The sequence below is a fragment of the Camellia sinensis genome, chromosome 7, assembly GCF_055761805.1.
Source record: "Camellia sinensis isolate YWXY chromosome 7, ASM5576180v1, whole genome shotgun sequence".
In the NCBI taxonomy this organism is placed as follows: Eukaryota; Viridiplantae; Streptophyta; class Magnoliopsida; order Ericales; family Theaceae; genus Camellia; species Camellia sinensis.
In genome coordinates this window covers 56560585-56632673 of record NC_138967.1, presented here as the reverse complement: position 1 = coordinate 56632673, position 72089 = coordinate 56560585, and the positions used below count along the sequence as shown (strand labels likewise).

At 38.3% G+C, this 72089-nt stretch overlaps 2 protein-coding genes, 1 long non-coding RNA gene and 2 pseudogenes across 4 annotated transcripts; 3 read left to right on the top strand and 2 right to left on the bottom strand.

Moving 5' to 3' along the window:
* Positions 1–18661: 18661 nt before the first annotated feature.
* LOC114255987 (putative receptor-like protein kinase At5g39000 pseudogene) lies at positions 18662–19450 on the top strand (annotated as a pseudogene).
* Positions 19451–26551: 7101 nt separating this feature from the next.
* LOC114255982 (uncharacterized) lies at positions 26552–29326 on the top strand. The gene has a single exon (XM_028195533.2). The coding sequence runs from the start codon at positions 26820–26822 to the stop codon at positions 29142–29144; it is 2325 nt and encodes a 774-aa protein (XP_028051334.2). The 5' UTR covers positions 26552–26819; the 3' UTR covers positions 29145–29326.
* A 10666-nt stretch (positions 29327–39992) lies between these two features.
* On the bottom strand, positions 39993–44531 carry LOC145795110 (uncharacterized). 2 transcript variants are annotated; one of them, XR_014335347.1, is made up of 3 exons: positions 44347–44531; positions 43271–43348; positions 39993–40067 (listed from the first exon to the last, which is right to left on the bottom strand). It is a non-coding gene; the product is annotated as an uncharacterized LOC145795110 (long non-coding RNA). The 2 variants fall into 2 exon arrangements; XR_014335346.1 differs by having other exon boundaries at positions 39993–40064; positions 44347–44520.
* A 5043-nt stretch (positions 44532–49574) lies between these two features.
* Positions 49575–64550, bottom strand: LOC114269437 (monothiol glutaredoxin-S15, mitochondrial-like). Its single transcript, XM_082877065.1, has 5 exons — positions 64420–64550; positions 64171–64270; positions 62829–62895; positions 49990–50068; positions 49575–49918 (listed from the first exon to the last, which is right to left on the bottom strand). Exons 1-5 carry the CDS (start codon positions 64525–64527, stop codon positions 49865–49867), a joined length of 408 nt encoding a protein of 135 aa, XP_082733191.1. The 5' UTR covers positions 64528–64550; the 3' UTR covers positions 49575–49864.
* Positions 64551–69863: 5313 nt separating this feature from the next.
* On the top strand, positions 69864–70739 carry LOC114283235 (receptor-like protein kinase FERONIA pseudogene; annotated as a pseudogene).
* Positions 70740–72089: the final 1350 nt, after the last annotated feature.

Here is a 72089-nt window from a genome sequence, read left to right as displayed (position 1 = left end):
ACTAGTCTTCAGTAGGTGGGCGGTCACCGTCATGATCTTCTGCCACCTTTTGACATCCTTCCGGCCACCTCTTGTTCTCCAAACTAAATCTGGCAAACAGCTTTACCTACTTGCCACTACTGATCACAACGTCTATCCACCCTCCATTTCTGGCCACCAAATCCGACAACTCATAAAATATATTTCTCGATTTTTTTTATTTGTTTTTCAAAACATTTTTGTACACCCAACAAGTTTTTTTGTTTTTGTTCTTTATAAAAATAAACGAAACCTTATTTCTTATTTTTTGAAAACTGAAATGTTAATAAATGAGGCCCCATAAATTAATAATGTTATCCATCAAAAATGTCCAAAATCTATTTCAATAATTATAATTTATGTCTATCTCAGTAACTATAATTATATCTATTATAAAATCACGTGAAATTACTCAGAAAATAAAATATTATAAGGGACATTTATACACAAGTCTTGTAACACTTGTAACCTTTAATCTTTTGGAGAGTGTATTTAATTCATTTATTTTCATTTTGGGAGTCTTTGGAGTTGTTGGATTTTGGTTTTGGAGGATTACAATTCGATTTAGACTTGTTGGGATTATTCGTTCGATTTTTTTTTTCGTTGAAAAGTTCTTTGGGAACTTGGAAAATTTGTTCTGGTATCGACGTTAGTCTTCCTGGGGGTCGACACCACTTTATTGCCTTACTCTTAGTATCTCTGCTGGTTTATAGGGTCAACACCATGAGTCCCAGAGTCGACCCTTGTCTAATGCTGTGTTCTGGGTGTTGCTACTGAAATATAGGGACGACACCATTGGTTCCTAGGGTTGACCCTTATCTGCTACACACATTAGTGTCTGAGCACTTTCTTCTTGAGGGTCAACACCAGTGGTGATTTCCCACAAGGAAATCAATCAATGGGAATAAAAACTAATGCGGAAAAATTAAATCAACAACAACACATGAAGTTTTACGTGGTTCCCTCAATGTGAGGTACACGTCCACGGGATCAAAATCTGATTCCACTATCAACCAAAAAATTTCCAAATAATTACAAACAAGACATGAATAGTCTCACAAACCACCCTTAGGTGAATTCCAAATAATCACAAATAAACAAGAGGAAAGACCTCACCAAATAGATGAACAAATTATCTTCAAAACAGAGTTGTAAAAGACACAAAATAATAACCCAAATCAATTTCCAAGCACCGGCCGAAAACACACCCACCGAATCAAAACCGCAGCACCATGCTTGTCCATAATGATGATCACCCAACACTAATACACAAAACAGCCGATGCGTTCTTCTTTGGGAAAAACAAAACAATATCAAATATATTGTAGAGTCTTGGGCTTTTTATCAAACCCTAGCTACTATCAAACTGATTATAAAATACTCATTGGCCCTTCAAAAGTCAGGTATAATATATTAAAAATATATTATAACCAACACCAAACCAACTAAAATATTTTAATAAACCAATTGGGTCTCATACTCCAATAAGGAGGTATACCCAACAATTCTCCCCCTTCCGACTTAGGTGGAAACATGAACCGTACCCACCAAAGTTCGACACTTTAAATGTTTGTCCCTTGACAAAGTCTTAATCAACATATCTGAAATATTATCATATGTGTGAACCTTTTCGAGTTGCAACAATTTCAAATCTAGCACATCACGAATCCAATAGTATCTCACACCAATATGTTTTGATCTAGAATGAAAAGTAAAATTTTTACTCAAATGAATAACACTTTGACTATCATAATAAAGCACATACCTTTCTTGTTTCAAACCCAATTCTTGCAAAAATTTGTTTAACCATAACTCTTTCTTGCAAGCTTCCGTAATGGCAATAAATTTAGCTTCAGTAGTTGAGAGAGCTACACATTTTTGAAATTTAGATTGCCATGCCATAGCTCCCCCTGCAAATGTCATCAAATATCCCAAAGTAGATTTCTTAGAATCAACATCACCTGCCATGTCAGAATCCGTGAACCCATCAAGCATCGGCTTACCATCCCTAAAACACAAACACACCTTCGAAGTCCCTCAAAGATATCTTAGAATCCACTTCACTACTGCCCAATGTTCTTTACTTGGATTAGAGAGAAAATGACTCGCCACACCAACGGCGTCAGCAATATCCGGCCTTGTACAAGCATGACGTGCATCAAATAACCAACCGCTGAAACATAAGGAATTTTCAACATCTCTTCCTTGTCTTTCTCACTTGTAGGACATTGATTCGAACTAAGCTTGAAGTGACCTACAAGTGGACAACCAACCGGCTTTGCTTTATCCATGTTGAATCTCTCAAGAACCTTTTCAATGTAGCTTTCTTGAGACAACCAAATGAGCCCCTTTTTGGGATCACGAACAATTTTCATACCAAGTATTTGCTTTGCCGATCCCAAATCTTTCATGGCAAAAGATTTGTTCGACTCTAACTTCAACTTGTTAATCATATTACAATCTTGACGTACAATTAACATGCCATTGACATAAAGCAAAAGAATAATAAATTTGTCATTCGAAATTTTTTTCACAGCTATACAATGATCCAAAGTGGTTTTAGAAAAACCATTATTCATCATGAAAGAGTCAAATTTTTTGTACCATTGCCACGGGGCTTACTTGAGGCCATACAAACTTTTCTTCAATTTGCAAACAAATTTCTCTTTCCCTTTCTTCACAAAACCTTCCGGTTACTCCATATAGATTTCTTCTTCAAAATCACCATAAAGAAATGCGGTCTTCACATCAAGTCATTCAACTTCAAGATTCATACTTGTAACCATGCCAAGTACAACCCAAATAGAAGACATCTTCACAACTGGCGAGAAAATTTCATCAAAGTCAATACCTTTCTTTTGCCTAAAGCCTTTCACAACAAGACGTGCTTTGTACCTCAGATTCTTGCCAACATTCTTCAATTTGAAGACCCAATTATTTTTCAAAATTTTCCTCCCCTTAAGCAATTTCACCAAATCATAAGTGTGATTTTCAAGCAAGGAATTCATCTCCTCGTCCATGGCCTTTTTCCAATCACCTTTCTTTGCATGCTCAATTGCTTCTTGGTAGCTCTCGGGCTCCCCTTGTCAGATATCAACACAAATTCATTGGGAGGATACTTTCTTGAAGGTTGTCGGTCCCTTGTAGATTTTCTCAACTCAAGTTGTGATGGCGGTTCTTGAGTTGGATTGTCTTCCTCAATTTATGGCTCAACTTCATTAGAATTAGTGTCATCCTCCATATCTTCAATAGGTGATTGGACATCTCCCCCATTTTCATCATCAACTGAAGATGAAGAAAATGGATCCACGTCAATGAGATCACTAATTTTTGGCTCTGGTTGATCACCTTTGCCACCTTTACCAAAGTATTCAATTGTTTGGTCTTCAAGAAACACAACATCACGGCTTCGAATAACTTTCTTGTCGACCATATCCCACAATCTATAACCAAATTCATCGCGTCCATAGCCAAGAAAAATACATTATCTTGACTTGCTATCAAGCTTGGACCTTTCATCCTTTGGAATGTAAACAAAGGCTCAGCAACCAAACACTCTCAAGTGCTCATAAGACACATCTTTGTCGGTCTAAACTATTTCTAGAACATCACCATTCAAAGGATAGGAATGAGGCAAATTGATCACATCAACCGCTGTCCTCATTGCCTCACCCCAAAAGGATCTTGGCAATTTAGCATATGAAAGAAGACACCTTGTTCTTTCCACAATGGTGCGGTTCATCCTCTCAGCAACGCCATTTTGTTGAGGAGTCTTCTTAACTGTCTTTTGATGTCGAATACCTTGGCTGCAACAATGCTCATCAAATGGCACAAGGTATTCACCACCATTGTCTGTTCAGATGTACTTCAATTTCTGCCCTATTTTTCTTTCAACCATGGTCTGAAAATGCTTAAATACATCAAGAACTTGATCTTTAGTTTTTAATATAAAAGCTCAAACTTTCCTTGAATAATCATCAATGAAAGTAACAAAATAAAGTGCAGGACTATGTGTTCTAACTTTCAAAGGACAACAAACATCCGAATGAATCAACTCCAAAGCATTTTCTTTTCCACAAGCAACACTTTTATGAAAAGAAACTCTATGTTATTTGATTGCAAAACAATGAACACAAGTTTTAATATCTGTACCTTTCAAACCGGGTAGAAGCTCTTTCTTGAACAAAACTTGCAGCCCCTTTTCACTCATGTGCCCAAGCCGCTTGTGCCATAATTCGGTAGAAGTATCATCTTCAAGTGCATTGACAACACCTTTACAAATTTTTCCTTGCATTGAATAAAGTGTATGAGTCTTCTTGCACTTAGCCACCACTAAAGAACCCTTTGTGAGCTTCCATATTCCATCACCAAATTTGTTGTTGCAGCCTTCATCATCTAGCTTCCCAGTAGAGATCAAATTGAGGCAAATGTCTGAAACATGCCTCACATCTTTAAGCAACAACTTGCAGCCCAAATTTGTTTCCAAGCCAACATCACCTATGCCAACAATCTTGGACAAACCTTCATTACCCATTCAAACACACCCATAATCTCCTTTGCTATAAGTAGTGAATAAATCAACTCAAGAAATCACATGAAAAGAAGCACTGGAATCAATCACCCAATTACTCTCTTGGCCCACAAAATTGATATAATCATTTTCACAAACAACCATGAGATCATCGGTAGTAACCGTTGTTGTGTCTTCTTGCTTCTTATCCACACTTTTGTCATGCATTTTCTCTTTGTTCTTGAGCTTTCGGCATTCTCGCTTCATGTGCCCTTTCTCATGGCAATAATGGCACTTAATGTCTTTCTTTGAAAAAGAACCATCTCTTGATTTGTCATGGCTTTGATCACGACCATGAGGAGTCTTATTCCTCCCCCTTGTTTTGCTTCGACCTCTCACAACAAATGCCTCTGTATGAGAAGAACCCGGTGATTTTCTTCTAGTTTCTTCATTTAACAAGCTACTAGTGACTTGGCTCATTGTGACAACTCCATCGGGCGCCGAATTACTAACTGTCATAACCAAAGTCTTCCAACTTTTGGGCAAAGAACTAAGTAGTATCAAAACCTACAACTCATCATCAAAAATAATTTTCATTGAAGTAAGTTGGTTAACAATACTCTTTATTTCATTCAAATGTTTTGAAATGGGGCCAACATCTTTATATTTTAAATTAACCAACTTTCGAAACAGAAAGACTTTATTTGTGGCTGATTTTTTGTCATGAAGGCTTTCTAATTTTTTCCATAAATCATGTGCTGAAATTTCAATAGCAACATGATGAAACACACTGTCATCAATCCATTGACCGATAACTCCAATGGCTTTTCGATTAAGCCTCTTTCATTCATCATCTTTCATACCCTCAGGTTTGGCATTATCACCCTCAATGGGTCCATACAAATCTTTACAAAATAATAAGTCCTCCATTTTAGTTTTCCAAGTTACCCAATTGCTTCCATTGAAGCTAGACATACAACCCACATTCCCCTTCATTGATTTACACAAATAAATAAGCCCAAATAAATCATAAGCTCTAATACTAGTTGTTAGGGAAAAAAAATGATTTCACTATCAACCAAAGAATTTTTAAACGATTACAAACGAGACACAAATGGTCTCACAAACCACCCTTAGGTGAATTCTAAATAATCACAAATAAACAAAAGGAAAGACCTCACCAAATAGATGAACAAATTGTCTTCAAAACAGAGTTATAGAAGACCCAAAATAATAACCCAAATTAGTTTCCGAGAACCAGCAGAAAACACACCCACCAAATCAAAACCGTAGCACCATGCTTGTCCACAATGATGATCACCCAGCGCGCACACACACAAAAAAGCCACTACTTTCGTCTTTCGAAAAAACAAAACAATATCAAATATATTGTAGAGTCTTGAGCTTTTTATCAACCCCTAGCTACTATCAAACTGATTATAAAATACTCATTGGGCTCCAAAAGTTAGGTATAATATATTAAAAAATATATTATAACCAACACCAAACCAAACAAAATATTTTAATAAACCAATTAGGTCTCATACTCTAATAAGGAGGTATACCCAATAGTTCCTAGGGTTGACCCTTGTCTATTGCACACATTAGTGTCTTAGCACTTTCATCTTGAGGGTCGACACCACTGTCTTGAGGGTCGACCCTTGTGAGTTATTTTCAGATTTTTGGTTCGGGTTTGGGCTCTACTTTTCGAGGGTTTGACTTATTCTTTTCTTTGACTTTAGGGAAATTATTCTACTACTATAAATAAACCCCAAACACACTTTTCTCATTCACTTTTTCTTTTCTCTCTCTATCTTCCCGGTAACAACCCACATTTTATGTCCTAGTCATGTTTGTATACATTCGTATGTTTTGCCAAGTTAAGATGCTGTAACGACCCATATTCATGTTGTAGTCATGTTCATGTTCATTTACATAGCTTTGTCTTGTTAAGTTTGCATTCATGAATCTTGTCTTGCTTTGTGTTTATGTGTTATGTCCAAGTGTTGCTTGCATGCTTTGTCCCTTTCCTGCTATGTTAAGCCTAGGTCATGCTAAGCCTAGGTTATGTTAAGCCTAGATCATTCCAAGCCGAGGTCATCTTCAGTCTAGAAGTATCTTGGAACCCCTTTGTTTGACCTCCACCTTCGCCCTGACATATTGGCCGATATGTCATTATCTAGGCCGAGGTATGAATCACCAAGGCCGAGATGTGTATTATCTAGGCCGAGATGTTACCTTTGCACCTGAGTGACCTTGTCCTGGAGCGGTATGACCTAGACCGAGGTGTGGCACATCTGGGCCGAGGTGTGGCACAGCTTAGACAAGTGTTGTCCTTCCTAGCCGAGGTCATTGTCACCTTAGTTGCCGAAGTCTTGTGGTTAGCCGATGTCGTCACTTGCCGGAGTGCTATACCGAGTAGCTTGTTAGATACACTTTGTCATAGTCTTGTCTTGTCAATCTATCACCTTTTTTAGGAGAACCAACCAGCCGTTGCCACGTGTCCGAGCTGAGTGTTAAGTCAGCCGGCAGAGGGAGAAAACCTATCATTTCTATATCTTTGTTTTGAAGAGGAGAGAGAAGCTCTAGAAGGGGCAGAGTAGTTCTTGAGGGAGAATATATTTCCAAGCTTGATCCGTGTAGATTGAACCATTGGATCCGTGTTCTAAGGTTAGATTCTTAATCTGCTCTTGTCGTTCTTTATGTTTATGTTATTGCATTGCATGATTGAATATGATTTGTAAGCTATGCATTGCTTTGAAGTTCGGTTTTAGAAAGAGAAAATGGCATTCATGTATTCTTCAAGAAAAGTCATGTTTTGATCCGAAAGCTCATGCCAAGATCCATGTTTTTGTGTTTGTTTTCACATGATTTTCAGGTATGGATACCCAGGTCCATGTTTTCGAACTCATAGCATGAAATCCCAGATTTTTGTAATAAAGAAGTTATGATTTTAGCATCCATGTTCTTCATGTTCTTCATGATCTTCATGTTCATGTTCTTCCTGTTCTTCACGAGTGGAAACCCAGATCTCCATACCACACTTTCCGAGGTGTAGTCGTCGAGATCACTCTTACCTAGACCTCACACTTAGGCCAAGCATCGTATCTCACCTTGGCCTACCTTGCATGATCACTTACACCTTAATTTGTCTTGTGCGCACCTCAGCATGCAACCGCACGCCGAAGCCTAGGTAGCCACACCTCGGCCAGTAGGTGTGGGACCTCGACAAAGACCTGGTTGGTACCCAGCATGTCTTCCTGACATGTAAAACAGTGTTTTGACTACCTGTATCTTTTCCGAGATCATTTGCATGTATGTAAGACTTGTTTTGAGATGTATGTTCAGTAGATTTTGCCATGTGTTTGTAGGACTTGGACCTTTGCCTTGACCCCGACGTCCCAAGAGCTATGTGAGTGGTATTTTTAATAAAGCTATGTTGTAAGTTTTGATAAAGCTTTGCCTTGTTTTGATAAAAGTATTTGTTAAGCATGAATGATATCCCTATTTTATGTATCAAGTAAGCTTTGTTTTGACGACATTTTCGGAAAGTCCCTTGTGCTGGAGGACTCTAAACTTTCGCAACACCCTTGATTTATACTCTAGTGTTAAAGGGCTACGGGCCTTTGTAACATAGGTCCCTCGTGCTGGAGGACTCTAAACTTTCGCAGCACCCTTGTTTGAGATATCTCCCTTGCCACCGACTGCCTTGTGCGGGTGGGTTTGTCTAATCGATTCCGGGTCGATTATTCCCTTGTTTTGGAAGTCCCTTGTGCTGGAGGACTCTAAACTTTCGTAGCACATCTTGTTTTGAGGGTCCTTCCGTGCTAGGGGACTTTAAGCCGAAGTAGCACCGTCCTTTCGTGCTAGGGGACGTTAAGCCTAAGTAGCCCCCTTGTTAAGATATCAGCCACCTATGGACTATGAACGGGTGTGCTCGATGCCGAGGTTATGCTTTTGTTTTGAAGGACCAAGGTTATGCCGAGGTTATGTTTTAAGATTGACGTATGTTAAGTATGTAAGTAAGTTTTGAAAGACCAAGTTTCGAATGATGTTTTATTTCAAGCCAAGCTAAGCTATGTTATGTATGGTTTTGACAAAGATATACTATGTATGTTTTGCAAAGATCTCGGGTATCATTCATTTAACCCCTTTATTACTTGTACCATTCACTGAGTATCCAAGCTCACCCTCCCTATGTATATATGTAGGTAACAAGCAAGAGGTCGGCTACACCGAGATGTGTGTGTGTTTTGCAAGATGTTTTGGATGCATGTTATGTCGGCAATGTTTATGTTGGCAATCCTGAATATTATGTCTCTTGACTTGTATTCCATGTATTTTGTTTATGTCGGCTTGAGAAGCCTTTTGTTAAGATGTAATATGTATTTTTGGTACTTCATTTTAACTGTATTCAAGTTGTAAAGCTACATAAAGATGTATGCCATTCCATTTGACTTATGCACTGCTCTTATGGACCACTTGTATTTGTAAATTATTGTTTCCGCACATGCTAGCCCCATATATTTATACTCTGATTGTGTGTGAATTTTTGTAACTTGGCCTTCAGTAATCCCGGATTACTGGCCATCACGGCACCATCCTACTAGGGGCGGGTTGGGGTCGTGACATTCCCTCTTTAAACCATGAATCTCTCTCTCTTTCTTAGAAACTCTACTTTTCTTATATACATCTCTAGATCTACTTGGTTAGAGATATCTTTTCACCTTGGTCCTTTGAGAAAGGTTGTAGCACTTATCAAGGGCTTTTTTTTTATCTAAGAGTTTCATAGTTTCATCGACTTTGAGTTTTTTTTTTTTGAGTCCTCCTTTTCGCTTCAAGAGGTGGGGTCTATTTCCTAAAATCAATATGAGCTTGGTATCGTATTTGTGGTGTATTTTGTTATTTATATTTGGTAGTCATTTGGTTGACTTTGAAATGTTATTTTATCTTGAGGGTTTTTTGAAAATTGGGGGTTTTGGGGCCATAGTTATGCCACTACAGTTATTTTCGGTATACAAATTGCATATGGATTTCTAAAAGTGGAAAAACCCCAATTTGTAGAAAAATCCTAAATGATAATGTTTTGGTAGTTGGATTGATTTTTGGTAAATGGTTTGGTTGGAAAGAGATTGAAAGGAAATGGTTGTAGGATTTTGAAAATAGGTGTTGTTCTTCTCTTGGAAAACTACATATGGATTGTTATCTATTAATTATTGCATTAGAGATAACTGTTTTGGCTATCAGTGAAGGATAGCATTGTCGTGTGTTAGAAATTGCATGTGGATTTAGCAATTTGAAATCATTCATATCATGGAGCATGTAATGAATTTTTAGAATTTGAAATCGTATTTTTGGAAAGAGGTTTTGGAAATTCTCGTATTATGTTTTGGAACATTTGCATTGTTTTGGAAAAATAATATTTTGAGTTACATGTATTGTACTATTGAAAAAGGTAAATAAAATGGTGAATCTGGGAAGTAAGCATTGTCTTTTTGAAGTAAGTTGACCTCAATGTCCATGGTGAAAGCCTAAAACCCACGCGTATACATGGGTCCCAATCTCGCGGACGAAATTTTTGTGAAATGGCAATAATAGTGCTTGTATAGCCTACGTTTATATGGATTCCGGTTTACGGTTTCCTACAGATGAAATTTTCATGAAAGGATGTATTTGTTTTGGAGACTTGTCCATTTTATTTACTATTATATTGGTTTTGGAACAGGATGTTTAGAAATGTTTTGAGCAATTTATTTGCTTTTTGTTCAGTGATGTAGTCGCAATTGATTTAGCAATGTTTTTGCTGGTTGGTATTGACATACTTGGATTAGTTTTTGGAAAGATATTTTATATCAAACGGATGATTTGAACTCGGAAAACATTTTGATTAAACGTAAGGTTTTGATAATTGGAAATAAAGGATTTTATTGAGAAATCAAATGGATTTGAAAACGCATTTTGGCATATTGTATATATGTATAGCATCATGATCATTTATGCTGGTGGAGCATGTTTAGTTTTTAAAATATTCTCTACTGAGCTTTATGCTCACCCTACGTGGATGAAAATGTTTTTTAGGTGTACATGTGTGGTTGTGAACTGTGATGTGAAATTGTGTTCAGAACAGTGTAGGGTGGTTCAGTTATTTGTAGGTCATGGGCCATTTATGTTATTTATTGGTTGTGTGCCATTCTTGTAAGGGTTATACCCTTGTGTATGATGTATGGCTCAGGGCATTCCATTTAATTTATAACATCTGTGTATGTTTTTAGTTACAGAACATTCATTCGACTTTGATGTTGTATTTAGGAATGTATAAAATTGGATAAACATGTGTATTGTGTAACTATATTATATTCATTTACATGAGAGTTGTTATCTATTGTTCATCGGTGGATCGTTTATTCACATGGGTCGGATCGTGTAAATTCAGGGTGTGACAACTTGGTATCAAAGCTAATCGAGTTTGAAAACCTTGGGCTCGTGGGAAGTGGTTAGCCATAGTGGGTTTATCATGCTCAGTGAGGACATTTGTATGTTATGTGCTATGTAATAACAAGCTTATGTGTTGTATTTTATGTAGGTATGGTGTTAAGACTCATAGATATTATTTGGTGTCTAGTTGACTAACTTGGAGGTCTTGTTAGAAACGTGCTTGATCAATGTTGTTTCTAATGGGAAATCTAAGCGAGCGCTGGAACGGATAACTATCTTTGTAGACTTAGCATGATTATGTGTTATGTGGTAGGTGATGTGTGATTTGAATGGAGTCTCAATGTGGTTGTTCGAATAATTGTTTTGTGGTTGTGTTAGTATTTTGGGGAAGGGTACCAGTGTTATGTATCCTTGGTTATGGATATTCTCTCTTTTATAGAGACATATGGAAAGAAGTAGTGAACTCAAAGTGGGTACCTTGGTATGTGCTATATCGGTTATATATTAGCGTTCGTTGTGAAGCATTACACACACACACACATACACACACACACACACACACAGAGAGAGAGAGAGAGAGAGAGAGAGAGAGAGAGAGAGAGAGAGAAAAGAAGAAGAAGAAGAAGAAGAAGAAGAAGAAGAAGAAGAAGAAGAAGAAACTGAAAATGAAAATATTAGTGCTTTGAAAAAAACAGAGTGAGAGAGAGACAAGAAGATAAATCCACCTCTGTGGATTTATGCTTGTATTTGTATTTTTTTTTTCTGGCAAGTTGTTGGGCATCAAATTGAAGAGAGAAGGCATGGAGGTGGGTTTTGGAGGAAGAAAATACTATAGCTGACATTGCAGAGAAGGCATCAAGTTATGAGTTTATCTTCTTCTCTCTCTCTCTTCTTGTCTCTCTCTTTCTTCTGGTAACTTGGGCATCAAATTGAAGAGAGAAGGCTTGGACGTGGGTTTATCTTCTAAATAGGATATATTCACAAAAAATCAAAAGAAATCAAAAAGGATATATATATATATATATATAAATCCATAGAAATCAAAAGAAACCCAGCTCGAAAAATCCAAAGAAAGCAAAAACAAATACAAAAAAATAAACGGAAATATTCACAAACCCAGCTCCTAAATAGGATATACATATATATTCACATATGTCTGAACACAAGCACAGATCATAGAAAATAAGAGAAAAGTGAAACTATTAGAGTATATCAGGCAAGGCGTCGGCGGTGGGGTGGTAGCGGCGGCGGCAGAGTGTTGGAGTGGGAAAGGGCGAGGTGGGGGTGGCTCCTCCTCTTCTCTCCTCTCTCAGCCCTTCTCTCTCTCTCTCTCTCTCTCTCTCTCTCTCTCTCTGTGTAATGCTTCAAAGGAACAATTCGATGTTTTGAATTCTGATTTTTTTTTTTTTTTTTTTTTTTGAAATTGCTCACCAAAAACGACATCGTTTTGGTGAGACTTAATATCAGCCCTTGAATGAATCACTTTAGAAGATCACTAGAGGATTCAAACTCTAGAGAATCTTAACACCTCAAGAACTCTATCTTTTTTTATCATCTTTGAAGTGGGGAAAAATTAATCAATCCTGGTGCTAGGCCCAATGCGATGCTCACTCTGAGGTTGAGCTAGGTTGGACCTCGGCCCTATGGCCAACACTTGCTCCGAAGCAAGACAATCACAGGAGCTCGGCCTAATGTACGAATGTCACTCCAAAGTGGGCCGTGCAACATGGTGGACCTCCTGGATGGGTAACCAACCACTCCGAAGTAGGTTGAGTAACATGTTGAACCTCCTGGATGGACAGACAACGACTCCGAAGTGGGTTGAGCAACATGTTGGACCTCCTAGTTAGACAACCATTCTAGAGTCGACCAACTCAAAGAAGGCCAATTCATTGAAGATCTTTTTTGGGCCCACAAGAGAAACAACTCTGCTCCTTTCCCTCTGTATGAACAGAACGTGGAGACATAGAGGTGTAGAGGGACAATGTGCATATATGACAGACCTGCATCTGAATCACAGGCGGAGTGAACGTCCTCCTACAATGAGAGATGACCGCTAATGAGACAAACAAAACAGACCTGCACCCGAGTGTCAGGCGGAGTGGTCGTCCTCCTCCAATGGGAGACGACCACGAATGAGACACATTGGATAGATGGCGAAAAGAGAAGGACTTGAACGACAAACAATCTACTCCTATAAAAGGTGAACACTATTCACTCTCAAGGCATCTGAAAATCCAAACACTTAACACATACACACTCATCTTCCTTTCCCTTAGTCCTTGACTTTATCATTGGAGGAGTTTCCGACCAAACCCTGGTCGAGCAGCCTCACCGTTTGTTATTCTGTGCAGATCTTCAATTCCCAAAGCACGTTGTTTATCCACGAAGTTCAACCCTTCTTCATAGTGCGGAAATCACCCCCACACAATTGGAGCTGTCTATGGGAAAACAACTGCTTGCCTCGTAACGAACTCCGATGATGGGAATCAAAGATATACCACATTCTGGGTTAGCAGAAAGGACTTTAATGACGGAGAGGACCAAAGACAAGGGTCTGGCATTCCCCTCAGCGCACGATGACCCTATGAACCATGATGATCAGACACCCACCATGGCAGAGCGATGTCGTGTCATTGTCGTCGAATCGTCTCAGCTTCTTTTTGTTGAGAGAGACCACCGTGATCACATCATCGACTCAATGGGTTTAGAGATCACTGAGCTTCGCACCCAATGAATGAAGTTCTTAACGACCCCCACGGAGCCAAGAAAGTCCATTAGAGGACCATCGCAAAGGAGACGTACTCCTCCGCCGCCTCACAAGGGGCACTCCAGCCGTGGCCCTACTCGTGGAGAACGTAGCCGGCCGATTCCAGTGCATAGTGAAAGGGCTAGCATTCGGACGGATAACCTCTGAACAAAAAACCTACAAGAGGCTTCCCATAAAAGGCAAAGGACCATCAGTCGCCTATCAGAAACTCTTCCTTACCACCATGATGAGCGGCCACACGATCTGAGAAGTTGGCTGAACAACGACAGAGAAGAGGAACGACAACTATGCAAGGAAGAGAAGCATCAACAAGATATGGAAGAGGAGCGCTGGCTTGACAGGGAGAGGAACCACTTGGACCGGTCTGTATACCAACGAGAGCGTCGCGCTCTGGATCAGTTGGTGGCCACCTCCTTCTTCGCTCTGCCTTGAGATTGAAGCTGTAGAAGCTCCCTTGAAGTACAGTCCGTCGAAATTCATCCTCTATAATGGGTAACGGGGGTCTTAACACATGCCCTAGCCCCATGGTCGTGAATAGGGTGCCAAGTGGTATAGCTTGGTGGAATTTGTGCCAAGTACCATTACTTGAAAGCATGATCCACGGTAACAACTTGCACACAACAAAGAGCCAAGTTACACTCTCCGATAAGTTTCTTTTTCATGTGTTGTCCATATTTCACTCAACAATTGAGCAAGAATGGGTTACGGGTCTTAACCTACACCCCAGCCCGAAAACTCGGCCCTTTGGTCGGAGTAGGGCGCCAAGTGGTATAGCTTGGTGGAAGTTGTGCCAAGTATCATTACTTGAAAGCATGGTCCATGATAATAACTTGCGATTTATGAAGAGCCAAGCTACACTCTCCGATGAGTAAAACTTGCCCAAAATTTTCTAAGACACAAAGCCTAGTCTGTTCGAACAGACTGTCCGCTTGGCCTCGAAGCTTCTACTCGGCTAGGGGCATGCAAAGTTCTTTCCTCAAAATTTTTCTAAGGTACAAAGCCTGGTTTGACCGATGAGACACCCCGTTCGCCTTTAAAATTTCTAATCAACTAGGGGCATGGAAAGTTCCTTTCTCAATTTTTCGAAGGCACGGCACCTGGTCTGACCAATCAGTTGCCCCGTTTGGTCTTGGAGCCTCTACTCGGATAGGGGGCATAAAAAGTTCTTTCTTCAAAATTTTTCTAAGGCATGAAGCTTGGTCTGACGAACGAGATGCCTCACTCAACCTCGGAGCCTTTGCTCGGTCGTGGTATGGAAAGTTTTCTTTCTTAAATTTTCCTGAGACACCATGCTTGGCCTGACCAACCACACACCCCGCTCGCCCTCAGAGCCTCTATTTGGCAAGAGAGCACGGAGCCTAATTTGATCGAGCAGACAACCCTTGTTGCCAAGAATCTTCTGCTCGGCCAGGGGCAAGACAACTAACTTCAGTTAAGGCCAAATGGACAATCTTGCAAGGTTCCCCTATTACTGCTCGACCGGAAGAGCAACTCTACTTTTCAAAGGTATAAGGTGAAGTATGGCCGAACAACCAACAATGTAGGGTTACATCCTTGATGCTCGGTTTGAGGGAAAACAACATAAACATAAAGAAATTGAAAGTGCAAGTTACAAGTCTAACACTTGGCAAATTTCGAAAATACTTCATTAACTTAAAGTTTCATTACAAAAAAAGGAGTTCGGCTTAGCGAAGGTGCTACAAAGCGGAAGAGCTACGAAAAGGGATGAACAACAGAAATTGGTTAGACGCCCAACACTTGGTCCAAGCAGCAGAAGTTGGTGATATGCCCAACATTTGGGCCGAGCAACAGAAGTTGGCCTGACACCTAATGCTTGGGCCGAGCAACAGAAGTTGGTTAAACGCCTAAAGCTTGGGCCGAGCAACGGAAGTTGGTCGGATGCCCAATGCTCACTCTGAAGCAGATCGAGCAACAAGAGTTGGCTGGACGCCCAACACTTGGGCTGAGCAATAAATGTTGGTTGCACACCCAACGCCTACTCTGAAGCACACCCCGAGGAACAGAGGTTGGTTGGACGCTCAACACCCACTTCCAATTGGGCCAGGCAACAAAAGTTAGTCGAACGTCTAATGCTTGGACAAAACAACAGAGGTTGGTTGGATGCCCAACGCCCACTTTGAAGCGCGCCAAGCAATGGAGGTTGGTTAGACTCTGAACGTCCACTTCGAAGTAAGCCGAGCAGCAAAAGTTAGTCAAACGCCCAACGCTTGGGCAGAGCAATAGAAGTTAGTTAGACGCCTAAAGCTTGGGCCGAGCAACAGAAGTTAATTGGATGCCCAACACCCATTCTGAAGTGGGCCGAGCAGCAGAAGTTGGCCGGACGCCCAATGCTCACTCTGAAGTAGACCGAGCAATAAAAGTTGGTCGGATGCCCAATGCCTTGGCCAAGCAATAGAAGTTGGTCAGACGCCCAACGCTTCGACCGAGCAACAGCGGTTGGTTGGATGCCCAATGCCTACTCTTAAGCATGCCGAGCAATGGATGTTAATTGGATGTCCAACACCCATTCCGAATTGGGCCGAGCAACAAAAGTTGGCCGGACACCTAATGCTCACTTTGAAGTGGACCGAGCAACAAAAGTGGGTTGGACGCCCAATGCCTGGGCCGAGCAATAGAAGTTGGTTGGATGCCCGATGCTTGGGCCAAGCAACAAAAGTTAATTGGATGCCCAATGCTTGGGCCAAGCAGCAGAAGTTGGTCAGATGCCCAACGCTTGGGCCGAGCAACAAAAGTTGGTCGGACACCCAACGACTGGGCCGAGCAGCAGAAGTTGGTCTGATACCCAATGCCTAGGCCGAGCAACAAAGGTTGGTTGGACGCCCAACACCCACTCGGAAGCACGCCGAGCAACAGAGGTTGATTGGATACCCAACACCCATTCCGATGTAGGCTGAGCAATGAAAGTTGGTCGGACGCTCAATGTTCACTCTGAAGTGGACCAAGCAACAGTGGTTGATTGGACGCCTAACATCCACTCCAAAATGGACCGAGCAAAGGAAGTGGGTCAAAACTAGCTAAGCAAAACCAAGTTTCATAGCCCGAGTAAACAACAAAAAGATTGACAACAAACAAAGTTGGAAGTGCAACATTCTACCAAATAAATACACTACAAACAACAAGCAAAGGTCGAAGGAGTGCAGTGCCCGACGAGAGTCAATATTATCGAAGTCGATACTATGACTATAACGACTATGTGCTAGACAACTCTCAAGATAAGAGGTGCTAAGGTTGACAGTAGCTTGGTGGTAGAGAAACCGAATTAAAAAATGCAAACTAGCAACGCCAAAGCTGCTAGGGCTAACCAAGCAACTCGGTGTTGAAAAACAAAAACTATGCAAACAAGCTGCTACGGCCGACTAACTAAGTGACGGATAATTCTTAAGCTGAAGGTAAAATGACCGACCAATATATGAAGAAACGAGCTGAACAAATAGACGTGCTAATCATGTCCAAACAAGAAAATGGTGCATGATTCGCATGACCGAGCAATGTTAGCAAGCTATGCTTCGAGACCGAACAGAGTGGAGGGGCAGGACTTGGCCAACCAAGCATTGAGACTAACACCAATTTATCTCCTACAAGTAGGACCAAGCAAAAAGATAGTGAATATGTCTTTCAAATTAGAACAAAGCTGTGATAAAGCACAGTTGGCCTACTTTGAAGCGTCGCTGTGTTGCTCGGCCCAGTCGACGAACACTGAAAAAAAATATATATATATATATACTATTCTGCATATATATTTTCAAGTCAAGAAACGACGCTCAACCGACTGAAAGAGCACCAAGCTAGACAATTACGAGGCTAGCGAAGATACACATTTAGTTTGAGGGCACAACTGAGCTACGAAATATTGGGCAAACGCAAATGTTGGGCCAAACAATAATTTTGAATCCAACTCACGAAGTTCAAATTAAGTTGTGATCAACCAAACTTCGAAGTTTGTGACAGAATTGGCTTCCGCTTTGCCAAATGTAAGCGCAAGCCAGGGGCAAATGAAGTGGGTAAAAATTAACCAAGTCTCGGTGCTAGGCCCAATGCGATGCTCACTCCGAGGTTGAGCTAGGTTGGACCTCGGCCCTATGGCCAACACTTGCTCCGAAGCAAGACAATCATAGGAGCTCGGCCTAATGTACGAATGTCACTCCAAAGTGGGCCGAGTAACACGGTGGACCTCCTGGACGGGTAGCCAACCACTCCGAAGTAGGTTGAGTAACATGTTGAACCTCTTGGATGGACAGACAATGACTTCGAAGTGGGCTGAGCAACATGTTGGACCTCCTGGTTGGACAACCATTCTAGAGTAGACCAACTTAAAGAAGGCCAATTCACTGAAGCCCTTTCTTGGGCCCACAAGAGACAAACAACTCTACTTCTCTCCCTCTGTATGAACAGAATGTGGAGACATGGAGGTGTAGAGGGACAACATGCATATATGACAGACCTGCATCTAAATGACAGGCGGATTGGTCGTCCTCCTCCAATGAGAGATGACTGCTAATGAGACAAACAAAACAGACCTGCACCCGAGTGTCAGGCGACCACGAATAAGGCACATTGGACAAATGGCGAAGAGAGAAGGACTTGAACGACAAACAACGTTCTCCTATAAAAGGTAAACACTATTCACTCTCAAGGCATCAGAAAATCCATACACTTAACACATACACACTCTGTATTCTCTCATCTTCCTTTCCCTTAGTCCTTGACTTTATCATCGAAGGGGTTTCCGATTAAACCCCGGTTGGGCAGCCTCACAGGTCGGTATTCTCTGCAGATCTTCAATTCCCAAAGCACGTTGTTTATCCATGAAGTTCAACCCTTCTTCACAATCTTTAGTGTTACTGATAGATTCTATCATATATTTAGGCTCCCAAATATCAAAGATATGGTTGGTTTAAGTGTTGATGATGAGCATTGTGATTGAATCTGAGTACTCATGCCGTTGCTTTTCACTAGCTGAGATACAATCAATGACCAACAATTTTAATGAAGAATTAGTTATTGGGATTGGCAGATTTGGTAAGGTACATAAGGGGTTCATCGACAACGGTGCTACACCTGTTGCCATAAAGCGGTTGAATGCAGAGTCCAATCAAGGCGCAGAGGAGTTCTGGAATGAGGTCAAGATGTTGTCTAAGCTCCGACACACTCATCTTGTTGCTCTAATCGGCCAATGCATCGACTGCCAAGAAATGATCCTTGTTTACGAATATATGGCTCGTGGGACCCTAGCTGATCATTTCTATAAAAGAAGTAGAAACCAAACTGAAATTAGTACTTTTCATCTCACATGGGAGCGAAGACTCAACATGTGCATCAGTGCAGCACGAGGGTTAGACTACCTTCATACTGGTACCGATCAAAATTTCATATACCAAGATATGAAGACCACAAATACTCTGTTAAATGGGAAATGGGTAGTCAAGATTTCAGATTTTGGGCTATCTAAGGGCACTGCGAGACATTCTGCAACCCACGTTAGTACGAGAGTTAAAGGTACATTTGGATATTTCGATCCAGATTATTTCTATACCCAGAAACTAACCAATAAATTTTATGTGTATCCCTTTGGTGTGGTGTTGTTGGAAGTGCTCTATGGGAGGCTGCTAGTGGATAAAAGACTCAAGGAGGAGGAAATTAGTTTAATCCTTTGGGCTCAACGACACATTAAAAAGGGAACATTGATCCCTCATTGATTGGGCAAATAACACCACAAAGTCTAAAGTACTTTGTAGAAGTAGCCTACAATTGTTTACATATTGGTTCAATGGAAAGGCCTACAATGGCTAAAGTGGTGGGGACTATTGATCTTGAATTGTTGTCATAACGTAGCAATGAATGGCTATTTACAATGTAGCAATGAATGACTATTTATAGATAAACATTTGTGGGAAAAAATTATCTAAAACTACCCACTATTCCACCTCCATTTCATACTCCACGATCTTCCATAATTTCCTTCAAACTCCATTTCATGCTCCATGCTCTCCACTTTGTTCTCCATCATCTTTTCACATTTCATAACCTCCAAATAAGTAGGAGGGTGTCATATATCCTACAATTATATAAATAATAAATAATAAAATTGAAAATTTATGGTGCCAACAGTTTTCTTTGTAAGGTTGGAATTTTTTTAAAAGTACTTATTAATATTATTATATTTTCAATCTAACACTTTTAGATTCTTAATTTTTATAAAATTAAATCTTAATTATTTAAAAATTCAATCTAAAATCTATATAAATAAATAATAAGAAAAAAATCAAGAGGATCTCATTATTATAGATTATTTTGGAAAAATAGTTAAAAGTTATCTTTTAACTTTTAATTTATCTTGGGTCATATTATCTTTTTATCTTTTTACATATTTTTTTTTAAAAAAAAAATCAAAAAAAATTAAAAAATCAATTTGTAATTAACTTTTCAAAATAACCCTATTTGCGTATGCACTTACGTACAGTGACTTTGACACAAGGGCTTACAGTGACTTTGACACAAGGGCTTGTCACCATTTCTCTTTCAAAAAAATTAGCATGTTCATTTTTTCATATTAAAAACGTCCAAATGGCTGTCAGTTTCCAACAAGATTTGTTAATAAAAAAAAGTCATAAAAAAAAATTTAAAAACTTAAAAAAAAAAAAAAATACTGAAATTTTTAAAATTCAAAAACTCACTAAAAAGTACATTGTATACACCAGTCATCAAATTTTGTTACGACTCATGTCAATCATATTAAGATATTATTTGCCTTTGGTACTTTTTATTAATTTTTAATTTTTAAATTAAAGATATCAAATATATTTCGGTAGGGCTACATGCACTAATTAGTATACTAACGAGTGTACCAATACTATTATGATATTATTATTGACTCCATTCATTATATAATTACAAATACTAAACCTCGTAAATTATGTCACATCATCAATTGGTATATTAATTACTGTAATAATTGGTGCATATAACATTATTTAATATATTTACACAAGTAATATACAAAATGATAATTACAACTAGTGATACAAATACAATTTTCAATTTAATTAATTACATTGTGTTTGACTGGGCTTTAATTAATTGCCCAAGTGGCTTTTGTTTTCACCACACATTCCATGAGAACCAAACATGGCATAACAGCAACGTCCACAATTTTTCGATTAGATATATATGGGGAAGGATCTTTCATCAGTCGAATTCCTGTTTTGTGCAAATCCTATGGATCTATCTATACATTTATTAAAGACTCGAAGAAGACGTTGTCCTCTAGTGATTTGTTTTAAATTCTTGTTTTATTGAATAAATAATTCAACACCATTGGTGGTTTTTTTTTTTAAGTGAGCGGCGAGTTGGAGAGGTAACAATAATGTTAGACGCTCATATTTTATACTCATAAATATATTTATAAGAGTAATCGGTCTTTGAGTATTTAACTAATTAAAAATTGATACCTATCAGATTATATCACTATAAAATAAATTGTGAAAAAATTATAAAGATCTCCACCACTTTTCGGAAATAAAATAGGCATGTGGGACTTTGCTCTGACTAGTCCTCTAATACATACAATCCTTTCTCATACATATACCCGATAATTATTGGAGACTTGTCCTGGTTAGATTGAGATCTGTCGACATGGACCTATCTTATGATGTAGTGGTTCTACAGTGTCAAGTAAGATATATTGAGAATTAGATAATCCATTGTGAATTATTTAAAATAATTATAAAAAAAAAAAAAACAAACAAACAAACAAATAGGTCACATAAAACTACACGTAAAATGAAGAAAAATTACATTTGTATTGATAAGACTCAAACTCAAGTTTCACACCTAGTAAGGGATAGTTTTTATTTTTAAAATAAGAATTTCATTTATAAGTAGGGAAAATATATTTAAAAAAAAAAAGCCCGAGTACAAGAGAGATAATAACAACATATAAGAACAATCTCAAGTTCCAAAGTCAAGATTATTTAGAATGATTTGTCTTAAAGTTGTTGGGATCTGGGATCCCGCCCAAGACCTTATAGAAATCAAAACAAGCAGAAAAACACACCCACACACAAGGAGACACAATATTTTACGTGGTTCGGCCCAATGCCTACGTCCACGGGAGAGTAACCGATTATCACTATACCAATGAGGAGATTACAGAAAGATTACAATAGAGGAGGAGCTCACACTCTCCTCACTCAGCCACTCACCCGTCTCCCTCGCTCACACCGAGAGAGACGGTCTCTCCGCCTCACATCTCTCGCACTCTTTGGTTCACGGTTTGCTTACTCACTCACTTACTCACGGTTTGCTCACATTTTGCTCTCTCCTCTCAACCTCCATTTATAGGTGAGGGAGTAGGTGGGAGAGCCTTTGGGCAGCCTCCATCCTTGACTCTTCAAGATGGTTGGTGGCCGCCAAGGTGGACTTTGGTTGGTTGCCTTCCCATTGTTGCCAACCAAACTTGACTTGGATGATCACCCCTTTCACACATGGGTGAATTCAACAAATCACCCCCTCAACCCATGTGAGGTGATCCACTGCACACACTGCTGCTAATCCTGTCACGCCCAAATTCAACATAGTCTGCATCTCTTCACTGAGAGGCTGCATCCCCTGAAGCTAGAGATAAAACACCAGAGATATAAGAGGAGGAGGGAATCCGACATCCTCAACTCAACTCACACCACTCTCTGATTTGGAGAGAGCCACTGCTCCTATCTCCCACAGATCTCTTCCATGCTTCCTGTCTCGGATGTCTATACCTGCTATGCTTGAACTTGCGCAACCAAGATATCCGACACCCCCTGATTGGATGTCCTGCACCCCCTGCTGGGATGCCCTTGACTGTCATGCATTACCTCGCAGGACCAGTCATTGGAGCAATAGAAAACTCGTTGTTTATCTCATCAACGTCCTCTGTCTTCTTTGCTCGGAGCTTTTCCTCTGAACTTTCAGCCTTTGCCCTCTGCACTTCTGAACAACCTCCTGGCGTTTCCACATACGCTTGTTGTCTGTGCCTTTGCAATCCCTGATTTGCTGTCCAGTAGATTGATGGTTGACAGTAGCTCCATCTGTCAAAGCATCGTCAGCTATGCAATTCCTTGCATAGTGCCCGTACCCATGGCTTCTGGTCTCCTTGCGTCGAGCTCGCCTGAGAGATCCGCATCAACTCTATCCTCCGCTGCCATGGAACTAAAGAAACCACCATAGAGAAATAAGACTTGCCACTCCTTGGCACGCACTCTTGCGTTTTACCTGTCTCAATTTCTCTGTCTGGAAGTTCCTGTGACCTGTCAACAACCCGCTGCTGCACACTCTTCTCGCGCCTCTGTACGACACTCTAGCGTACCCTTGCACTGTTGCACGTCTGCAATTGTACTTCTGCGCTTAGTATGCTCCACTGCAACTATTGTTCTACATGTCCACATACCATTAGTACCTTCTCGTATACAGTAGCTCCAATAGCCACAGTATTTCCCTGAGCCTGTACTGGTTGCCAAATCATCTATCTGTCGATGAATGGTCTTTTCTTTTGATTGAACCAGATCCTCCGATCACCTCAACAACTAGGAAAGTTCCCAGGAAAGACTGGTGGGGTCACAACCGGTCCCACTTAAGAACCAGTCTCCTTAGACAGTGTCTTTTTGACAGAACTTTCCTAGACCTTTGATCTTGAGATAATCATGTCTGCAATCCTCTGATCGCCCCTGACCAATCCTGATCTCCCTCGATCTGCCATTTGATCAAGCCTGATCTCCTCTGGTCTTCAATGATCTATCTCAATCTGTATCTGGTTGTCCAATCGGGTCAGAATCTGCCCATTCTAACCTCTTCAGTGAATCCGCAGCGTTCCACAATATCCGGCAACCTTCCTTCGAGTATTGAAGATGACAAACTCCCATGTTTTGACAATCTTTCCAAACCGTTCAGAATTTCACTATTTTGACCTCGCGGTTGCATCCGGAGCGGTCCGTTTAGCGAGAAACCAACCTTCGCTGCATTTTCGGGGACCTCACTGAAAACTATCCCCGAAAACTGGGCCACACCACAATTTTCTGAAAATGTTGGGCCAAATTGCAATTTTCAGAAGTTCAGGGAATATTCCGTGTTCCAACAGAATATTCCGTCCACTGTCCCTAACGCCGTCTGCCACTTTAATCTGCCTTCTTTTTACAGAAACTCCATCTCCAAACTCTGACCGTACGGATGTGTCCGGAATACTCCAAATAGTCGGAAACCACTATTGGATCACCAAAAACGGACTCCAAATGGCTTCGATCTAGCCAAAACATTTTGTACGCCTCAGATCTGCGGTTGTACCTTCGCCGCGAAACACAGGATTCTTCCTCCTGCGGATGACGTGGCAGCTGACGTGGCTGCTGACGTGGCACGCGCGTGCCATACACGCGCCTCCCCCCACTCGTCTTCTTCCTTCATCCGCGCGTGGGCGCGCGTGCCTGCGACTGGGCCGACGCGCCGGCTGCCTACACGGCGCGTGGCGGCGCGTGCCGAGACTGTGCCTCACGCGCCTTCTTCAGGCGGCGCGTGAGGGCGCGTGGCAGCTCCTTTGGGTGTCTGCTTTATATGGTTGGACTCCTCTTATCGAGCCCTTGCTCCTGGTATGCTCAAAACCTGATTTCGAGCAACTTGATTTCTGGGCAGTTTCAAACAACACGCTGTTTTTGTTCCGAAACGCCACCGACGAGGCTCTGATACCACTTGTTGGGATCTGGGATCCCGCCCAAGACCTTATAGAAATCAAAACAAGCAGAAAAACACACCCACACACAAGGAGACACAATATTTTACGTGGTTCGGCCCAATGCCTACGTCCACGGGAGAGTAACCGATTATCACTATACCAATGAGGAGATTACAGAAAGATTACAATAGAGGAGGAGCTCACACTCTCCTCACTCAGCCACTCACCCGTCTCCCTCGCTCACACCGAGAGAGACGGTCTCTCCGCCTCACATCTCTCGCACTCTTTGGTTCACGGTTTGCTTACTCACTCACTTACTCACGGTTTGCTCACATTTTGCACTCTCCTCTCAACCTCCATTTATAGGTGAGGGAGTAGGTGGGAGAGCCTTTGGGCAGCCTCCATCCTTGACTCTTCAAGATGGTTGGTGGCCGCCAAGGTGGACTTTGGTTGGTTGCCTTCCCATTGTTGCCAACCAAACTTGACTTGGATGATCACCCCTTTCACACATGGGTGAATTCAACAAAAGTGACCCTAAACTAATTTTTTGTATTGTTGTTGTACCTCTAATTTTTGTAAAATTAAATTTCAACCAATCAGAAAATTAAATTAAAATCATTTTTTAAAAAATTACTCTAGAAGATCCAAATTTGCTGATTGGGAGGACATTTGCTCGAAACAGAAAATTGAGGCTGTGACAGAACTTCAACATGTTCGGCTTGTTGCATAGAAGTGTTGAATAACTTGGTAGCTGAAATAGAATAGTATGATTGTGCTTGCTTTTTATCTAGGAAAGACAGGCCTATCCAAAATTAGCTAACTTAACAATGCATATGAGCCGGTCTGGCATGGAAAATACAATAAGGCCACGTTTATTTGACGTAATAAGTTGGATGATATTGTTAGTGAGGGAATAGTTAATGAAGAGATTATTAATGTAAAAATTATTAGTGAGGGAATTAAGTAAAAATGTATTTGTTTTGATGATAGTGGAAGAGATAGTTACTGATGGAATTGTTAAATTATTTTTATATAAAATAAAAAATTCTAAATCAAATATAATTTTTTTTTTTTTACGAATAAATAAGACTTACCAAACAAGCCATAGGTGAGGTAGCCTTACTAGCAATCCAATCCCTTCTCTGAGTCAGTCAAACAAACATGCCCTAACGTTTGTTTGAGAAATTGTTATTTTAGTTGGTTTTTTTTTTTTTGACTAAGTAAAAAAAAAAAAAGTAAATAGAAGAGAAATAATCTTTGACCTTTTTAATTATTTTAGCCAATTGTCAAACATCTCCTAAGTATGCAAAATGTAATATTAATTTGTCAAACTAAATTGATTAATGCAGTTCAAATATTTTTATAATTTTATATTTAAGTTTCAACAAAATCAAAATTATCAAATACTTATGTAATCCCTAAATATATTCTTTGTTGCTTATCGATTCTCAAAGTATATATTTTGTCACATTTTAGTCCCTTACCACAATAGTTAAGTGCAGTCAAGTCCTATCGAAGATGCTTGTCCAATGTGTTTACATTTGTGGTATGCATGTCTCAATACATTAATGTTGTGTTTGGTTAGAAAATTTAGAAAGAGATTTAGAAAGGAAAAAGAAAAGTGTGTATGAAATTAAGTAAAATATAAGTATATTTTATTCATATTTCACCTATTTTTTTCTTTTCTCTTTTCAAATCTCTCAATCAAATACAGTCTCATCAGTACGATAATTTTTTTGGCCAAATAATACTTGTCATTTTTTGGCCATATTATACTTGTCGTTGCTGTAAAAAAAAAAAAATTTGGTGTCAATTTGGTCACTATAATTTCAATTATTTATATCAAGTTTACCTTTTAATTTTTCATATTATGTCAATTTATCTGATTGATAATATTTGTTGAAATTGGACAGAAATTAAGAACAAAATAATTCATTTAAAAAGAAATGAACCATTTCAAATTAGAGGCGTCTCCAATCCTTCAATCACATAATCAATTACATCCCACATTTTTTTATAATTTTTTTTTTATATTTTATTTCAACTGTGCAGTAAAGTAATCTCTCCTTAAAAATTTAGCACGTGAAAGTATTTCTAAACAAAACTAAAAATTAAATTTATGACTTGAATCCTCAGACTAAAATAGTACGAATTAAAATTAAAAAAAATTTATTTTTAAAAATTCTGTATGTATTGCCTAAATCAAGTCGTCGGCGTGCTACATTGATTGACCGCAACTTAGATTAACTCGTGTTTCAATCGGTCAGAGTCCACTCTCTCTTTCTCATCTCTCAATAACTCATCTTTGATCATCTTCTAGTGTTACTGGTATATTCTTTCATATATTTAGGCTCCCAAATATCAAAGATATGTCTGGTTTAAGTGCTGATGCAATTTCAAGCGTTCTGGTTGAATCTGAGTACTCGTGCCAAGATATGTCTGGTTTAAGTGCTGATGATGCAATTTCAAGCGTTGTGATTGAATTTGAGTACTCATGCCGTTGCTTTTCACTAGCTGAGATACAATCAATGACCAACAATTTTAATGAAGAATTAGTTATTGGGATTGGCGGATTTGGTAAGGTATACAAGGGGTTCATCGACAACGGTGCTACAGCTGTTGCCATAAAGAGGTTGAAAGCAGAGTCCAATCAAGGCGCAGAGGAGTTCTGGAATGAGGTCAAGATGCTGTCTAAGCTCCGACACACTCATCTTGTTTCTCTGATCGGCCAATGCAACGACTGCCAAGAAATGATCCTTGTTTACGAATATATGGCTCGTGGGACCCTAGCCGATCATCTCTATAAAATTAGTACTTTTCATCTAACATGGGAGCGAAGGCTCAACATTTGCATCGGTGCAGCACGAGGGTTAGACTACCTTCATACCGGAACCGATCAAAGTTTCATACACCGAGATGTGAAGACCACAAACATTCTGTTGGATGAGAATTGCGTAGCCAAGATTTCAGATTTTGGGCTGTCCAAAGGCAGTACAAGCAATTCAGCAACCCATGTTAGCACAAAAGTCAAAGGTACATTTGGGTATTTTGATCCAGTTTATTTCTATACCCAGAGACTAACCAAGAAATCTGATGTGTATGCCTTCGGTGTGGTGTTGTTGGAAGTTCTCTGCGGGAGGCCGCCGGTGGATACAAGACTCGAGGAGGAGGAAATTAGTTTAATCCTTTGGGCTCAACGACACATTAGAAAGGGAAAGGTTGATCGAATCATTGATCCCTCATTGATTGGGCAAATAACACCACAAAGTCTAAAGTACTTTGTAGAAGTTGCCTACAATTGTTTACATACTGGTTCAAAGGAAAGGCCTACAATGGCTGAAGTGGTGGGGACTCTTGATCTTGCATTGTTGTCACAACGTAAAGGACAATCAGGGGGAATAATCGGAAAGGTGCTTCAGGGTATTGCAACTGTGCCTAAAGGTATGAATCATTGGTGGAGGGAGAGAAAGGAGAATGGTTTTAAGAGTGGACCATCAAATGATTCATTTTGGGAACCACTTCCAGATTGTGTCACCCGACAACTCCGTCGCTTCTCACTGGCTGATATTCGAGCAGCCACAAATGATTTCAGTGAGGATCGTTTGATCGGAAAAGGTTGTCTTTGCAAGGTGTACAAAGGGTATTTGGATGGGGAAACTGGTATTGTTGCGATCAAAAGGTTCAAGGAGTTGAAATCATTGCAACTCTGGGAAGAAGCTAGGGTTGAGATTGAGGTACACTCCCTACTCGACAGTCACCCCCACATAGTCTCTCTAATTGGATTCTACAATGAGAAACCAGAGTTAATGGGCGTGTATGATTACATGACAAATGGATCCTTGGAAGATCATTTATTCAACATAAACAGCGATCCACCTTTGTGGAAAGAGCGACTCAAGATTTGCATTGGTGTAGCAAGAGGACTACAACATCTCCATTCGAGTGTGAAGCATAGAGTTATCCATTGCAACGTAAAGCCAGCCAATATTCTGTTGGACGAGAATTGGGTTGCAAAAGTGACTGATTTTGCAATCTCTAAGCTAATACCCAATGACGTTGCAAATGAATCAATTACAGTTTCAAGGATTTGTGGCACTTATGGATATATGGCACCAGAGTACGCCATACATGGAAAATTGACAGCAAAATCTGATGTATATTCATTTGGTATGGTGTTGTTGGAATTATTGTGTGCCAAGAAGTTACGTACTTTTAGCCTGTATGAAGGTGACGAGTACCCCCTTGACCGTTGGTCCAAAAGTAGCTGCAAAAGAGAAACCATTGATCAAGTCATTGATCCATATCTGATTGGGAAAATAGCACCAGAATGCTTCAAGGAGTTTGTCAAGATTGCATTGAGTTGTATTCTTTTTCAGGTAATCCAACGACCCTCGATGGATGATGTGGTAACGAGTCTGCAGTTAGCATTGCAATTGCAGGAGACTTGGGAGACTCGTATCGAGATTGGTGTTGAGTTATCTATGACCGAACCTAGTTCTTACAACGTCTTCTCTATTGATGAACTGAGCAACAACGTCTTCTCTATTGATGAACCGAGCAACATCGTCTTCTCTATTGATGAACTGAGCCATTCGGATACTTATGATGTTCTAACTTTAAATAACGTCTTCTGTATTGATGAACTGAGCCATTCGGATATTGATGATGTTCTAACTTTAAATTCTGATGTATGATGGAGTGGATCAATGTTTGACTCGGATTTTGATGAGTTAACCCGTTAGCAAAGAGTCTATGCATCTCGTAAGAGAGCTTGAATTTGGTTCTTTTCACTTGTGTATGTCTTTGCTTCTTATGTGTTTAGGGTCTATTTTATATTTGTTAAGTTTGTTTATATTAGTGGATTTATGTTGGACAATTTTTTCATACTTGAATGTTTTGATGAGCTAAAAATGTCAGCATCAGCGGCACTGATAAATTGATAATCATTAAAGAGAAGAAACAACCATAATTTTATGGACATCATATTTTATCCCAAAAAAAATATAAAAAATAAAATTTAACAATGTATCAATAGAATCTACTTACAAAATTTTTGAAACTCTACGCACTCCTGAAAGATACATACGGTATGCATTAAAAATTTCTGTCATAATGATTTATAACTTCTACGAATTTGGATCATAACCAAAGCCAAAGTGATTCACTTCAAAAGCACGACAAAAACTTCATAACCAAGGCCATTATAGCTCATAATAAAACAGCACAAAGCCCCGTAATCAAAATCACTTCAATTCACAACCAAATCCCACAAAGCCTCATAACCAAACACACCTTGAAAACCACATTTGCAATCAAGAATTAATCATACTTACAAAACTCTTAATCAATGCAATATAAATAAATAAAGTATAAGGTTTTTTTTTCCCCTATTTTTCATTATTCTTCATAATTTTTTCTACAAATTCAAAAGTCAAACACAACCTAAAAATACTTCCCAACAAAAAAAAACTTACTTTTTTTTCAAATAAAAAAAGGCATTATTATAGTAACTAAGGCCACAAGGTTGGTAAAAGTGTGATCCATCAGCATCTAGTGTGGCTTCCACTATCATCCTTTTAAAAAGTTTGAATTCTCCATTTCCATTATAAGTGCTTCATAATGGGAAGGAGCAAAGTAAAGCCACAGAAGCCATGGAAACAAGCCCTACCATTATACCTCTCCATCTCTACATTCTTCTACTCCTTTGCCTTCTTTGTCTTGATGTTTCTCTGTCTATGACCAGTGATGCAATTGTACAATCTCCATCTCTACTTTCTTCTACTCCTTTGCCTTCTTTGTCTTGATGTTTCTCTGTCTATGACAAGTGATGCAATAGTACAATGCAACGGATTGATAGCAGAATGTAATGTCGACTTGGAGATGGTGATGGAGTCAGAGGTAAGCCGAAGGTTTCTGGAGACGAAGAAGTACATATCACCAGTAGCTTTAAAGAGAAATCAACTAGTATGCAATGGTGGTGCAAGTGGTGAAGCTTACAGTAAGACTAGTGGTTGTCTTCCACCACACTCTAACCCTTATAGTAGAGGTTGCTCCATGTAACGCCCTCAAAATAATAACATTAAACCCATCAGATAAGACATGCATTTACATATAAACTAACCGCATTCCTTTCATTCATTAGAATTCCAAGACATAAGTATTACATGTTAACCTCTTAACAAAATGCCCTACGGGCTTACAGCTTTCCAAGTTAACACTTGGTTACAACAAGAGTTCTAACTCGTTTACACATTAAGCCCTTGGCTTGAAATTACATGTAATACACCAAAAGTAAAACGACAAAACTATGCCCGCCACTAGCCTCCCAGCTATGTCCTTGGAGGTGGCATGCTTCCTGTACCTGAAAATGATATTCCCATATAGGGTGAGCCACAGCCCAGTAAAAATACACTAAACCAACCATGGACAATGACTAAAACATTAGCAATTGATAGTTGGTCAACACTGATACAATCACATAAATTACATATTTATGTCAATGACTTACAAGTCCCAATTACTTTTCATTTTCCCTTTTTCAACAGATAAGCATGCTAGCTCTATCATCATTTCCACAGATATGTATAAAAACTATATCTCACATTCAGATAAGCATAAAAGCTATATCCACATTCTCATCAGATATGTATATCAACAATATCCACAGATAAGCATACAAGCTGTATCCACACTCTACAACAGATATGTACATCAACAATATCCACAGATAAGCATACAAGCTGTATCCACACTTCACTTCACAAAGATAAGCATATGAGCTCTATCTTCACTTCTCTAGACAAGCATATGAGCTCTGTCTACGGAGTACATCCCCTATCTCCTCCAAATACCTATCCGGTTTAGAGGTACATCCCCTATCTTCCCCTAAACCGCGGAGTACATCCCCTATCTCCTCCTCTACACATAACGAATATAAACACATTGGTTCTATATACAATCACGCAATACACACAATTAATGTATTCTATCAACCGTCAAGTTCCATGACACATTCCATTGATTAGTTTCCGTTTACCTAATCATCATGCATTGTCTACAACAATCTCGACTATCCTCCACCGATAGCCCAAAGCAGTTATTTCTAAAACAGAAAATAAATGCACAAATGGATATCCAATCAACATTTCATTTCCTCATTTCCCACTAATTAATTATCCCAATTAATTAAACAATGTAATTAGGCCATTTTCCATAATTACCATTTCAACCCTTAGGTCCCATTTTCATCAATGATTCAACAATCATTCCATTTTTCTATGCCAAACATGCATCTAGGTTTATTATGAATAAAACCCCAACTTTTGTAAAATTACACAAAAGCCCCAAACTTTCACAAAATTACCAAACCAAGCCCAACATCTCAAAATACCAAAATTTAAAGACAAAACCCATAGAGAGGAGTAGGATATCCCTACCTCGAAGTTTTAGCCCAAAAGGAGATGAAGACTCCAAGATCAACTTGCTCCAAATCCAAACTTTTTCAGATTAAATCGAAGCTCTCAACACCCTCTACCTTTTTAACAAAGGCCCTAGGCTAGATTCACACCCTAGGGAGATCAAACCTTAGAGAGAGTGCAAGTTTAGAGAGAGAGAGTGTCGGATTAAGGGTTTGCTCAAAGAAAAGAAGTGAAAAAGTGATGTTTTAGACGCTGCTGTGCGCTGATATAAAACACGCTCGCTCGAGCGAAGGATTGGTCGCTCGAGCGACCAGACACAGAAAACTCTCGCTCGAGCCAAGAAGTTCTCGATCGAGCGAAGAAAAACCCAGACCGCTCGAGCCACGAAAAGCTCGCTCGAGCCAGAAACTACAACTCTCAGGTCCAGAACCAGGTGCAACACAACTCTCGCTCGAGCGACAAACTCCTCGCTCGAGCGAAGGACCAAAAATCTGGGCAGCAACACTAGGCTCCCAAGCACAACCAACCTGTAACAAACCTGCCCAACACATCCCATAACTCAAAATACAAAGTAAAGAGGATGCAAACTAGGAAATAAACAACTACCAACATCCACGGACACATGTCCGGATCACTGTACAACAAGGGTAAACCCGGGATCGCTATAACCTCCCCCCCTTAAAGAATTTCGCCCCCGAAATTAAGCACAAGTTTTCAAAAACAGATTTTCCTCCATTTTAAACAATGTTACAATTGAACATTCAACACTTCGACCCATTACCGGTCATCCCATCCCTTTAACAAGAGACATATCACAATATGTAAACAACATATGTAGTATTAACATGCACCAACATTATGCACTAACTTTCCAATGTCAACAATATATTCAACATATATAGTGTTACATCCAACTACCATATTAGGCAAGTTCCAAAACATGCTTCCAATAATCAAAACATTCTCAATGTTTTACAACTTATGACATATATAAAAGCTCTTAAGTTCAACAAAATGTAAAATTTAAATACAAGATTACATATCAACAAACAAGTCCGGATATTTCTCTCGGACTTCCAACTCACGTTCCCAAGTGGCTTCTTCCACTCCGTGATGTTTCCACAAGACTTTCACCAAAGGAATGGTCTTGCCACGCAGGACCTGATCCCGCCTATCCAAGACCTGAACCGGTCTCTCCTCATACGAGGCATCCTCATCTACCTCTAAATCAGTCCAATCCAGCACATGTGATGGATCTGGCTCATACTTCCGAAGCATACTCACATGAAACACGTCATGTACTCCGGACAACTGCGGCGGTAAGGCTAACCGATAAGCAACCTCACCTATCCTCTCAAGGATCTCAAAAGGACCAATAAACCGAGGGGATAACTTTCCACTCTTCCCAAACCTCATCAAGCCTCGCCTAGGTGATATCTTCAGAAAGACATGATCACCTACCTCAAACGCCAAAGGCCTCCTCCTACGGTCGGCATAACTCTTTTGTCGACTCTGGGCTGTAACAAGCCTCCTACGGATAAGCTCAACTTTCTCCGTCGTCTCCCTAACCAACTCCGGACCCAACAAAGGTGCATCACCCACCTCGGCCCAACAAATTGGAGACCTACACGGTCGGCCATACAAGGCCTCAAACGGTGCCATACCGATGCTAGACTGAAAACTGTTGTTGTAGGCAAACTCTACCAATGGCAAGTGCCTCTCCCACGTCCCACTGAAGTCCAGGACACAACCCCGAAGCATATCCTCGAGGATCTGAATAGTACGCTCGGACTGCCCGTCAGTCTGAGGATGATAAGCCGTACTAAAGGTCAACTTAGTGCCCAAGGCACTTTGCAAACTCTGCCACAACCTAGCAGTAAAACGAGGATCTCTATCTGAGACGATCGTCACTGGGACCCCGTGCAATCTCACTACATCCCGAATATACAAATCGGCAAGATGATCTACCGAATCTCTCACGCGCATAGGAATAAAGTGCGCTGACTTAGTCAACCGGTCTACAACCACCCAAATAGCATCACTACCCCGCTGAGTCCTCGGAAGACCTACAACGAAGTCCATTGTGACATGCTTCCACTTCCACTCGGCAATAGGCAAGGGTTGCAACAAACCCGCTGGCCTCTGATGCTCGGCCTTCACTTGCTGGCAAGTAAGGCACTTCGATACGAAAACAGCCACATCTCTTTTCATACCCCGCCACCAAAACTGGCGACCCAAATCCTGATACATCTTAGTACCTCCCGGATGCACCGCAAGGCGCGAATGGTGAAACTCTCGGAGTACCTCCTCTCGGCAAGCCTCCGGTACAAACAAACGGTCTCGGTATCTCACACTCAGGTCGGGATACACCGTTAAACCCTTCTCAACTTTCCCACTGGAGATCTTCTCTCGGAGGGATTCTACCTCAAGGTCACCTCTCTGTGCCTCTAACACTCTAATCACAAGTGTAGGCTGCGCAACAACAGAAAACAAGGCCGCAGCCTCGACAGATTCGCCCAGTAGCAAATCAAACTCGCCCAGTGCTCCCAACATCTCCCATTCCCGGATGGCTATACAAGCTACATCACTAATGGTTTTCCTACTAAGGGCATCGGCCACAACATTGGCCTTTCCCGGATGATAGTGCAACTCAAAATCATAATCCTCGATGAACTCCATCCATCTCCTCTGCCTCAAATTCAAGTCTCTCTGGGTAAACAGATACTTCAAACTCTTATGATCCGAGAATACCTCGAACCTCTCACCATAAAGGTAGTGCCTCCAGATTTTCAAGGCAAAGATCACTGCTGCTAACTCTAGGTCGTGAGTAGGGTAACTCTTCTCGTGTATTTTCAACTGACGTGAGCCATAAGCTACCACTTTCCCCTCTTGCATCAACACACAACCCAAACCCTCTCGTGAGGCATCACAATAAACCGCATAACCCAACCCTCTCTCCGGAATAATCAACACCGGAGCGGTGGTCAATCTAACTTTCAGTTCTTGAAACGACTTTTCACAAGTCTCACTCCACACAAACTTGACTCCTTTCCGAGTCAGTCTAGTCAACGGTGACGCTAACCTGGAGAAATCTTTCACAAACCGACGGTAATACCCAGCTAATCCCAGAAAACTGCGGATCTCAAATACACTCTTAGGCTGTGCCCAATCTTGCACTGCCTCAACCTTGGATGTATCAACAGACACCCCTTCCCCGGATACCACATGGCCTAAGAATTTGACTTCCCCCAGCCAGAACTCACACTTCCCAAACTTGGCATACAGTCTATGGGCTCTAAGTAACTCAAGCACCACTCTCAAGTGTGCCTCGTGCTCCTCCTCAGAAGGCGAATAGATAAGAATGTCGTCCACGAAGACGACCACAAATCGGTCTAAGAACTCCCGGAAAATCCGGTTCATCAAGTCCATAAAGACTGCCGGTGCATTGGTAAGCCCGAATGGCATCACCAGAAACTCGTAATGGCCATACCGCGTACGGAATGCCGTCTTAGGAATATCTTCCTCCCTGACCCTCAACTGATGGTAACCCGATCTCAAGTCTATCTTAGAGAAACAACGGGAACCCTTCAACTGGTCAAACAAATCATCTATACGGGGCATAGGATACTTATTCTTAACCGTAGCCCGATTCAACTTCCAGTAGTCTATACACAATCTCAAGGCACCATCTTTCTTTTTAACAAAGAGTGCCGGTGCTCCCCACGGTGAAACACTAGGGCGAACAAAGCCCTTATCGAGCAATTCCTGGAGCTGAACTTTCAACTCAACCAACTCTGCTGGAGCAAAACGGTAAGGTGCCATAGAAATCGGCGCCGTACCAGGCACTAAATCAATAGAGAACTCTATCTCTCGGTGAGGTGGCAAACTAACAAGATCTTCGGGAAAAACATCCGGATACTCACAAACCACCCTCGGCAATACATGCTGGGTCTCACCACTCTCACCACTCTCAAAGCTAGCAAGTAGACTACTAAGCTCACTTCGCCCTCGCGAATCATACCCCGGTGGCAAAACACTACCAACCCGGTCTCCCAAGAAATGGAACCACTCCCCGCTCAAGGTACATAACGTGACCCTCTGGCGGTAGCAATCAATAACAGCCCGGTATGACGATAGCCAGTCCATACCCAAAATAACATCAAAACCCTTCATGGGCATGACAACAAATGGAAAAGGAAGCCTATAATCGGCGACCTCAATATCACATCCTCTAACACCCTGTTTCAGGATCAACTCACCGCCCAAAGGCGATACCACACAAATAGGAGATGCTAACTGTGCTAACTCCAATTTCAAAACAGATGCAAATGCAGCAGATACAAAAGAATGAGATGCACCCGTGTCTATCAACACACTAGCAACCGAGTTGCAAAACAGAAAAGTACCTCTCACTACTGATGGAGCTGGTACTAAATCCTGCGCGGTAACAGCATACACGCGCCCCGTAGGCCCCTGGTCTACCTGCTCACCTCTCGGAGCAAAAGACTGCTGCACAGACTGGGATGACGAAGCTCCCGGATTGGCCCTCGAGGCCTGCACAGACTGAGCTGGCTGAAAACCCTGCGTCTGCCTAGAACCAGACGCTCCCGAAGTGGCACCCAACTGTGGGCAAAACCTCTTCATGTGCCCAGGTTGTCCACACTGATAACAAATCAAGAGCTGCCCCCTGCCCAAACTCTGACTCTGCGGTCTAGCTGAAGAAGAAGCAGCTTTCTGACCCCCACCCTTCTGCGGGCAAACTGAAACCTTGTGACCCATCTGGCCACACTTGTAACAAGTGAATTCTCCCTGACTGCCTCTCCCCGAGCCTACACTAGGCACTGGAAAGGTCGATCTAGAGACTGCACCCTGAGACTGCTGAGGGTTATTACCCTTCTGTCTCCTGCCATCACTCTGACTATCCTGGCTCCTCTTGGAGCCTCTCTGACCCTCATCCTCCTCCTGCATCATAAGCTCCATATGAGCTGCAGCATCCACTAGGTGTCTATAATCTCGAATATAAGACCCACCAACTCTCAACTTGAGGCCCCGCCTCAACTTCCGCTCAAACTCATAGCAACGGCGTTCCTCAGACGCCACCAGTTCAGGTGCAAACCTAGACAGACTGGTAAAAGTAGCCTCAAACTCGGCCACTGACAAGCCCTGCTGATTAAGCCGGCTAAACTGATCCCTCAGCTTCTCCCTAGCTGCTGCTGATAAAAACCTCTCCTGAAAAGCATTCATAAACGCCTCCCAAGTACCACCAACACGAGCTTTCTCGTACTTCCACCATTGACCCGCATCTCCCTTCAGTTGAAAGGATGCCAAGGTCACTTTCAGTGCTCCGTCCTCGATGCCAAGCATCTCAAACGTCTTCATTGTCTGTTCGAGCCATTCATCTGCCTTAAGCGGTTCTTTAGGATCCCCGATAAACTCGTCCGGATTACACCGAAAGAACTCCCTCTTCAAGAAGGAAGGCCCTGTCTCAGCTGCCTGATTCCCAGCTCTAAGAATACCCAAAGCTCCCGCTATCTCTCTGGCCAAGGCACCCATAGCCTGCTGACCCACTGGCTCGGCCACATTGGCCTGCCCAACTCCCTCCTGCACTGCCGGAATCTCACCCGGTAACGGTACTTCCTGCCTCGCAGGTCTACCACGCCTAGCACCTCTTCCTCGTCCTGACATCCTAATAAAGGCGACACAGAACGTTAGCACATTCATAGGTGTGCCGAAACTAATCACTCACGTCCTAATGCATGGACAACAGTAATTCACTCCACATAAGCACATAAACACATAAGCACTTACGAATTTCATTTCCGGATAATGATAGTCCCAAGACGTTACTAGAGTTCCGGTTAGAAATAGCATTGATCAAGTGCCTTTCCAACAAGACTCCCAGAAACTCAAGGATCCAATCAACATCCTAGAAATTAAATCCCATACCCACATAGTCACATAAGCATGTTATCACTTAAGCACATAGCATATGATACCACATCTAAGTCTCTATCAAGCGAGACAAACCCATTGTGATCCTAATCACTTCCCACGTACCCAAAGTATTCGAACCCGGTACGCTCTGATACCAAGTTGTAACGCCCTCAAAATAATAACATTAAACCCATCAGATAAGACATGCATTTACATATAAACTAACCGCATTCCTTTCATTCATTAGAATTCCAAGACATAAGTATTACATGTTAACCTCTTAACAAAATGCCCTACGGGCTTACAGCTTTCCAAGTTAACACTTGGTTACAACAAGAGTTCTAACTCGTTTACACATTAAGCCCTTGGCTTGAAATTACATGTAATACACCAAAAGTAAAACGACAAAACTATGCCCGCCACTAGCCTCCCAGCTATGTCCTTGGAGGTGGCATGCTTCCTGTACCTGAAAATGATATTCCCATATAGGGTGAGCCACAGCCCAGTAAAAATACACTAAACCAACCATGGACAATGACTAAAACATTAGCAATTGATAGTTGGTCAACACTGATACAATCACATAAATTACATATTTATGTCAATGACTTACAAGTCCCAATTACTTTTCATTTTCCCTTTTTCAACAAATAAGCATGCTAGCTCTATCATCATTTCCACAGATATGTATAAAAACTATATCTCACATTCAGATAAGCATAAAAGCTATATCCACATTCTCATCAGATATGTATATCAACAATATCCACAGATAAGCATACAAGCTGTATCCACACTCTACAACAGATATGTACATCAACAATATCCACAGATAAGCATACAAGCTGTATCCACACTTCACTTCACAAAGATAAGCATATGAGCTCTATCTTCACTTCTCTAGACAAGCATATGAGCTCTGTCTACGGAGTACATCCCCTATCTCCTCCAAATACCTATCCGGTTTAGAGGTACATCCCCTATCTTCCCCTAAACCGCGGAGTACATCCCCTATCTCCTCCTCTACACATAACGAATATAAACACATTGGTTCTATATACAATCACGCAATACACACAATTAATGTACTCTATCAACCGTCAAGTTCCATGACACATTCCATTGATTAGTTTCCGTTTACCTAATCATCATGCATTGTCTACAACAATCTCGACTATCCTCCACCGATAGCCCAAAGCAGTTATTTCTAAAACAGAAAATAAATGCACAAATGGATATCCAATCAACATTTCATTTCCTCATTTCCCACCAATTAATTATCCCAATTAATTAAACAATGTAATTAGGCCATTTTTCATAATTACCATTTCAACCCTTAGGTCCCATTTTCATCAATGATTCAACAATCATTCCATTTTTCTATGCCAAACATGCATCTAGGTTTATTATGAATAAAACCCCAACTTTTGTAAAATTACACAAAAGCCCCAAACTTTCACAAAATTACCAAACCAAGCCCAACATCTCAAAATACCAAAATTTAAAGACAAAACCCATAGAGAGGAGTAGGATATCCCTACCTCGAAGTTTTAGCCCAAAAGGAGATGAAGACTCCAAGATCAACTTGCTCCAAATCCAAACTTTTTCAGATTAAATTGAAGCTCTCAACACCCTCTACCTTTTTAACAAAGGCCCTAGGCTAGATTCACACCCTAGGGAGATCAAACCTTAGAGAGAGTGCAAGTTTAGAGAGACAGAGTGTCGGATTAAGGGTTTGCTCAAAGAAAAGAAGTGAAAAAGTGATGTTTTAGACGCTGCTGTGCGCTGATATAAAACACGCTCGCTCGAGCGAAGGATTGGTCGCTCGAGCGACCAGACACAGAAAACTCTCGCTCGAGCCAAGAAGTTCTCGATCGAGCGAAGAAAAACCCAGACCGCTCGAGCCACGAAAAGCTCGCTCGAGCCAGAAACTACAACTCTCAGGTCCAGAACCAGGTGCAACACAACTCTCGCTCGAGCGACAAACTCCTCGCTCGAGGGAAGGACCAAAAATCTGGGCAGCAACACTAGGCTCCCAAGCACAACCAACCTGTAACAAACCTGCCCAACACATCCCATAACTCAAAATACAAAGTAAAGAGGATGCAAACTAGGAAATAAACAACTACCAACATCCACGGACACATGTCCGGATCACTGTACAACAAGGGTAAACCCGGGATCGCTATACTCCAAATATTATTGTTGTAGGGGTGATTCATGATCCACCAAGGTTGGCCTTGTGCATAAGCGCACAAATCACTGCTAAAAGCCCCAATTTTTTACTCATAAATAGAATAAAATTATCCTTTTAATCCTCATTCAAATGAGGGTCTCTATTCAAGTCCAACATCCAAAGAGCCATTTCATTTACATTTAGCAAGAAAAGAATGGAATCTAAAATTCAAGATATATAGATGAGTTTTTTTTTTGGAACAAATATATAGATGAGTTTCATAGTAATTTTTCACTGGATCTAGTTCATTTTTATTATGACTTTGGATTTTGTTTTTGGCTTCTTTTTTTTTTCTCGTTATAAACTAGATTTTGTTAAACTATAAAACAAGACCAGATTTTATGTTTTTGAGTTCTTATAATGATTTCTTTAAATCTAATGTACGGAAGCAAATTTTAGCATATAATTTAAGCAATTATATATACAAGTAAATTTTATGTGGATGTGAGTACTTGTTATTTACTCACAATTTTTTCATTTTTTTTTTTAATATGTATGAAGAATCCATCATAAAAGTTTGCTTACGAACCAAAAAGCTCATGCTGGCACTACTCATGTTGCATCCCACTCTTTTATCAAGTTGACATTTTGACATTAGTTGATCTCATTTTTCATATCAAGTAAATGGACAGAAGGTTCATACCATGTAACTCAACTTTTGGAAAACATTTGATGAATAATAAGTATTTTGAAAGTTGTGAGACCTTCATACAAAATCAAACTAAATCTAAATCAAATTAGTCTTATGTTCCAATCAAGTAGGATCGACTACATAAATCTTCTTTAATAGGGATTTTTGTGTTGATGTAGGTTACTTAACAATTAGTTGTATTCTCAGGTTACTTGGTAGATTAAATCAGTGAAAAGGAAGATTTTAAATTTAGCATTTTTTTACATCATTTTACTTAATTAGAGGGCCAAAATAATATGAATAATTAGTGTAACATTGAACTATAAGAACTTATCAAAGGATAGGTCCTAACGTAAGTTTGTTAACTCACATTAAAAACTGTTTGGGAGATTAAAAGCCTTTTTAAATTATCATCTATTGTCAGATGGCTTCACCCTTATATTTAAGATGCGCAAGGGTGTCAAAGGTGTGTTCAGCTGTTAGGTAATTTTAATTTTTTTTAATTTTAATTTTAATTTTATTTATTTTATTTTATTTTATTTAATTTTTTTTTGTCAATCTTCAAAACATCATCTTTCATTCTATGCATCCAATCTCTAAATTTGATATTTATGAAATTTATTTATCGAGATCAAACAAAGAAGATCCATATTGAATAAGAAATTATGTAAAAATAGAAATAAAAACTAAAACTGAGAAATTACTCAAAACTATGAAATTTCTCGATTCAAATTAAAACAGTGAAACTTTTCAATTGCAAAACATGAGAAATTTCTCAAAACTACTAAACTTCCTCCAATTCACAATTTTTCGCAGTTGACAAGAAAAAAAAGGGTCGAACACCACTCGATAAGTCTCCAGTATCTCATCCAATGCTTTGCTAACTTCATCCCATGAGTAAAGACTATTAGTTTGAGTTTGTTTAGCTTATCAAGAACCTGTGGCGGCACGTGTATGGGCTTTTCTTGGTGTTGCTCATGTAGGCTCTTGTATGGCGTTAGTGACGAAAACGACTGGATGGCAATATATGATATGCATCGATTACCTCAATTTGTTTAGGACATGATGGCAAAGGTATTCAATATGCTAGTTTACCTGAAAAACACAGTTCTCACGATATGCACATCATGACAACATAATGTGCTAGTTGTGCAGCAGACGATAAGCATCAGCAACTACCTCAATTGGTTTTAGGACAAGATGGGAAAGTTATTCAATGTGCTAGTTCATCATAACAACACAAATCTCGCAAACCTTGCAAGATTCCAATTACGATAGCCAACTAGCAAGGTTGTTAGTGACTAAGGGTTGTTTGGTGCAGGTTATCTAAGCTGCTTATATCGTTTGGTGCAACTTCTACTTACAACTTATGTCACAACTCAATCTCGGCAAGGCAACCCCCGCCAAGAGGGCACACTCCAATGCTATAATGCTTGTACACAATAATCACATGTTTAGTTCTTATATCACATCACCAATAGTGCATAGGACCCTTCGATTGGCCAACATATATGAGATGATCCGTTCAAAGACAAAAATATCATCATGTTACTAAGATAGTTCCCATGCACCACTACCCTCCATAATAAATCATACTATTCGTGAATCCATCAATATATCCAACTTCACAAGCAAATATTTACAATCAACCTACTTCATAAAACAAAGGATAAAACTACATACTACAGTGACCCTAAGCAAAACCTCGACTACCAGATGTTCACATTTAATCCTCCAGAAACTCTAATCTTCCAAGTTGAGACGAGCCACACAAAAGTCCAGAAATCCGGAAAAAAAAAAAATTAATTAAAAAAAAAATGAGCTAGAGCCCAATGAGTATACCAATCCCATGGAGTTATAAAGCTTGCTCCTTCCAATTAGGTTCAAAATAAGATAATAAATACAAGAGCTTAATTGGACTGAAATTTTTAAAAATTGAGAAAATTTTGCATAAACCGTTATCAAGATTTTTCCAAAGAATCTCATAATGCAGGAAAAATACATTTGAATAAGGAAAGTAAACAAAAATACAACTTTTCAATACCTTAAGATTTCATGTCCATCATAGGAACCACTACATAGCCTTAGGGTCGCGTTACCTCGCGACGTAGGTGGTGATGGTACCGTTACCCAAAACATAATCATAGGAACATAACTCATGTCATCGTAGCACTTCAATTCTCATTTCAATGTTTCGGTCCCTAGGACCCCTTATGTACAATGACCCTTATGGTCCTTAAAACATTTCGGTCCCCAGGACCCCAAAGCATTTCGGCCCTTGTGGCCCCAAAGGCTATATTCGGTTATATGATCAATAAAAATAAATACTCTCGCATGACGTTTCATTGTCATTTAATCATCATCATCATAAACTTTGAAGGACTCAACTTAAATAAATTCTCATAAAAAAAATTAGTGCTTCATTATACAAATGAAATCATATATTTATTTAAGCTTAACATTTGACCTCAATAAATTTATAGATTTTCTTCTTATACAAATATCATGATGAAATGTGTTACTTCCTTTAATTCAAAAAATATTTTCAAACTTTGTATTAAAGATAGAGATAAGGTAAATTTCCATGGTGTGTATACTCACCTCCAAAAATAACAAAAGCGTATATTTGAAACCCTACGAATTAATTCCCAAGAGGTGTAGAGACGCCTTCCTTCAACCCTAACAATTAGTAAATAGGATATAATATTAAGGAAAAACTTTCAATGAAAATTACAACATCTACAGAATTGATCCTAAATAAGACGTGCTATGGAATGACAAGCTAAAAAACTACTCCAACTTCTAGTCACCCAAACTAACAACTTACCCAATCTCCACAACACCCATCCTTTGTACATTTTTGAGTTATTAACCTTTTTAAATATCCAACCAATTTATATGCACAATACCACCATCAATTAAACAACAAAAGTCAAAAATCAACATTTTCATAAACCCAACAACTTAGGTAAAACCACTTCAATCATGAATAAAATTCCTCTAAAATCGTTTATTGAACATAGAGATACCCAATCCACCATTTATCAAATCAATTTCAACATATAAATTTCCTAACACCAAAATCACCAATTTTTGTATCACATTCAAACCTAGATTAACTCAAATCTCAATCTCCAAAACGACCATCAAATTGATCAGTAAACCAATAATTTCATGAATATAATAATTCCAACACTCTTCTTTCTTTATTTTATAAAACATAAATTTAAGCTATAAAGCCCTTTCAAAAATATTTACATGTAAGAAATTTAAATCAAGATCAAACTAATTTTTGATTCTCAAATATAACTTATAATTTATATTCAAATTTGTCCAAATTTAGATTTAATTTATTTTCTCCATATTAGACCCAAATTCAAATCCATAAGCCTTTTAAACATGAATTAAAATCTCAAACCCTTGAAATTTTATAATGCATGTTTAATTAAAGTATTAATCTTCTAGAGTTTGCCCATGCATGTAACAATGAGGCTTAATTTCATGCAAGATCACAACATTAAACCCAAAACAATTAATTTCCATAACCATGAACCTAACTTAATATCTTCATCTTTGTTTTCTAATTTCTTCCAAATTATATGAAATTGAATTCAAACTCATCATTAATTTCAAGTGTAATACATGAATTCTTCAAAAATCAAGATTGAAATCCCTACCTTTAATCTTTAATTGATAGCTTCTTGATGATCTTGCATTTTCCTTTCTTGAATTTCTTTCAAACCCACCAGCACAAAGCTTTCTCTCTCTCTCTCTCTCTCTCTAACTCACGGTTTTACCCAGCACAAAGAAAGGAAGAAGTTGCCTACTCTCTCTCCTTATATTCACACTTATACACATACACCCACAGCTTTCTCTGCACACACAGATTTCTCTGCACACCCACCTCCAAATACACCCTCAATTTTAGATTATTCTACAATTTAATGTATGATCAAAATTAATTTAATTAAGCAACAATTAGTCTTAATAAATCTTGATTAACACATAATTAAATCAATCATGACTAATCACAAATCCCACTTAATTTAATTGGTCTAATTTGAATTCCTTTAAAGCCCAATTAATTATATTTAAATTTATCAATCTGAGTCAGATTTTTAATCAAACTCCCAAAAGCTCCAAATATTAAATTAAATTTATTGTCATCATCAATTTTGATTTCTCAAATCATTAGGCCTTCAATTTCTGATCAGACTCTAAATTTCCGTCAATTAAATTACATATTCAAATTAGACACCCCATAAGTTAATTTAATTCGTAATAATAACAATTCTCAATCTTCATAATTTAATTAACTTAATTAACTCCAATTCGGACCTAATTAATCGAATCTCAATTTTACAAAACTGAATCGAATATTTAATTAAACTCCCAAATGGGTCCGTAATTAAAATTAAATTGATTCAACTTTTTAATTTCACTTCCTTAAGTCATTTGGACCCTTAATTTTTAATTTTAAAATAAATCTTTAATAGAATCATATATGAATCAGATTCCACAATTCTCATAAATCCTAAATTAAATTAGGATAACGACTAATTAAAATCTCAAATCTCCTTAATTAACCAAATAAAATATTATTCGTGGCGGGGTCATCACAACTTATAAGGTAGAAATAACTTGAATAAGCTAAAAAAAGTTGATTATCTAGAAGTTCGGAGAAGGGTGCTTTTGACTTTCTATTTTCTAATTATCAACTGTTAACTTATAATAAACTGTACCAAACAGGCCATAAGGAATTTAATAGGTGAGGGACTGCCTTTTGTCAACTTGGAATGAAGGGATCAAAACAAGGTAATACACAATATACCAATGAGTATTTTGGTCATTTGGTTACACTTGGGACTTCACAAAGCTAAAAACTTGAGGTGAAACTTAAGCCTCGTTTGGAAACTTAACTATTTTAGTTGACTTTTTAGCCATTTTTTAAGATTAAAAAAAAACATTGAGTTTGGAATGATTTGTAGATTTTTTTTTTTTGATAGTTGAATAGATGATTGTGAGAAAAAAAAGTGATTGATTGATGTGTAGGATGTAACATTTTGTCTAATTGACTATTTTAACTTTTTTTTTCTTGTATTGGCTATTTTAGCCAAAAAAGTTGTTCCGAAATAGGGCCTTAATGTTATATAAGTACATTATATAAGACCTTCCTTTAAAATCCCAAAAAAACACATTAAAAAATGTCAATATTCACAGTTGTGTTTTTCTCCTTTTAACCTCTCACAAGATGAGTTTGAATACCATTACTAGAAAAAAATAGTACCTATAAGATAAAGTGCGATACAGGCCATTCCATGTACCATATTGCTTTGTCATATAAAATGGCAACATTGGCGGCCAAAGGGTTGCAAGAGCAAGACAAGAAATCAATCAATCTACCACAAATTCCTTTATTTTAATAGATATCCTTTTTTTCCAACCTAGAATCAAATCTATGCCTTTATGTTGGGTGTCTTTTATTTATCCTAGTTATCAAACGAAGACGTGTCTTGTTGTCTGCATCTACTACTTCTACCACAAGAACACATTCTCCAGAGGGGGCCCTCTTCCTTAGGAGTCATTTCTATTAGCAATGGATTGCCTTCTTGAGATTGTTAGTAGTCTCGACATTCCTTTGCTTTACCAACACGATGTCGTCAAATAAAAGGAAATGTCTTTTCTTGCCATTCTCCATTCTCAAACTTCTTCTTGTGAGGGCCTGAGCCATGGAATTAGATAACAAAACTTTTCTTAGACATTGTTTTTCTTCTTCCTAAGCGTACGCCTCAAGGTGAGACAAAAGAGAAAAAACGGGAAGGCCTTCTTATTTTGAGGAGAGTACCAAGTAATAAAGAGCTTGCTAGTGAAGGTCTTAGAGCAAGGAGAATAGAACAATCAACAAAAGAGAAGAGAAGAGGTCCATGATCACAGATGTAAGAAGGTGAATCAGTAATCACTCATGCCACAACTAATGCTAATGAATCCTCCTACAATAACAAGGCAAGTTAAAAAGAAGAGATATTGATGAGTCAGAGTACTTCCCTGGTAGAGCAAGTAGAGCACTACCTAAACTAAACATTAGAGGTGTTTTTGCTCCATTCACTTCCGTTTCAAAGTTAAGGACAAGCACCCCTACAGACTAACTCCCAACTCATGGAGATGACTCCGCCTTACATCATCATCTAGAAGCTCAAACATGCCAACAGCATTTCGTTCATTTACGCAATATTTACTCGTTTACTTGTTAGCAACCTCTGTTCCACACCCTCGCTTTCAAGGAATCTAAGGAAAGAACGTAATAAGTGGTGAACAAAGTTTACTCACTCCTTAGAGGAAATAAAAATTACCTCTACCACCAAGAGAGGAAGTGAATAGTTGGCTCGACGAGGGAAGAGATGCGCCTACTTACTTTGCTAGAAAGTTAAGTGACTAGTTTACTGTTCAGAGGTAAAAAAATAAAAAAATAAAAATATAAAAAAAATGCTATAGAGGGCTTAAGTGCTAGCTAGTGTTACAGAGCTTGTTGGATGACGGCAGAGCGAGCAGACTAGACTAACTCTCACTTCTGTATTCCATTTTACAGAAGGCAAATGGCTGGCTTGTTTGTCTAGTCCCACATCTTCATCCTAAGCTCTTTTCATCCATACACAAGCATCCTCTTCTCTCTAACAAATAAGTCAACTACCCTATCTAATTAGCAAACCTAGAGTACATTAGTAGACTACTTTCTTTGTTAGATAATTGTACGGATAAAACTAAAATAAACCTTATCTCCCGGAAGTCTAGGTTGCTACTCTTCAAGTTAGAGAAGAACTTCCACAATTTGGGGACTGGCTTCCAGAGAATTCAGTCTCTTGGGCCAGGCTCTATTGAGCAGAGGATCACCTTTCTTTACTCGATGAGCAAGAAACAAGACACTTACACACTTAATTAGAGAGGTGAACCAGCATCAATTCTGAACCATAAACAAACCCTTACTTTTCATATGATTAGATTAGACCATAGTTAGATGAACCAAATTGATCCAAAACAGTCTGACTTGCATGTGTGTGATAGGGGCTTACTTTTGATAAACGAGTTAAAGATAGTGATGACTTGTCATCGCCTACTTGAAAGTCCTCACAAGTACCAGAAAGCTAGATGCTCTAGACTAAATTCATGAAAGAGCGAGCTCCGCTTTGAAAGGTCCTTTGAACTAAATACACAACCATAGCTCTCTTCTACCGCCAATACAAAAAGAGCCAACTTTACTGCTGAGTGCCTACAACGGGAGTATTAGACTTCAAAGCTTAAAAGAGCTTGACAGATGGATTCTTTTTTCCCAAGAGCTAAAGCACCCAAGCAACAAAAGGAATATTCTCTAAACCAATTGCGCTAGAAGTATAACTTCCTAAGAAATTGACATCTATCTTTTCCAAAAAAACAAAGTGGATTTCTTCACTAAGCAAAGCTACCCTCCCTAAGCTTTAAAAAATGGGACTAAACTAACAAACCTACCTCTTTCTAGAAGCGCTAGAACTTGAGTATTGAAACTGAACTACTAGCTTCCTTCGGTTCCTTCTCTAGTTTGGTTGCAGGTTCAACTCCATTGAAATCTTAACTTACAATCGTTCCTTCCTTCACTTACAAACCTAGAGGGCAAAATCATGATCCCATCCCTTCAACTATCAGTCCATTAACTAAGAAGGGGGCCCAGAACAAAAACATCACCATCTTCCCCAGAACCCTCTAGGTTGACACTTTTTAAAAGGGAAGTTGAATATTTGTTTTTCTTTGGCACCATTCCTGGTTCATACCAGGAGGTGTTCAGAAGTGTATAATCATTCTTGCACGATGCAGCCACAAAAGAAAAAAAGAAAAAAAAAATCCTATTTTTTAAGAAGAAACAAACTCTTTCTCATTTTATATTTTTTAAACATGCACCATCTTGAAAGTGAGGAGTTTGGCACGTTTGAAAACATATAGGCTGAATGCTAATTTTGTCACTGAAACCAAAGCCCAAGTAAGCCACCCGCCATTTTTTTTTTGACAAATAAAAAAGATTGCAATATTAAAAACTAAGAAGTTACATATTGGCGGTACTCAACACCCCTAACATCTTCAAATAATTGGAATGAAATACAACCCAGAATAATAGAAAAAACAGTGAAGGACCATTTTGGTTAAAACCTTCTATTGATAATATGCTGGCACACTTGTTTCCCTCATGATTGTTGTCCATAGACTATGACAATTTTTTGAGAGAATGATGCCAACCACAGACATATTCCAAATCCAGTTTGTTTTAAAAAAAATTAAATTAAATTAACAAACAAAAAGTCTAATTCCAAAACCCTCACACATCACAAAATTAGGTTCACCTAGATGAATCATGTTCCTCAAATCCAAACTATGAATCAGCTTTAACGTGTTACGAAAGAGCAAGAGTGAACCACAATATTTTATCTGCTCAGGACACACATCAATTTTGTGCTGTAACATTGTCAAACTTGACCCTCATATATGAAACTAGGTCACAATTTGACTAGACAAACCCTTCATCTGGTAAATCAAAATCTACTTAAAATGAAGTTTCTAGACCTCAAAACATTGAAGGAACCATCGCGACTTAAGCAACCAGGCTAGTTTCCATAACACCTGCAGAAAGAGGACTGTCTTACTAATACCCATACAATACAAGCTTACTACAAAATGTATTTAGGAGGCACCTACCAACTTGCAAGAGTAAAGCACAAAATTGAAGACAAAAAAAGGAAATAATTTGGAGGGAAATAAAATAAAAAGAACAAGAACTGAGGAGCCTCAAAATACATGCATGGTGTCTTTATATGCTTGAATAGACAAGTTGATATGATTGTTGCTATTGTCTCACCATAAGATTGCAATATGAACTCTGATACAATGTTGAATTATTGGTCATCAACTCATCTAAAAGCTTAGAGAGAGGGCTAACTTACTTTATCCTCAATGGTCCAATTATTCACAAAGTTTTCTACACAGACTCACATTCAAAATTTTGGTAGCCAAGAACATTAAACATCAAAGGAATGGGATCCGTACTTTAACTAAACATTATTGGATCAAGTCAACCAACATTCAAAGCTGAACATGCTTATATCTCATAATTCTTCATCATCAAAGACAACTATATTCCTTGGTGACTTTACATGTTCAGTAATGATAAACTTACTCTTAATTCTCCTGGTTGGCTGCAATATCTTTAAGCATTTCCTTCAACTCGCCAGTCTACATGACAAACCAAACCATTAAAGCAATGTATAATAGGCTAAAGAATAACAATTTTGGTATGCGAATACCTGGTGCATGTTGAGAATGATGTCTGATCTCCTAACAAACTCCCCCTTGATGAATATCTGTGGAAACGTGGGCCAGTTGCTGCAATGAAAGACCATGGGACAAATTGAAACAATTACAAACTAGACATTTGTTTATCAACATTTTGGACCCAAATGGTTGCTAAGTAAAGACCAACAACAACTCCACTTGAAAATGTTGTTTCTCAGTAATTTGCATCAATTAACCAGGAGTCATGGCAACTGAGCTTAATAGCTTATTCTCACAAATGATCCCAACAACATGTACGACGGGCAAACAGGCAACCTTGTCGATATATATATGACGCAACCCACATCCCGAAAAATTTAATCAAGACTTGGCTACATATGTAAAACAACAAATGAAGTACCATTAAAAAAAGAAGGGCAAATTATAAGGACCTTCCCTAACTATTTCCCAAATAACAACATGCCCAATGGTATGGAGAAATGAGACTGGCATCCCCTAATGCGCCTCAAAAGTTAACTCCATTAATAGAAAATGTGAAGTGATAAAAATGCCCTCTCTACGGGTGTAATTTTGGCCTGGCCTGAGTCAGCCCGCCGTCAAGCCTGTTAAGCACCCGAAAAAAATCGGGTCAAGCCACATGTGCAAAATCTGGACCTAGTGGGTAATTGGGCCTGAGGAGGGCTTGATTTTTTTTAGTTTTTTTTTAAATAAAAAATACCTTAAAAATTAAGTTAGGCGTCGCACGGGCCGGGCCTCAGATTGGGCCAATGGGCCTTGGGCTAGGCCGGGCCAAAAAACCCATGGCCCATGCCCTAGCGCGAGGGGATATGGGCAGGCCTGGTCGGGCCTCGGGCCGACAAGCCATTTTTACAGCCTACCTCTCTCCATCTTTCTCACCTTCCTCCACCACACTCCTCTACCCTCTCCTCTACCCTACCTCATCCTCCAATTCCCCCTATAACAATCCAACACCGACCATTACCACCACACACAAAGAACAACAAAACCAAAAATCAATACAATACACAACAAAATCAAAACAATACACAACATAATCAGGCTAAAAAAAAAACTCTACCCTTGATTCATCAAACACCCTCTCCGTCCGCCCTAAATTAAGGGGATTTTTGGTGAAAAGCCCCTCCCATTGGGCCTATTTTGTGTGAAGCCCACGGAATTAAACAATGACTCCAAAAGCCCCTCAATTAAAAAAATGTCATGAATTGACTGAAATGTCCTTCCATATAAGTGGGGAAATATGAAACAATTAACAGTAAAAATTTACTATCAATCAAAGTAAAATTTTACTATCACTATCAAAGTAAAATTTTACTGTCACCACAAGTCCAAAAGTCAATTTGTGTTGATAAAATTTTACTGTGGTTTAGTGTAACATTGTACTATATTTTAGAGTTAATTTTTACTATTAGGTTTTCCAAAGATTGACATCTCATACAGTGTGTCACCAACACAACTTGAGACATGATTGTAAAAGTAAAATTTTACTCTGCATAAAAGTAAAATTTTACTCTAAAATAAGAATAAAATGTTACTCTCTGAATCTAAGAGTAAAATGTTACACCCTGAATTTAAAAATAAAATTTTACTCTGAATAAGAGTAAAATGTTCCACTCTGAAACTAAAAGTAAAATTTTACTCTGTATAAAAGTAAAATTTTACTCTGAAAAACTAGTAAAATGTTAGACTCTGCACAAAAGTAAAATTTTACTCTGCATAAAAGTAAAATTTTACTCTGAAAAACGAGTAAAATATTAGACTCTGAATCTAAAAGTAAAATGTTACTCTGCACAAAAGTAAAAAAGCGGAGGCAGTGTTTGTGGCGGCTGAAGTGTTTGGCAATGACCACCTCTTGACAGTAAAATTTTACTATCATTCTAACACCAGAGTAAAATTTTACTCTAATTCTCTCAAACAAAAAACAGAGCAATAGAACCAAAGTAAAATTTTACTCTCATTATCTGAAACAAAAAATATAGAATTTTACACTGGTTCTGTCAAATGAAATCAGATCAAAAACAACAAAAATAAATCATAAAAAAAAATACAAAACAAATTAATCAACAAATCAAGATATCTAATTGAGAAGAAAAATTTCTAAAACTCGATCAACAATCACAAATCTCAATGAAACTCTCATTTAATTGTGAGTGTTGATCGTCGGCGGCGAGATCATCTATTGTTGACCAAGTGAGAGATCTTTGGCTGCGAGATCTTTAGATTTGGAGATCGTCTTCATCGATTTCGTTCCTGATTTCGTTCATGCAAGATCTTCAACTCAGATTTCAAATGTTTCAAATGTATGATATGTATATATAGAAGGGCAATATTGTGAAGAAAAAAAAATAGGAATTATAAAATGTCCTTATTAAGGTAGGCATTTCCTACTCAGGGGCTTTTTGAAAGAAAATTGATTGGGTTATCCTTTACCCTAATAAAAAGGCCCAAAAGGGAGGTTTCACCAAAAATCCCTAAATTAAGCCCCTAACAAAAAAAAAAAAAAAAAAACAACTCATAAATCAATCAAGGAAAAAAAAAACACAAATCAAACATGTTCAGTTGATAAAGGAATGGGGGGCTTTGGAGTTGGAAGGTGTTGGATCATGGCACTCTATGAAGCATGGGTACGGGTATAGGTATGAGTAAAAAAATATTTAACCTACAATTAAAAATATTTGTAAAAAAATATTTAATTTTAATTTAGAGTAATGCAAAAATTAATTAAATAGTTTAATTTGTTAAGATTTAACCTACAATTAACATTTAATGCCAAAAGTAAAGGTATAAATCAAAATTAAATGTCAATATATTAAATAACTTACAAACCAAAAACATGCTAAGTATAAAACTAAAAATAAAAAAGAAGCCTAGTGAAAGGAGTTTCATCTCTGTAGTAGAAGAAAATATTGTTTCAACTGAGGTATGGTGCGGCTTGGGTATATAATAGGTACGTGTAGGTACACCAAAAATTAAGAAGAAAAAATGTGGATACGTGTTTCGTGTACTCGGTATGTATGCAGAAGTATCATATGAGGTACCATACGCCGAAAACTACCCGGTACGGGTACGACATATTTTTCAAAGTACCCATGCTTCATAGATGGCACTGGAGTTGGGGTCGCAGCTGGGATTGTACTGGAGGCGGCATTGGAGGGCCATAGAAGGAAATGTGGTTTGACGTGGAGGCCAGTGGTGATCATCATTGACATGAACCTAGAGCCAAGCTATATATCTCTTGTTTGTGTCTGGGCGAGAAGGTTGGGTGGCAAGCAGGTTGAGGTGAGAGGTTGGTGGCGGCACAATGGAATTGAGGGAAGGAAAGGTATGGTCTTTGGGGAGCTGAGGCAATGGCATGAGGGGAGGGATCGTTGGGGGTAGTGGGGTGGGGTGGGAGGCGGTCGTGGCATGGTGAGTGGTGGCGAAGTCTAAGAGGGGAAAGGGCAACACAAAGAGAAGGAGAATGGATAGGGGAAAAGAGTAAGAGTGAATAAAGGTAAACTAGTAAAGGTTAAAGAGTTGACCCATTTCTTGAAGGGTAAAAATAGAAAATTTAATCCAAAAATTATCGACACCGTAATATTCCATCCATCTCTCTTTCTTGACACCTAACAGTGAGGCACTCAATGATATGCGTACTCAAATGTTAGGGGAGTCAGTGTCATTGTCCTATGCTAATGGGATCAGCTATCTATGAAGCAGTGACACTTCAAAATAAGTGTTGTAGTCGTGTCCATTTTTTTTAGGGTACACAACAGGGGTGCATGTAAACACGGTGAGAGACATGTTAGACATGATGGGACACGATTCGGGACATGACAAGTCTTATTTTAATTTTTCAAAGCTAATTTCTAGGGTCATGTTATAACATTTGGAAACAAAATGATTGGTTTTTAAAAAAATATAAAAATCATATGAAATCATCGGCAATGTAACACACATATAAAACACATTTGTGAAGTGGAGAAACAACCTTCTATCAATCCTTGGAGCCTAATGGAACACAGATTTAGGGATTGTTTGGACAGTGCTACATTAGTATACTTTTTGAATTTTTATGAAAAAATATGAAATGTGGATTGGGGTTGAAGTGATGTAGTAGAGAGGTGATGTGATCCAAATAAGAGGTGATGTGACTCAAATAAGATAATTGTTTAACACATGCCAAACAAAGCCTTAGTCTCTGGTTAATTAAAATTTAGTTTTTTTTTTAATATTAAATTAGTGTTGGTTTTTATTAATTTTAGTTGTTTATGAATGTAATATTTACATACATAGCAAATAAAATATTTTTTTTTTACATATCCCCCCACAATATCCATGTCTTGAATTTTTTGAAATTATTGTGTCCCATGGCCTGTGTCCGTACTTCCGAGGCAGTTGTAGTTTGGGCAATTGTTAGGGAAGGTCCGTGTAATTTTCCCAAAAGATAAACATATACCTTCATCAATAAGGCAACAAGGAAAATTACTATAAAAGTAAACTGTTCAAACGGAAATAAATTTGATAAATGAAAAACTGCCTGAACCCACTAACTTTTGAAAATATTCTGGCATGGCCATGTATCCTTTAGCCACTGTTGGATGGAGCATTCAATTAGATAAATTGTAACCTCACTTGAAATAACTGCTATTCAAATACATCATTAGGAAATTCATTTTAAGATCCACACCATGTTAATTTTAGAATAAATATACTCTATTTTTATGATATCATGTTCTTAAAACAAGTTCTCTGCCTACTTTCCATTTTTTTTTTTTTTTTTAACATTGATCTCCTGAGGTGTCTACGGGGGAGGTCCATGTAATTTGCCCAAAAGATAAGGAAACAACAAGAAACATTAAGTCTCACATTAAAAAATTATTCACAAACATCAGCTACTTTTATTGCAAGGGGGCAATTGAAAAGATGTAATCTATGCACTAGCTCAGTTCTTGCAATTAAGTTCTCTGCCTACTTTCTTTTTTTTTTCCTTTGTTTTTTTTACGTGGATCCCCTAAGGTATCTATAGGGGATGTCCTTGTAATTATCAGATCCCTCAGGAAAGGTCCATGTAATTTGCCCAAAAGATAAGGAAACAACAAGAAACATCAAGTCTCACATTAAAAAATTATTCACAAACATCAGCTACTTTTATTGCAAGGAGGCAATTGAAAAGATGTAATCAAGCAAACAAAATGAAAAACAGAACACGCAGTCATACACCTTGAAAAACTTATACAATTTTACAACCATTGCCCCTGATGCAAACTCATATCTCCCAATAAACAATAATGTCAATTATTACAGTAATTTGAGTTCATCCTGTATTATTAAGAATTGCCAATAGGAGAGTGCTTTCACTACTAAAAATCGAACTTTTTGCGACGGTCTCAAACGTCGTAAAAGGTCTATATATCATCGCAAAAGACTTTTTGCGACGGAGCAACGATGGAAAATGGGGGGTGGCGGAAAGGGGCGTGACAAAAAGTATTTGTGACGGTTACAAACCGTCGTATTCTTGTAGCGACGGCTAATCAATAGTTTTTGCGACGGCTTTGCCTGACACAAAAAAAGGGGAAAAAATGGCATTTTTAGTGACGATGTTGATTGCCGTCGCAAAAAACCTTTTTTAGCAACGGTATTTGCCGTCGCAAAAGGTATTATTAGCGACGGTCTAAAATGTCGCCAAAAAAGTAGAATTAAGTTAATACCGTATTGGCAACAGTTTAAGCCGTCGCAAAAGATTTATTTGCGATAGTTGAAACCGTCGCAAAATATTAGAACTAATATGTATATGCGACAGGTTAACCCGTCGCTAATAAAATATAACGAAATGGGAATTACATTAGCGACGGTTTATTATTGTCGCAATAAAATTATTTTTTATAAAATCATATTTTATTAAATATTTCCTATACAAATTATAATATTTTTCAAAATACATCCACATCCACATCCAAATTCACATTCAAAAAATCATATACCAAGAATAATATATGTACCTTGTAACAATTGTCAATCAAATATTATTTACAAAAATATATAAAATAACCTCTAACAATACTAATAATTTTTGAAATTCAAGAACTCAAATTTTTAGTATCGACATTAGAAATAAAAAAATAAAAAACTAAAACAGATATAATGTAGCTTGTTTTGATATCAATAGTAAGCTCTCATATCGATATGCGAAGATATTACATACTCAAAAGGTTTGCATCTGCAAAAAGAAACAAAAAGAAAAAAAAAATCATCATTTACAACATAATTATTTTCAAGCTTACAGAAAATGTAAAACATTTGATATTTTTTTCAAATAAATAAATAAATAAATAAGATTGTAAACTCTAATATTGATATGCGAAGATATCATCACGTACTCAAAAGGGTTGCACCTGCAAAAAAAAAAAAAAAAAAACCAAAAAAAAAATCATTTACAATATAATTAATTTCAAGTTTACAGAAAATGTAAAACATTTGATATTTACTTCAATAAATAAATAAATAAGATTGTAACATATACATGAATCGAGCGCCACACAATGTATCTTCCCACAGCTTCTCCAACTGTCCTTAGACATCAAGATGTTGTTTCCAAAGCAGCGTTCGGCTTGTTCACTTTTAAAACAAAAACTTTGCAAAATCCAGGGCCAATTCGAACTCCATCAATTTCACACAATGGATCAACACTAATAAGAAGTCCCTTCGCCGATTGGACTCTTGGTATTACAGAACTCCCCAAAGAAACTTTAATTACATCCTACAATGATGATAATACTATTAAAAATAGGCAATGATTGTACACATTGAGCTATAATCTATAACAACAATTGAATAAACACAAAAAATTTAGTAAAGAAAAAATTTTGATCGAGTTCCGTCTTCTCCTACAAGTCATGTGTGCCAAGTATGTTGCACGTGTCAAGTTTCGTTGACATCCGAACCCGTTTGAGCATTTTAGTGTGCCAACCAGTTTAGAGTTATTAAGTAACAACTTTTCATTAACGGAAATTAGGCTTTAGATTCAAAACCGGGAATCGATTTCGAGTTCCGTCTTATCCTACAAGTCATGTGTGGCTAGTATGTTGTGCGTGTGAAGTTTCGTTGACATCCGAATCCGTTTGAGCATTTTAGTGTGTCAACCGGTTTAGAGTTAATAAGTAACAAATTTTCATAAACGAAAATTAGGCTCCAGATTCAAAACCGGGAATCGGTTTCGAGTTCTGTCTTATCCTACAAGTCATGTGTGCCTAGTATGTTGTGCGTGTCAAGTTTCGTTGACATCCGAGCTCGTTTGAGCATTTTAGTGTGTCAATCGGTTTGAAAAAGAGTTATTAAGTAACAAGTTTTCATTAACGGAAATTAGGCTCTAGATTGAAAACCAGGAATCGGTTTCGAGTTCCGTCTTATCCTATAAGTCATGTGTGCCTAGTATGTTGTGCGTGTCAACTTTCGTTGACATCCGAACCCGTTTGAGCATTTTAGTGTGTCAACCGGTTTGAAAAAGAGTCATTAAGTAACAAGTTTTCATCAACAGAAATTAGGCTCTAGATTCAAAACCGGGAATTGGTTTTGAGGTCCGTCTTATTTTACAAGTCATGTGTGCTAGTATGTTGTGCATGTCAAGTTTCGTTGACATCTGAACCCGTTTGAGCATTTTAGTGTGTCAACCGGTTTGAAAAAGAGTCATTAAGTAACAAGTTTTCATTAACAGAAATTAGGCTCTAGATTCAAAACCGGGAATCGGTTTCGAGTTCCGTCTTCTCCTACAATTCATGTGTGCCTAGTATGTTGTGCGTTACATCCGAACCCGTTTGAGCATTTTAGCGCGTCATCCGGTTAGAAAAAGAGTTATTAAGTAATAAGTTTTCATTAACGGAAATTAGGCTCTAGATTCAAAACCGGGAATCGGTTTCGACTCCCGTCTTATGCTACAAGTCATGTGTGGCTAGTATGTTGTGTGTGTCAAGTTTTGTTGACATCCGAACCTGTTTGAGCATTTTAGTGTGTCAACCGGTTTGAAAAAGAGTTATTAAGTAACAAGTTTTCATTAATGAAAATTAGGCTATAGATTAAAAATCGGGAATCGGTTTCGAGTCTCGTCTTCTTCTACAAGTCATGTGTGACTAGTCTGCTGTGCGTGTCAAGTTTTGTTGACATCCGAACATGTTTGAGCATTTTAGTGTGTCAACTAGTTTGAAAAAGAGTTATTAAGTAACAAGTTTTCATAAATGGAAATTAGGCTCTAGATTCAAAACCGAGAATCGGTTTCGAGATTCGTCTTATCCTACAAGTCATGTGTGGCTAGTATGTTGTGCGTGTCAAGTTTCGTTGACATCCGAACCCGTTTGAGCATTTTAGTGTGTCAACCAGTTTAGAGTTATTAAGTAACAAGTTTTCATAAACGAAAATTAGGCTCTAGATTCAAAATCGGGAATCGGTTTCGAGGTTCGTCTTATCCTACAAGTCACGTGTACCTAGTATGTTGTGCGTGTGAAGTTTCGTTGACATCCGAACCCGTTTGCGCATTTTAGTGTGTCAACCAGTTTGAAAAAGAGTTATTAAGTAACAAGTTTTCATTAACGGAAATTAGGCTCTAGATTGAAAACCGAGAATCGGTTTCGAGTTTCGTCTTATCGTACAAGTCATGTGTGCCTAGTATGTTGTGCGTGTCAAGTTTCGTTGACATCCGAACCTGTTTGAGCATTCTAGTGTGTCAACCGGTTTGAAAAAGAGTCATTAAGTAACAAGTTTTCAATAACGAAAATTAGGCTCTAGATTCAAAACCGGGAATCGGTTTCGAGTCCCGTCTTCTCCTACAAGTCATGTGTGCCTAGTATGTTGTGCGTGTCATGTTTCGTTTACATTCGAACCCGTTTGAGCATTTTAGCGCGTCATCCTGTTTGAAAAAGAGTTATTAAGTAATAAGTTATCATTAACGGAAATTAGGCTCTAGATTCAAAACTGGGAATCGGTTTCGACTCCCGTCTTATGCTACAAGTCATGCGTGGCGAGTATGTTGTGTGTGTCAAGTTTCGTTGACATCCGAACCTGTTTGAGCATTTTAGTGTGTCAACCGGTTTGAAAAAGAGTTATTAAGTAACAAGTTTTCGCTAACAGAAATTAGGCTCTAGATTAAAAACCGGGAATCGGTTTCGAGTTTCGTCTTATCCTACAAGTCATGTGTGGCTAATATGTTGTGTGTGTCAAGTTTCGTTGACATCTGAACCCATTTGGGCATTTTAATGTAGCAACCGGTTTGAAAAAGAGTTATTAAGTAACAAGTTTTCATTAACGGAAAATTAAGCTCTAGATTCAAAACCAGGAATCGGTTTCGAGTCCCGTCTTATCCTACAAGTCATGTGTGCCTAGTATGTTGTGCATGTCAAGTTCCGTTGACATCCGAACCCATTTGAACAATTTAGTGTGCCATCCAGTTTGAAAAATAGTTATTAACTAACTCAGTTGGGCTTGAGCAGACAACCTCGGGTTGAAAATAGGCTTGGGTATCTCTTGGCACACCTCGAACTGGACTTGGACAACTAAGTAACCCTTAGTTGCTTCTATTTACAAAAAACTCTGGTAGCCTACTAACTAATATACATTTTCCTACAATAGGAAATTTTACCACAGAACGTATTTTAGATCACTCATATAAAAAACTATAACCAATAAACCTCTCTACAAGAGGTCTTCGGATGCTCTACAATTTCCAGGCTAGAAAGGCCAAGAGGAGATGGAAGGATGAACATCCACATGTATTCATGAGCACGATTAAACAATTTGGTAACTCCTTAGAAGGCACACTACCTAATTGCAAAAAATAAATGGATTAGAAATTTAAAAGCATACAAACAATGGTAATCCACTTTAGATGGGACAGTGTGTGGTACTATAGAAACTGAGGTTTGTAAAATAGCAATCCATCCAATAAAAGAATAAGCATCAGCAATAGCGTCAAAAAGATAGGTTAAACAGTGTCACTTCAATAGTTGTAACAAGTCAAGAAACCATTTATCCACTAATAACGCATAGTTGAAGATTATTTTAGATGAATACACAGACCAGGAACGAAAGTACAGTAAGTTTAAAGAATTGAACCAGTATTTAATATCATACAGCCAAAAATTATGAGTCACATTTTGAGTGAAAAATATGGACAGTTCAAGGCTTTCATACAGTTCATTTAGGTATGAAAAAAGGATTGCTCCTTGACTGTTATTTATAGACATCCTTTCAAAGGGGATGGGAAAATAAATAAATAAAACACTAATAAATATCCTTGCATGAGGTTTCTCAATAAAAAATAATGCTTACGATTCCTCAAATAAGATATATAAATATATCAACTTCAAGTGAATTTCCTACACCTGAGCAGAAGAGTACTCTAAGCACATCTAGGCAAACCATTTCACATGGAGATGGCTCACATGGCCAGGGACGAGAGCAGGGGAGGGGGTGGGGAGTGAAGGCATATAGAGGCTTCCAAGGTTGGAAGCGCCTATGGGAGCGTACCCATTTAACTATATGCATTTTGCATTAACTAAATTTAGCATCATGTCTAAAAATGCTTTTTGGTGGAATTCAAACTTCCTAGTTTTGTACAAATACCATATCAGACTCTCGTACAACATATACACGCAAAAATACAGACCATAAACCATTCAAATTACTTAGTTTATACTTCAACTAAACATGTTATCAAGTCACCAAAACTAATCTTGCTTGCGCATGGATCATTGGTCAAAGATCATAATTCATCAAAAACTACCCATCGTAACCATGAATTATGATCCTCTCCATTCCAAAGTTGTAATAGAAGATCTCTATTACTTGTAATGATTTAAAATAGTGATAAATTCTCATAATTATTTCACAATCCTTAGATAATATAATGAAAATCTTCCATTACAACCATATAATAAAGAGGACGTCAGTCTCATATCCACAACGGTATGAGTTAGGCATCTCCAACCCTTACCCAAATATTGACTAAAACTTAAATTTGAGTAAAAAGCCATTAAAATCTCCTCCATTAATTTACTCAAACCTATATCAAATTGAGTTTTACTCAAATCAAGGGAGACTCATTTCATTTACTCAAATTTCTATCCAATCACAACTTGAAGCATGAGTGCATCTACCCAGATTTTCCAAATTCTCCTTTACTCCAACTACTAGCATCTCAAATTTAAGTTTATCCATTGGAGTGTTTCATATCAAATGAAACTTTTTACTCTTGATTTTCTACTCAATTTGAGTAAAAAGAATGAGTAAGGGTTGGAGATGGCAGTAAGCATTTGAAGTAGAACTAGCATCCATGTCAACTAATAACCAACATGTAATCTCCTATGAAAAGGTATAGTGTTCGGAGCACTGTCGCTGATGTGAAAAAGCTCGAGAAAATCATGGAATTGGCCGTGAATGTCGCAGCACACGGTGACCGAACACTTCACTGGTGATGGAAAACTAGGGTTTCATAGAGGGAAATCAATTTTTTTTTTTTCATTTTTTACGTTAGTGCCCTTACACTCTTTTATATTTATGTTTGGTACTACAATTTTTAGTAATTCCTCTGTTCCCCTCCTTATTACACTCTCTTTCAATTTCACACTTATCTCTAGTTCTTCTCTTGTGGTTAAATTTCACACACCCTCGTTAGGGTATATTTCATATTTTTGTAGTTTGATACAAAATTCACTTTAGTATATATTGTTTCAATTTGAACACTATTAACCCTACTTTTAATTTATATATGCATTATCTATCTATTCTCATTCAAATAGTAGTTTTTCTTGTACCACAAAACAAAAAACAATATATTAACTCTGCCAAAATGAAAATAAATCTAAGTCAATGAGTAAATTATCTATCTATTCTCATTCACACATCCAATTTTCGCACAAATCAAACACACATCAACACAAAATCAATTTTCGCACAAATCAAACACACACACACCAACACAAATTCTTGAACTGTTTTATTCTTAATGAAAAGAGTTTCAATGAATTGATGAGCAGGGAAAAACAGACGATAGAAGGCCAGAGGAGAGCAGAGGAAAGCAAAGGAAGGCTATACCTGGATGCCGGAGGGAGAACCAGAGTGACGCTGTTGTTGCCGTTGCAAGAGAGACGATGCTGCAGACGCTGTTGTTGCCACTGCAAGAGAGACATAACGACGACTGGGTGAGAGGGAGGGTCTGCGTGAGCAAGAGCGAGAGAAAAGAAGATGGTTACCTAGACGCTGCTGTTGCCGCTGCAACAGAGATAGAGTGACGACTGGGTGAGAGGAAGGGTGAGAGCAGTGAGACTACGTGAGATTAGGTGAGATTAGGGTAGAGTATCGAAGGGAGAGAGCAGTGAGATAGAGGAAGGGTTTTTTGTTTTTTTTTATCCCAATAGATTACAGAGAATTTGGAGATATCAAGAAAGAGGGAGGGTGGAAGAGGATTTTGGCGCGAATTTTGGAATAACTATTTGCAATGATATTAAGGCCCATCGCAAGTGAATGAGGAAAAAAAAATTTGCGACGGATTGCCAAAAGAGCGTTGCAAAAAAAAAAAAAATTTAAACCAGAAAAATTTTGTGACGTTTAACGTACCGTCGCATATAACCTTACTTTTTGCCACAGGTTTAGTTTTTCCGTCGCAACAAAAATAATTGCGCGACGTCATTAAGTGCCATCGCAAAAACCCATTTTTTGCGACAACACTTAAACTGTCGCAAATAGTTCTGTGTCAAATGCTCTTTTCTCTAGTAGTGTTTATATCTGAGAAGCGGGCTCTTGCTGCTCTCTAGATGTGTAACAATGCTAAATGGATGTTCTAGAATGATATCAAGTACTACGTTACCTGAATGACTTGACAACATTCTTAAGCTCAGGGTCTTCCAATATGTTTCTAGCACTCAAAGGAACATCTGAAAAAAGCATATCAACAGTAAGAATGCCACAAACAACTTAACGTAGTCAAGTCGGCAAGGTGCAAGGCCCAACTGAAAGTTCAAGAAGTACGACACTAAATAAAATTCGAGCTACAAAATTAGCTCCAGTCTGCTCCTCTTTCAGAGCTTCCATTGTCTCATCTTCTTGTACTCTCCTAAGACAACTTAAGCCAACTACATGGTCATCTCTCACAACTATTCATTTTTCATAAAAAAAAAAAAAAAAAACCAAAAACAAAAACAAAAATGCTCTTTAATATGTCATTTTGACAAAGTTGACTAAACAACCAAATGCAAGTTTTGGGTGGAGGTATATCAAGAAGCACGGACACTTCTAAACAGGTGGTGTACACCGACACGACAATGACACTAGTCAGACACATCCAAATATGTCTAACTATTTTTAAATTTTTTCAAAACTTGGACACGATTCAGACACTTGTAAAACACATGTCTATTGTTTAAACACACATAAAACACATGTCTATTGTTTAAACACACATAAAACACATTACAAGTTTGAATAAAATAACTTGGAATCGAACAATAATAATAATAAAAAACAAAGTAAATTCATACCTATTCTCATCTTTTTTAGACTTTGAAAACTATTATCTCTGAATTGATTATTCACACATATGACATATACTAATGGTTTATTCTTATATATGCCATACAATAAATATATAAAACTATATATTTTGCGTGTGTCCCCCACGTGATGTGTCCTTTATTTTTTTGAAAATTTTTGTAGTAGTGTGTCGATGTTGTGACCGTTTCGTGCCACATGCCCATTTCTATACTTCTTAGAAGGTATGTGTTCAAGTGTTAAATTTATCTAATATTCATATCCAAGGACACCAGGACAAGGCTAGAGGTCATATTTATAAAATATTTCTTTTATTTGTTATGATAAAATGAAGTTTACAAACTAACATACAACATTTTATGCATATAAAGGGAGTATTGTGCATAGTAAACCTGACTACTTATCCATACTTAATGGGTGCATCTCTAAATAAGCATGTTGGTCACACATCATAGACAGTATACCCTTACTCAAGTGCTCAGTGTCTAACACAGATACTTCAAAAATTTAGAAGAGGCCACCTACCATGCCAAATAGTCACATGTAGATCACATAAAAAAGCATAAATTATTCAAGCTCACATAAATATATAGTTGCTCAGGCCTCAACTGAACCAGGAAATGTATGAATATTGTTGTAAAACGAAGCAACAGAACACGTACTATATTCTTTCAACACTCTCACTGCTAATGAGCCGAATCCGCACCGAGGAAGATCAGGCACTTCTTTCATGTAAATCATCATAGGGTTGTCATTGACATCCTGCCATAGAAGCCAAAAGCTATCAATAACAAAAGACTAAAAAACAAGACTAAAACTTTAATCTGGATAATTAGAGAGAGAGAGAGAGAGAGAAAAAAAAACGTAAGACTCAATATATAATGTGAAAGGTATAGATGACTACTGTCAACCTGCTCAACAATGTCCTTCAAAGAAAGGTCAGGATTCTGAAGCTTATTAGTGGGCATGAAGTCCTCATGTGTGTCAGGATAATTTGGCACTGTAGTTGAGTATCGCATCCCATGGTGGTTAAAGGATCCAGCTGCCTACCAACAATTAAAGCAAAAATATTAGCAATATCATTTCTTTGATCAATCATTAAGAATGATTTGTTCTAAACATGAGAACAGACCACACACTTGCTGCTTAAAATTTCAAGAAAGCCTTTTTTTGGTCAATTTTTCTGAGTGTAGTTTAACAATTAAAGCAATTTTTTTTTTGCAGTTTATGTTTAAGATCCAAGAAATCTAGAACCAGATGGTTTTGAACATCTTAAAAACTAGGTGGTTTCTTTGCTGTAGGAAGAGTGCATGGAACAGAGTCTCTTCCCAAGTCCAAAATTAATGTGCAGCAGCAGCAGAGTGCTACAGTCCTAATGCAAAAAATTAACATCATGTGATTGATAAGTTGGTAAAAATATGTAAGATACGATTTTAAGGTTTGTATGGGGTGACTAAAGGGTAAGGGTAAGAAATGAAAGGAAATGATTTTGGTGCCTGTTTTGGGTGATGTGTACAGTACCATACTAAATTTGGACTCTTTTGTGTGCAATATTTGTAGAATGATAAAGGGCAGACTTGAGGTGGTTTGAAGGGTTTATTGATATAAAATAAAGTTCAATCAAGATTTAGAAAGAAGGTTCAATCAGATCTGGTTAAGGGGGTATTAGATGCTAAAAGTGTAAAAAGATTTAAGAAAAATGAGTAGGCACCACACCTAGATACCAGATCGCAATTTGCATCACATGATCACATAATACCAAAAGAGTTACAAAAACTTCCACAAAATTCTCCGAAGCGCATTCTCCATTGAATAGGAGAATTCCTTAGGAGCTGAAGGTCGTACGTCTCTACAAGTTTTGTTTTATGTATATGAGTGAGTTGTGTTTTATTATTATCTATGTCCGCCATGCTTGCTAGCGTCCATAAATCTATTAAGAGTTCCTAATCGGAACCGAATTCTCTTAGGCCTTATTTGATTAACATGATTAATAGTAAAATGATTAATAATTCTATGAATTAATGAAAAATTAGTGAGGTAACTGTTTATTATGTATTCATTTTCTTTTATTTTTCTTTCATATTCGAAATTATGATCCCAGCCCCTTTCAATGTTAAAAATTTGTTGATTTCGTCGAATTGAATGTCCGTTGTACATGTAATTTGATTAATAAAATTTACAATCAAACATAAGATTGTGAGTCCATGAATTAACAATTTCAAACATATGCTATAATTCTACTAATCAAACATGCTTTTATAGTTTCAAGGGAGATGAGGGTTGTCAAGGAGGAAGAGAGAGGGGGTCACCAATGAAGAAAAGGATTTGCAGTAGGGGATGAGAACTGGGGGAGGGTGACTGAAGGAGGAGCTACCAGAGGAAGGTTGTTGGAGTGGGGGTCCAAAGGGTAGAGTTAGAATAATGGTGGTTTCTCGTTAGTCAACTTCCAATATTTTCTCTATAAAAAGATGACTAAAACAAGCCAAATTGTATGTTATTTTTTGGTCCTTGACCTTTTCCCATTGATAATAATAATAATAATAATAATAATAATAATAATAATAATAATAATAATAATAATAACAGTAATAATTTTAATTCTACATTATGCATCACTATTAAAGGATATAGATGAAATATCATTTTACCCTTTAAAATTTTTCGCATTTTTTAATTTGACCCGCAAATTTCGATTGATATCAATTTTACACTCAAAATTTCAAAATTTTGATAAATTTGATCCATATCATCACATCCCATCTACAATTGGACGAAATGTGTTGACATAGCACCAAAGTTCGTTTGAAATTTCATTTTACCCCTCAAACTATACCTTAAAAATCAATTTGTCCCCCAAATTAATTAAAAATCAATTTGCCTCCCAAACTATACCTTAAAAATTAATTTGCCCTCCACATCAGCACATTCTGTCCAATTATTGACAAAATGTGATAGCAGGGGCCAAATTGATCAAAATTTCGAAAGTTTAAATGTAAAATTTATATTAATCAAGCTTTAGGAGTCAAATTAAAAAATATGTGAAAGTTTAGAGGGCAAAATGATATTTTTCGATACAACACAAATCATACGGCAAAACATTGAAGTGAATGTTTCAAAAAGAGAGCAGAGAGCAGTTTGATTGATTAATACAGTTTCATCCAGAGAGCACTTTGTCTTCTCATCTCTAAAAGCTCATCTTTGATCACCAGAGATCTGAATCCAGTGTAACTGTCACATTCTTTGATATATATATATATATATATCCATCTGAAACTGGTGAAGGCAATTTTGAGCATTTAATTTCACAAAAAATCATGCTTTGTTGTTTTGATTGATCGAAAAATGATTTTGTTCCCTTTTTTTAAAAATTTTTTTATAAAGAAATGAATACAAATATAAATTTTATTAAAAACGAAACTATAAAACTCAAATTATGAGATTTTAATTTTTTTTTAATACAAAATAAATTTGTTTATCAAAAAATGTCGTAATGGCCTTAAAAATTGGGAGAATTACATTCCAATGGCATAGAGGGGTTTTTTTTTTTTTTTAACACAAATATGACTTGCACCCACAACATTTCACCTTCATCTCATTACAAAATCACTTGCACTCTATATGTTTTTGTAATTTTTTTTATTTTTGTTACTGCGCTGTAATTCTCCCTTAAAAATTTAGCACATGAAAGTATTTCTAAATAAAATTAAAAATTAAATTTATAGCTTGAGCCCTCATAAAAAAAATAGTACGAATTAAAATTAAAAAATATATTTTTAAAAATTCTAAACTAAACAAACAACTACTCGTAAAAGTCATGCCAGTGCCCAATTATGATGGTTAACACGGTTTCACGAGGCCACACAGAAATCATACCACAACGCGTGTTGAACTCTATTGCCTAGGTCAAGTCATTGGCGTGCTACATACATTGAAAGTTACTTAGATTAACTCCTGTTTCAATCAGAGACCACTCTTTGTTTGTTTCTCGTCTCTCAAAAACTAGTCTTTTTTATCATCTTCTGGTGTTAATGATATATTCTTTCATATATTTAGGCTCCCAAATATCAAAGATATGTCTGGTTTAAGTGCTGATGATGCAATTTCAAGCGTTGTGATCGAATCATGCCGTTGCTTTTCACTAGCTGAGATACAATCAATGACCAACAATTTTAATGAAGAATATTAGTTATTGGGATTGGAGGATTTGGTAAGGTATATAAGGGGTTCATCGATAACGGTGCTATAGCTATTGCCATAAAGAGGTTGAAAGCAAAGTCCAATCAAGGTGCAGAGGAGTTCTGGAATGAGGTCATGTAACGCCCTCAAAAATAACCCATTAAATATCATTGACATGCATTAATTAAAGAAGACAATTTACTAATTCATTCATCAGAGTATTACTAAATAAAGCATTATATGTAACATTGAATAAAATGCCCTACAGGCTTACATCTTTCCAAGCCAACACTTGGATACAAAAATATGAGTTCTAACTCAATACAAGAAAAGCCCTAGGCTTGAATGTTTACATGTACTAACAACCAAAAACAAACAACTAAAAAAAATAGTCTTCAGAATCCAAGTCCTTCAAAGCTAAGTCCTTGGAGGTAGCTTATCACCTGAACCTGAAAATGATGTTCCCATAAAGGGTGAGCCACAGCCCAGCAGATATATACTAAACCACATATAAGAAATGAATAAAGCAATAGTATTTGACAGATGGTTAACCAAGATAATCAACCACTTCATTTTACAGTCTCATGACACTATTGTCTAAAATACAATTTACTTTCCAATTTTTATCAACATGGCTCAGAACCTGGCCAAACTTACAACAGTGAATTACATATACCATATTCACATCCTTCCAATATCAACAAACAAATGAGACTCAAGCTCAATTCACAACACTTCATACTTCCAGATTGATACACATTTTAGTGCTGTATCAATAAAAACACTTCTATATAATAAGCACACATAAAAGTGATGCTAATGGAGTCCATCCCCTATCTCCTCCCAAACAAAATCCGGTTTAGAGGTCCATCCCCTATCTTCCCCTAAACCGTGGAGTACATCCCCTATCTCCTCCCACACAAAACAATATAAATGCAAATGCACATGCAATGCTCAATCAATACACGTATTTTCTGTATCAGTGCAATATTCAAAATTAACGACTTAACCAATGTGATTAGTTTCAGTTATTCCTAATCCACATGCAATGTCTACAACAATCACGACTATCCTCCACCGATAGCCCAAAACAGTTATTTCTAAACAGGAAATAAATGTATCAACTAACATAATTCCAACATTTTCATAGGTGAGTGATTAAACTAACCAACTACACCATTTACTCAATAATTTCCCCAATACCATGAATTTAGCCATATTTCCCCAAATTCCTTAAATTAATTATACAAATTAATTCAATATTACAACCAGGGTTTTCCCAAAAATTACCAAAGTAAACCCAACATATCAACATACCAAAACTTAGAGCAAAACCTATAAAATGGAGTAGGAAATCCCTACCTCGAAGAGAACAACCCAAATGAAGAAGACAGAGATGATACCCCAAATACCAAAGTGCTCCAAATCACCAACTATTCAGATTAAATGGAAGCCCTCAACTCACTCTATCTTTTTAATGAAGGATCTAGGGTAGAAACACTCATTAAATGGATCAAATCTAAGAGAGAAGGTGAGTAGAGAGAAAGAGGAGTCGGACCTAGGGTTTGGAATCAAAATAAGATGAAAAAGACTGATCAAATCCCGCTGCTGTGTATATAAACTGGACAGGCTCGCTCGAGCGAAGACTTGGTCGCTCGAGCGACCAGACACAGAGAAACCACGCTCGAGCCAAGGAAACCTTGCTCGAGCCAACAACCCAAAAGCTCGCTCGAGCGAAAGAAAGCTCGATCGACCGAAGAACTCAAACCCTCAGGTCTGTAACCAGACACACGCTCGAGCGAAGGAACTAATGCTCGAGCGAAGAACAAACTAACTCGCTCGAGCGAATAAAAGCTCGCTCGAGCCAAGAATGCAAAGCTTCAGGTTCAACCCAGACGCAAACTCTCGCTCGAGCTACCAAACCCCGGCTCGAGCGAAGAACCAAAATAACATCTCGCTCGAGCGACAAACTCCTCGCTCGAGCGAACAACCAAAAACCCGGACAGCAAGACTTGGTTTCTAAACCCAACCAACCTGAAACAAACCTGCCCAACACAACCCATAATTCCAAAAGAGAGAATAAAGGACAACAACAACAATATACAATGACAAAATCTACGGAACCTAAGTCCGGATACAATAATCAGATGGGAAAAGACCGGGGTCGCTATAGGTCAAGATGTTGTCTAACCTCCGACACACTCATCATGTTGCTCTGATCGGTCAATGCAACGACTGCCAAGAAATGATCCTTGTTTACGAATATACGGCTCGTGGGACCCTAGCTGATCATCTCTATAAAACAAGTAGAAACCAAACTGAAATTAGTACTTTTCATCTCACATGGGAGCGGAGGCTCAACATTTGCATCGGTGCAGCACGAGGGTTAGACTACCTTCATACTGGTACCGATCAAAGTTTCATACACCGAGATGTGAAGACCACAAACATTCTGTTGGATGTGAATTGGGTAGCCAAGATTTCAGATTTTGGGCTGTCCAAAAGCACTACAAGCAATTCAGCAACCCACGTTAGTATGAGAGTCAAAGGTACATTTGGGTATTTAGATCTAGATTATTTCTATACCCACAGACTAACCAAGAAATCTGATGTGTATGCCTTTGGTGTGGTGTTCTTGGAAGTGCTCTGTGGGAGGCCGCCTGTGGATGAAAGACTCGAGGAGGACGAAATTAGTTTAATCCTTCGGGCTCAACAATGCATTAAAAAGGGAAATGTTGATCGAATCATTGATCCCTCATTGAGTGGACAAATAACACCACAGAGTCTAAAGTACTTTGTAGAGGTTGCCTACAATTGTTTACATGATCATCCAAAGGAAAGGCCTACAATGGCTGAAGTGGTGGGGACTCTTGATCTCGCATTGGTGTCACAACATAAAGGAAGAACAGAAGGAATAATTGGAAAGGTATTTAAGGGTATTGCAATTATGTCAAAAAGTATGAATCATTGGTGGAGGGAGAGAAAGGAAGACAGTTCTCAGAGTGGACTGTCAGAGGATTTGTTTTGGAAACCACTTCCAGATGGTTTTACCTGATCACACCGTCATTTCTCACTTGATGAGATTCGAGTGGCTACAAATGATTTCAATGAGGGACTTTTGATCGGAAATGATATGTTTAAGAATGTGTACAAAGGTTGCGTGGATGGGGAAACTAGTATCGTTATGATCAAAAGGTTCAGTGCCTTGGCAATGCCAAATTGGAAAGAGGTAAGGGCTAACATTGAGGTACACTCCCTACTCGAAAATCACCCCCACATAGTCTCTTTGATTTGATTTTGCAATGTGAAACCAGAGTTATAGCGATCCCGGCATTACCTGTTGTTATTGAACTGTAATCCGGATTTGGTTCCGTAGATTTGTTGTTGTCTTATCCTCTTTTCTATCCCTTACTCTTTGTCTTAGAGTTTTGGGTTGTATTGGACTTGTTGGGAATAAGTTGGTGATGTTTTAAAACTTAGAAATCCTTGCCCAGTTTTTGGTCCCTCCGCTCGAGCGGCTCTTTTGACGCTCGAGCGGGACTCTGTTGTTGCTTGTCCGCTCGAGTGGGGGTGTTGGCGCTCGAGCGGGAAAATCACCCATCCAGTATTTCGTCTACAGTGGTATACGCTCGAGCGGGGGAGTTTGACGCTCGAGCGGGCACCATGTCTGTAAAAGTTCTGGGAGCGTGCATCCGCCGCTCGAGCGGGGGATTGGACGCTCGAGCGGGGATCTGTAAGTGATGCTCGAGCGGGGAGTTCGACGCTCGAGCGGGGCGACTTTTATATAAAGACGTGATCCGACCTTTTTGTTCACTTTTTGATTTCCTTTCTCTCTCTTACTTTTCCGAAAAAGCCATTGGAGAGCACCTCACTCTAAAACCTAACTTCTCTCTTAGGATTGATCTAGCTAGAGTGTTTTCCTCACCTTGGGCCTTTGTAAGAAGTGTGTTGATCGTCGTGGGCTTCGTTGTGATTCAAGAAATTTGGGATTTGGACCACTTTGATTTCGGGTCATCTTCTCCTTTTGAGTTCTCCATTTGAGGTAGGGATTCTCCTTGTTCTTTTTCAATACTCCGTCTATAGATAGACATGTGGTAATTTTTGTATTGCATGAAAATTGTATCATGTTGGATTTGTTTGAAAATCATGAAATAAACCTAGGGTTGGTTGTGTAGAGAATAGGTTGGCTTCATTGATTGTTGTCTTGGCTAAAATAAATATAAATTAGCATGTTGTAGTTAATAGAAGAAAAGCCCAAAATTATAATGGGGGTTTGTTGACCATTGTGTGTAAATCTCTTTTGTCAAAATGCGTGTGGTAAGGGTGTTAATACCTAAAGGATTAACCATGGCTTTGGAGTTGATTTTATGGAAACAAGATTAGTGGAGTTGGTTTTGTGATAACA

Coding starts and splice junctions, on each gene's coding strand:
- LOC114255982 (XM_028195533.2), top strand. CDS start 26,820: ATGTCTGGTTTAAGTGCTGATGCAATTTCAAGCGTTCTGGTTGAATCT.
- LOC114269437 (XM_082877065.1), bottom strand. CDS start 64,527: ATGCGATACTCAACTACAGTGCCAAATTATCCTGACACACATGAGGAC. Junction 62,896..64,170: donor GAGAGTGTTGAAAGAATATA/GTACGTGTTCTG, acceptor TGCTTTTTTCAG/ATGTTCCTTTGAGTGCTAGA. Junction 50,069..62,828: donor AATGTTGTCAAGTCATTCAG/GTAACGTAGTAC, acceptor CTTTCATTGCAG/CAACTGGCCCACGTTTCCAC.